Genomic DNA, 72,089 nt, shown 5'->3' on the forward strand with positions numbered 1-72,089 from the left:
CAGGGAAAGGTCTTAGTGCACTTGTATAGCAGAGGACTTAAGTGAGATGTTCACTGGGTAACAGGTGATATGATAGTCTCTCTCTCACACCAGGGAGAGGGAGTTGTCAGGCGGGCCTTAAAGGAAACGCGTCAGGTGTTGTTGTTGAACTGCGCTGACAAAGCTTGACCTCGCCTGCTCCCCAGAGGAAATGTCAACTCACCAATTGATTCATACTCATGGGTGAATGACTTGGTGAATATATGGGTAATATACATTTGGGTAAATATTTATATAATACAAATGTTGATGTTACACCGTGATGTATAAAAGTTTTATATTTTTGTTCATAAACTTTTGAGATAAGGAGTGGATGTTACGAGTGTCCGCCATTAGTTTATGTTCTTTAAAACTCTTTGTTTCGGTGGTGTGTGGGTGGCTTGGACAGCTTCATTCACTACTCCCAAACACCAACTGAGCTTGTATTTAAGTATTAACTTTGTCTGTTACATTATTTTATGTTTTATTGTATTATGTTTTATTATATTAGATTTGTATATAGGTTAGATAAGTGGAACTGATGTCAATAGGTAACTTAGATCAGGTTTACGTTTCTGCCAATGAGGATATAGTACGTCAGTAGAGAGGTGACCTCGGTGACCTACTGGTACACTCTAGTCAGTCTAGGCACAGCTGTTTTAAGCTAAGTAGTATACCCTCTCTCTCTCTGGTGTTTTGGGAATTGGCATTTGACTATTGATATTTGTTTTGCTTGATATTGATTTTGTGTGATCCTGTTGGACCTTCAGTTCTTTCTCAGCCACTTCCAAAGATCTTGTCGTATTGTTATTGTTATTTATTTTATTTTCTGTACATATGTGGAAGTGGGAATAAGTTAATAAATTTTCATAATTTTTATTGACTTGTTTAGGTTTTGACCTGCTAACTTGACCTTTATTGGGAGAACTTTGGATTAAATATATAATAATAAATACTGAGGCTAGAATTTTGCTCCCTGATTCTTCTGCTAGGACACAGTGTCTGTTCCAGACTTCTGGCATTTCGAGAACATGGCCTTTATCAGATGTATATCTCATCTCCTTGCAAAACCAACTTAAGGCAATGTCCACATGTTTAATTTCCCTCTGAGCTTTGCCAATTGTTCGGTTGAATGTCACTAGGCAGGGCAGGTGGTATCTACCGTCAGCAGTTATTAGATCAGCTTCACTAGCAAATCTTGTCCTCAGTCTTATTGCTCAACTTAAATGGTCTTTTTTGGCTATATCTTTTGGCAAAAGAGGCATAAATTCCAGTCAACAACCTGCCCCATGCTCGTACGGATTCATCTGTTCTGCCACTTAGAGACTCTCTACTTTTAGTGGAAGTTGATGGTGCTTGTGATAGCTTTTCCATATTTGCCTTTAACCTTTTAATTTTTCCACTGTGAACTGAACATAGTAGTTCCTATGCCATACAATTTGGGCAGATCCACAGAATCCAAAACCTTTTCGAGACGATCAAATGTTTCTATACGTTTGAGATCTGGGAATTTTCTTCTGCTGGTGGCTGCTTTTTGAACTCTTTCCAAACAATTTTCAGTTCCTGGACGAAGCTCCACATTATTTGAAACTTGATAAATGGATCATAGATTGGAAACCACTGTAGCTACGTGCGTCAGTCCTAAAATTCTTCCACCATCTTGTGTAGCTTTCAAAGTCCTACTGTAACTGAAATAGCAGAAATTTAAACTAAATATTAACTTTCAAAGTCAAACCGAATAGAAAATATACAGCATAGAAATTTACAGTCGTAACACACACACACACACACACACACACACAAAGCATGTTTTAAATATAAACGCATTTGTGATTGTGTGGGGAGGGAGTGGGCGGTGAGTGGTGTTCCCTCAATCTAGTTTTTGTTTACTGTATCTTCAGATAAGACAGAATGAGCCAGATCTTGCTCTTCAATGCGATCGCCAATGTAAAGCTGTGAATATATTGTTACATTTAGCCTATTTTAACGTCTTAATTTACTATTTTAGGCGTTTTAGCATGAGGTATTTGCTGGTAACAAGAAGACTCGGATTCAGCATCCTCGACTTAGCTTAAAAGAAGCTACGACAAAAAATACCTCGAAAACATTCTCTAGAGGTCTTGTATAAATATTTCACCTGTCTATTTTATGTCTTGCTCAACAGACAAACCCACGTACTCGAGAAATCAAGTTGACTCATTAATATGTACAGAGGACGCACGAACCGTCAACAGCATCTCATCCTTCTTGTCATATGGGAAATAGAGAAGCGTCTTGTCTTAGCCATATTTCACCAGGGAATTTGAGTTCTCTTCCCATTTGGAGTTGACGTGTAAGTAACCAGAGCTACAAGAAAGGGAGTTTTCGTAATACAGTACTGTACTAACGAGGGAGTGTCGTCCTTGGTCACCGTATCCAGTAGGGAACAACGTATTATGGAGATGTGGGTGTAGATAGGAGTGCGTGCGTGCGTGTAGGTATTAATTTCGTTATTTTGTCACTTACAGCGGCTAGTTTATTGTGCAGCCCATACTCATCCTGTGAGCGGTAGCGCAAAACGATTACAGAGTAAAGGTTACAAAGGGTGTGTATAACAAACCCCAATGGTCAGGATATTAAGGCATTAAAGGTTGCAGAGTAATTCAAATACACTTTGTTTATTTTTGTATTATACATAGACGGTAACTTATTCGCAACTGCATGAGTACATCAGTATGAGACAATGTGCCTGGCCACACACACATTGTTATTCATATTTGCGTGAGAGGCATTCAAGCTCATTGTGTGTTTGGTTCTATGCATGGTAAATGATACAGCTACTGAATGTAAAAATGTGGATACAATGTTAATATCAGCTATCTTGCCATTAGAAATAAAGTGTTGTGCCATTTCACACACATTGTGTTTAGAGCTGCCCCTAAAAGGTTCTATTTTCACACAGTCAAGGACGTATAGAATTCGAATGTGTGGCCATACGTTTGACCACACATTTTACATTTAGTTTTGTTCACATCTATTTGAGGCATATACTGCCAGAAGTACTTCTATCCTAATCTTAGTCTAGCGGTTACAACATATTTGTATTTGCTCCATAAACATGTTTCACTTGATACATCTTATAGTAAACAATGGAATAACTAGTACCTTTTTTTTAATTGGATTAGCCAACCAGGGCACATGTCAATGATCCTGTGGATGAAAATATTATAATAATAATAATAATAATAATAATAATAATAATAATAATAATAATAATAATAATAATAATGATGATGATGATGATGATGATGATGATGATGATGATGATGATGATGATGATAAAAATAATAAAAATAAAAATAATAAATAATAAATAATAAATAATAATAATAATAAAGGACCATAAATAAATAAATAAATAGAAGATCAATAGTGAGAAACGGAATATGTATGTTGTATTTTCAAAGTAAGAGAAAAAATTTAGACCCTGACTTTCTTCCTCCTTTACACATGTAAATGAGGCAGAAAGTCAGTTCAGAAACCTAGGACTTGGTCAAAATTTTTATGATGCCATATGACAGCAGGGTCTACCATTAGACAATAAATTATGCTTCCAATATATTCCCTGGCGGTAGTACCTCCCTGTTTGATAGCTGTCACTAACCGGCGCGAACTTTGCAATCTAAAGAACGAATGGTTGAAAAATAAAGCACGTGACGCGCAAAAACTTGCAAATCAACACGAGATGACCGATATATTTATTTCAATAAAACATTTTATGGCCCAATTACCCATGGCTCGGACCCCCTCCTCTCATCGGATGGTAACTCCCTAATTAAAGACGAAGAAGGCATCCTTCAGTGCTCAAGAGAGCACTGCCATTCGCTGTTCAACCAAAGCACTGCTGTGGATGTCCTGACCACCCAGCAGATCCCTCCACACCCAGAGCTGACCCACCTCAGCCATCCTCCATCCCTGGATCAGATTGCTACTACCATCATACACATGAAAAATAACAAAGCCTCAGGGCCTGATGGAATCCTAACCGAGATATATAAAGCAGGAGGACCTCTGCTTACCAACCGTCTTCACTCTCTCCTGGAGAATATATGAGAGAAGAGGGAAATTCCCTATGCTCTTAAAGACGCCTCCACCCACTTTTTATATAAGAACAAAGGGAGATCTGTCAGACTGCAGCAACTACCGCGGGATCTCGCTGCTGTCCGTAGCTGGCTAGATTATCGCCCAAGTCCTCCTAAACAGACATCTCCCTGAGGCGGAAAACTTTCACCCAGAATCTCAATGTGGCTTTAGATCATTACTAGACACCACTGACATGATCTTTACTTCCCGCCAGAAACAGGAAATGTACAGAGAATAGCGTCGTGACTTGTACATGGCCTTTATTAAACTTACCATCGCCTTCGACTCGGTCAACAGGGAGGCCCTTTGGGGAACTCTCAGCCGTTTATGTTCCCCACTAAAATTCATCGCCATTGTGCAGTGTCCTGAATAATGGCACTCAAATGGGGGTTAAACAAGGGTGTGTGCTGGCACCAAGTCTCTTTTCCATTTTCTTGGCTGCCTTCCTTGCCCATGCCAGTGCCAATTTAGCCAGCGGGGTGGACATCCAGTATCGGATGAAGGGACTTTTCAACATAAGACGACTCCAGGCAGGAAAAAAGGTGTTGGTCGCTTCCATTACTAAACTTTAGTATGCAGATGACCTCACCCTCGTCACTCACACTGAACGCGACTTACAGGAGATCCTGAACACCTACATAGATGCATATGTACACTTCGGCCTTGAGGTGAATAAACGTATGACTCAGATTCTTTTTCAGCCTGCCCCTGGTTCAGCCACACTTCCACCGTCTATCTAGGTTAACTGCACTACCATTGCCAATGTTATCCATTTTCAGTTCCTTGGTTTCCATCTGTCCACCATTGCGCACACTGGTGAAGAAGTTCAACATCGGATAAGATGTGAATCCCAAGCCTTTGGCAGACTCCGTACCCATATCTTCAGTTGCAGGGAGCTAAAGTTAACTACAAAGTTACATGTATATCAACACAGTGGTCCTCCCACCCTGCTGTATGGCAGAGAGACATGGGTCACATACAGGAGGCACCTCAAGGCACTTCAAATATTTCACATGTACAGTCTATTCTATTCTCCGAGTTCGCTGGGAAGACAAGAGAACAAATGCCGGTATTCTCACTGACACCAAATGTAGGAGCATCGAGGTTACCATTATCCATGAACAATTACGTTGGACTGGCCATATTACCCACATGGACGACTGTAGACTGCCAAGGCAGCTACTTTACAGTCACCTAACGAATGGTAAATGTAACGCTGGCTGACAACGGAAAAGGTATAAGGATAGTCTGAAGATAAACCTGGTGTCTATAATTTCGAATTAGCTCAACTAAATACCGAGGCAGACAAGCGCCAGCGCCGGAAAGACGCTCCCGCCGCCCCTTCCGCACTAGTTGTAGCCCGCCACACGTACAGCTTCTGTGGACGACCCTGCCGGTCCGGTATCGGCCTCTCGAGTCACCTCAGAACTCAGCAACGAAGGTGACATTCTTAATACCTCATATCATTGTATCATAGCTGAATAATCATCATTCTCGATTGCGAGTGACAGCAAAGTACTAGATTAGTAGGAGTAGTAGTAGTAGTACAGCAAGCGATCTCTGCACTGCCATTGCTGCCTTTGCAAGAAAGCTTGCATCCTCTTGCTGCCATCACCTCCAGGCCCTGACGGCCTGCCGCCTTATTCCTCTGGAAAAGAAACCAGGATGTAGGCCTATGGGGGTGGGGGAAGTGCTGAGGCGGATCATCGGAAAATGCATAATGGAGGTGGTAAAGGATGATGTCAGGGCAGCAGCAGGGAACCTGCAAGTGTGTGCTGACCACCACGCTGGTGGGGAGGCCGCCATCCACGCCATGAGATTGATATTTGAGCAGCGTGATTGTGAGGCCGTTCTCCTGGTGGATGCTTCAAATGCATTCAACATACTTAACCGCAAGGCTGCACTGCACAACATCAAGATCAAGTGTCCAAGCTTTGCAATGTATGTTGAAAATTCGTATAGGAATCCATCAGACCTCTATATAGTAAACAACAAGGCTCTAAGAGGTGATACCATCTTACAGTCAACCGAGGGAACAACACAGGGAGACCCTGTTCCAATGGCAATGTATGCAATTGGCCTATCAGTGCTCCAAAAAGAAATAAATTTGAAACAACTGGGGTCAAACAAGTGGCATATGCTGATGACCTTACAGGAGCAGGAAAAGTGGAGGGCATCAAAAAGTGGTGGGACTTGGTAACATCGCGAGGTCCACAAATAGGGTACCACCCAAACGCCACCAAGTCCTTCCTCATCGTGAAGCCAGAACATTATGAACGGGCAATGGAGGTTTTTGGCGGAAGTGAGGTCAAAATAACTAAGGACGGCCAAAGACATCTAGGCGCAGTAATTGGCACCGCGGACTTCAAAACCGAATACGTAGCGGGAAAGGTGAATGAGTGGGTATGTAAAATCCAAGCTCTGTCTGAGATTGCTAACACAGAGCCACATGCAGCCTTTGCTGCATTCACCCATGGAGACAAGCATCGATGGAACTACCTGATGCGTACTATCCCTGATATCGGACCCCTCCTCCACCCTCTGGAAGAAGTTATCAGTGTCAATTTCATTCCTAAATTAGTGAAACACCCTGACTTAACCTAGCAGAAAGAGCACTTCTTGCACTTCCATCAAGACTGGGAGGGATGGGACTAACAAATCCAGAGGAGATTGCTGCCACTGAACATCAAAATTCACTTAACCTCACGGCAGCCCTCACGGACCACATAATAGCCCAGAATGCAACAGGGGAAGTGGACACCAGTGAAGTAAATAAGATTCGTAGGTCCATTACGACAGATCGACAGCACTGCCAAAATGATAAGTTACAGCAGCTGTTGCTGCAGGTACCAGAAAATTTGAAAAAAAAAGTTGCTATAGCGCAGGAGGTGGGTGCCTGGAACTGGTTAACTACGTTACCGATAAGGGCAAATGGTTTCAGTCTTAATAAACAAGAATTTACAGATGCCATTGCTCTAAGGTACGGTCGGCCAGTAGAAGGTTTGCCCTCCCAATGCGTGTGTGGCTCTTCCAATGATGGCGATCACGCCATGGTGTGCAAGAAAGGGAGCTTCATATGCATGAGGCATGACGAGGTAAGGGACCTCAGCATATATGTTGAAGGAAATCTGCCGGGATGTCATGGTATAACCGACCCTCCTTCCATTGGATGGTGAGATCTTCCAACACAGGACTTCAAACACATCTAGCGAAGCCCGTGTGGACGTCAGTGCTCGAGGATTCTGGACGCGGGGACAGCGAGCTTTCTTCAACATCAGGATTTTTTATCCCATGGCCGCATGTCACCGTAACCTAGCTCTCGATGCAGCACATAGGAGGAACGAGAACGACAAGAGAAGGGCATATGGGGAGAGAATTCAAAACGTTGATCAAGGCAACTTCACTCCTCTAGTGTTCACAACCTCTGGTGGGATGGGACCAAGTGCAAGATGTTTCTGTGCCAGACTCGCAGAGGTCATCTCCAAGCAGAAGCAGCAGCCTAGAAGTTATGTTACAGTCTGGATGAGATGTCGACTGTCTTTCTCTCTCCTTCGGTCGGCTTTGCTCTGCCTCAGGGGAACGAGAGCTTCTGCTCCAACGCCGGCAACTGTTGCAGATATCGACTATGAGACTACTGTCACTGAATGCCGCATAGATCTGCGGCTCAACTAATTTAACACAGATAGGATAGCTACTTATGTATTAGGATATTTAATATTAAGGGAATTAAATGGTGGCGAAGGTGTGGCATAAATTGTAAATATTCCGTGTGTTCACCGGCGATCACCAAGCGAGTGTTCACCTGGCGGCGCTGGGTAAGATGGAATAATGTGAGGCTCGGAGCCAAAGTCAGTGTCGATAGGCCTACTTTGACAGGGGTTGTCTCGAGACTTTCGCCCCTATGGGGCCGAGAGTGCTCCCATGCGGTCGCCTTCCCACCATAGTAACGGACACTTCATGTAGGGTCGCGACGAACCAAGTGAGTATATATAACTGATATTACACCAGTGAGACCATATAAATTGTGGTTATTTGTGCCAAGTATATATATAAACAAGTGCCTGGTGTGACAAATTCTTGTCCATAGTGTATCATTCTGACGTATGGATGCTCGCCCTTTGGGGGGTGGGGGTAGCCTACACACCCACGCGCACACGTATGCCCCTACTACCTGGACACAGCAGTCCAGCCTGTCACCTCTCCGCCCTTCCCTCATAAGAACCAGTATTATCTTGTGCCTGGGACTAAATCAGATGCTCGGAGGCGGACTTAACTGTCGCGCAAGGTGCTGTTCACTATGCCTGGTAACAATCATTGCTGCGTCTGTGCTAACCCGAACCAAAACTGCACAAATTGTGTTTGTGCGAGAAACAACCGACCATGTGTGGATTGCAAGAAGCGAGACCAGTGTCGGAACCCACGTCGCAGGGGGCCGACACAGGTGGCCACAGTGGATATCGCCGGGACCCAACCACCCGATGATATCCGAAATGATAGCAGTGAGTCTACTCAACCCGAAAATGTAGTACTAATAAATGCTGCTCCCTTAGTAGCAGATGTCCACGAGGAGAATGAGAGACAGCCACCTCAGTGGAATGGCATGTCGATGGAAAATGCAGACATATGGGTCAAAGAAACCTATTCAGAAATTGTCAAGTGGTCGCCCGCTTACTTATTTGAACCACCCAAGTGTGCGGCCACCAAAGAAATGATTCGGGAGATGACTCGCCTCATGACTGATTATACTCAGGACCGCTTCCTCGCCCCTTTAGCTCTTCAAATACTGGCAATAATATCACATCTATTTTGTCAGAGGACACACACAAAGACTAAGCACAAAGAAAATGTGGCAGCAATGAAGAGAAGATTGGCAATGTGGCAGACTTGGGCCCTTGGTGATCTCCTATGTGAAGCAAGAACACTGCAGGAGAGACTAAAAATTACGGGTGACGGAAAGCAAAACACCGATGACGTGGCAAGAAAATTTTGAAATACAATGCGCGTGGGAAAAGTGTCTCTGGCGGTAAGATCTCTCACAGAGGAATCCTCTGGTGGGGTGATGCCAATAAACAGAGAGACATTAAAACTACTGAAAGAGAAACATCCCCCTGCAAGTGACGAAGAAGGCATCAGGTTCGAGGGTGTCTATACCCCACCAAACGCTGTCCTGTTCGAGAAAATAATAGGAGAGATGGTGTGGAAAAAGGCACTGAAGACTCGAGGAGGAGCTGGCCCTTCAGGTCTGGATGCAAACGGTTGGAGAGTCATCCTCAGCACAAACAAGTTTGGCCCTGTAGCAAGTGATCTCTGCACTGCCATTGCCGCCCTTGCAAGAAAGCTTGCATCCTCCTGCTGCCATCACCTCCAGGCCCTGACGGCCTGCCGCCTTATTCCTCTGGAAAAGAAACCAGTATGTAGACCTATAGGGGTGGGGGAAGTGCTGAGGCGGATCATCGGAAAGTGCATAATGGAGGTGGTAAAGGATGATGTCAGGGCAGCAGCAGGGAACCTACAAGTGTGTGCTGGCCACCAGGCTGGCGGAGAGGCCGCCATTCACGCCATGAGATTGATATTTGAGCAGCGTGATTGTGAGGCCGTTCTCCTGGTGGATGCTTCAAATGCATTCAACATACTTAACCGCAAGGCTGCACTGCACAACATCAAGATCAAATGTCCAAGCTTTACAATGTATGTTGAAAATTCGTATAGAAATCCATCAGACCACTATATAGTAAACAACAAGGCTCTAAGAGGTGATACCATCTTACAGTCAACCGAGGGAACAACACAGGGGGACCCTGTTGCAATGGCAATGTATGCAATTGGCCTATCAGTGCTCCAACGAAAAATAGAATTTGAAACAACTGGGGTCAAACAAGTGGCATATGCTGATGACCTTACAGGAGCAGGAAAAGTGGAGGGCATCAAAAAGTGGTGGGACTTGGTAACATCGCGAGGTCCACAAATAGGGTACCACCCAAACGCCACCAAGTCCTTCCTCATCGTGAAGCCAGAACATTACGAACAGGCATTGGAGGTTTTTGGCGGAAGTGAGGTCAAAATAACTAAGGACGGCCAAAGACATCTAGGCACAGTAATTGGCACCGCGGACTTCAAGACCAAGTACGTAGCAGGAAAGGTGAATGAGTGGGTTAGAGAAATCCAAGCTCTGTCTGAGATTGCTAACACAGAGCCACATGTGGCCTTTGCTGCATTCACCCATGGAGTCAAGCATCGTTGGAACTACCTGATGCGTACTATCCCTGATATCGGACCCCTCCTCCACCCTCTGGAAGAAGTTATCAGTGTCAATTTCATTCCTAAATTAGTGAAACACCCTGACTTAACCCCAGCAGAAAGAGCACTTCTTGCACTTCCATCAAGACTGGGAAAAATTTGACTAACAAATCCAGAGGAGATTGCTGCCACTGAACATCAAAATTCACTTAAGCTCACGGCAGCCCTCACGGACCACATAATAGCCCAGAATGCAACAGGGGAAGTGGATACCAGTGAAGTAAATAAGATTCGTAGGCCCATTTTGACAGATCGACAGCACTGCCAAAATGATAAGTTGCAGCAACTGTTGCTGCAGGTACCAGGAATTTTGAAAAAAAAAGTAGCTATAGCGCAGGAGGTGGGCGCCTCGAACTGGTTAACTATGTTACCGATAAGGGCAAATGGTTTCAGTCTTAATAAACAAGAATTTACAGATGCCATTGCTCTAAGGTACGGTCGGCCAGTAGAAGGTTTGCCCTCCCAATGCGTGTGTGGCTCTTCCAATGATGGCGATCACGCCCTGGTGTGCAAGAAAGGGGGCTTCATATACATGAGGCTTGATGAGGTAAGGGACCTCACAGCAAATTTGTTGAAGGAAATCTGCCGGGATGTCATAGTAGAATCGACCCTCCTTCCATTGGATGGTGAGATCTTCCAACACAAGACTTCAAACACATCTAACGAAGCCCGTGTGGACGTCAGTGCTCGAGGATTCTGGACGCGGAGACAGCGAGCTTTCTTCGACATCAAGATTTTTTATCCCATGGCCGCATGTCACCGTAACCTAGCTCTCGATGCTGCACATAGGAGGAACGAGAACGACAAGAGAAAGGCATATGGGGAGAGAATTCAAAACGTTGATCAAGGCAACTTCACTCCTCTAGTGTTCACAACCTCTGGTGGGATGGGACCAAGTGCAAGATGTTTCTGTGCCAGACTCGCGGAGGTCATCTCCAAGCAGAAGCAGCAGCCTAGAAGTTATGTTACAGTCTGGATGAGATGTCGACTGTCTTTCTCTCTCCTTCGGTCGGCTTTGCTCTGCCTCAGGGGAACGAGAGCTTCTGCTCCAACGCCGGCAACTGTTGCAGATATCGACTATGAGACTACTGTCACTGAATGCCGCATAGATCTGCGGCTCAACTAATTTAACACAGATAGGATAGCTACTTATGTATTAGGATATTTAATATTAAGGGAATTAAATGGTGGCGAAGGTGTGGCATAAATTGTAAATATTCCGTGTGTTCACCGGCGATCACCAAGCGAGTGTTCACCTGGCGGCGCTGGGTAAGATGGAATAATGTGAGGCTCGGAGCCAAAGTCAGTGTCGATAGGCCTACTTTGACAGGGGTTGTCTCGAGACTTTCGCCCCTATGGGGCCGAGAGTGCTCCCATGCGGTCGCCTTCCCACCATAGTAACGGACACTTCATGTAGGGTCGCGACGAACCAAGTGAGTATATATAACTGATATTACACCAGTGAGACCATATAAATTGTGGTTATTTGTGCCAAGTATATATATAAACAAGTGCCTGGTGTGACAAATTCTTGTCCATAGTGTATCATTCTGACGTATGGATGCTCGCCCTTTGGGGGGTGGGGGTAGCCTACACACCCACGCGCACACGTATGCCCCTACTACCTGGACACAGCAGTCCAGCCTGTCACCTCTCCGCCCTTCCCTCATAAGAACCAGTATTATCTTGTGCCTGGGACTAAATCAGATGCTCGGAGGCAGACTTAACTGTCGCGCAAGGTGCTGTTCACTATGCCTGGTAACAATCATTGCTGCGTCTGTGCTAACCCGAACCAAAACTGCACAAATTGTGTTTGTGCGAGAAACAACCGACCATGTGTGGATTGCAAGAAGCGAGACCAGTGTCGGAACCCACGTCGCAGGGGGCCGACACAGGTGGCCACAGTGGATATCGCCGGGACCCAACCACCCGATGATATCCGAAATGATAGCAGTGAGTCTACTCAACCCGAAAATGTAGTACTAATAAATGCTGCTCCCTTAGTAGCAGATGTCCACGAGGAGAATGAGAGACAGCCACCTCAGTGGAATGGCATGTCGATGGAAAATGCAGACATATGGGTCAAAGAAACCTATTCAGAAATTGTCAAGTGGTCGCCCGCTTACTTATTTGAACCACCCAAGTGTGCGGCCACCAAAGAAATGATTCGGGAGATGACTCGCCTCATGACTGATTATACTCAGGACCGCTTCCTCGCCACATAGATCTGCGGCTCAACTAATTTAACACAGATAGGATAGCTACTTATGTATTAGGATATTTAATATTAAGGGAATTAAATGGTGGCGAAGGTGTGCCTATTGGGGGAGGCTGGAGGCCACGTTGAAAAAAAAAAGTAGTAGTAGGAGTAGTAGCAATAGTGAAAGATGTTTCTGTGCCAGACTCACGGAGGTGTTATCTGAACGGAAGCAGCAGCCTAGAAGCTATGTTAGGGGCTGGTTGCGATGTCGACTGTCCTTCTCTCTGCTTCGGTATGCATTGCTCTGCCTCAGGGGAACGAGATCTTCTGCCCCAAAGCCGACAACGGTCCAGATATTGACTCTGAGGCGACAGTCATTGAATGCCGCATAGATCTGCCGCTCAACTAATTCAACTCAGCTAGGGTAGCTACTTTTGTATTGGGATATTAAATTTTAAGATAATAAAATGGCAGCAAAGGTATGGCTATTGAGGGAGGCTGGAGACCACATAGTAGTAGTAGTAGTAGTAGTCCCTTCAGGCTTGGATGCAGACGGTTGGAGAGTCATCCTCAACACTAACAAGTCTGGTGACACATCAAGTGCATTGCTACCGCCGCCCTTGCAAAAAATGCTTGCTATCTCTTGCTTCCATCACTTTCATGCCCTGACTGCCTGCCTCCTCACACCCCTAGATAAAAGTTCTGGATGTAGTCCTTTACGGGTGAAGGAAGTGCTGAGACAGATCATAGGAAAATGCTTAATGGAGGTGGTAAATAATGATGTCAGGGCTGCTCCAGGGAACCTGCAAGTATGTGCTGGCCACCAGGTTGGGGGATGGGGGACTGCCATTCACGCAATGAGAAAGATATTTGAGCAGCGTGATTGTGAGGCAGTACCCCTGATTGACGCTTCAAACGCATTCAACAAAATCAACCGCAAGGCTACACAAAACAACATCAAGATCAAGTGTTCAAGCTTTGCAATGTTTGTTGAAAACTCCTATATGAACCAATCAGACCTCTATATATACCAAGCTTCAAGGCTCTAAGAGGAGATACCATCATACAGTCAACTGAGGAATGGCGTGGGTGCGTGCGACGTGTGTGTGTGGGAGCTCCGTGTTTTTCGTCGAAAAACAGGGTCATATCAGGAGTAGCCAGCCTCATTTCTAGAAAAACTGATTCGTGAGTGACGAGTGAGTGACGTGACCAGTACAATATCTATCTGTGATCCCACCTAAGTAAATATATTTGTCAATTTACTGGTGAATCTGTGACTCTGTGACTGTGATTTCCCTCAGTGCCACGTCTTGTAATCCGAGCCCAAGTCCACCCCTGCAGACCACACAGCTTGACCGATTCTCTAATTCACAGCAAATTTGTTGAAGGAAATCTGCCGGGATGTCATGGTAGAATCGACCCTCCTTCCATTGGATGGTGAGATCTTCCAACACAAGACTTCAAACACATCTAACGAAGCCCGTGTGGACGTCAGTGCTCGAGGATTCTGGACACGGAGACAGCGAGCTTTCTTCGACATCAAGATTTTTTATCCCATGGTCGCATGTCACCGTAACTTAGGTCTTGATGCTGCACGCAGGAGGAACGAGAACGACAAGATAAGGGCATATTGGGAAAGAATTCAGAACGTTGATCAAGGCAGCTTCACTCCTCTGGTGTTCACAACCTCTGGTGGGATGGGACCAAGTCCAAGATGCTTCTACGCCAGATTCACGGAGGTGCTATCCGAACAGAAGCAGCAGCCCAGATGTTATGTTACAACCTGGTTGAGATGTCGACTGTCCTTCTCTCTCATTAGGTTTGCTTTGCTCTGCCTCAGGGGAACGAGAGCATCGGCCCCAAAGCCGACAACAGTTGCAGATATTGACTATGAGGCAACAGTCACTGAATGCCGCATAGATCTGCGGCTCAACTAACTCAACACAGCTAGGATGGTTACTTATGTATTAAGGTAACAAAAAGGCGGCGAAGGTGTGGCTATTGGGGAGGCTGGAGGCAAAGATTAAAAAAATAGTAATAGTAGTAGTAGTATGCGAGAGAGAGAGAGAGAGAGAGAGAGAGAGAGAGAGAGAGAGAGAGAGAGAGAGAGAGAGAGAGAGAGAGAGAGAGAGAGAGAGAGATTCAACAGCAGTAGCAGCAGCAGCAGCAGCAGTAGTAGTCAAAATGGCGGCGAAGGTGTGGCGAATGGTCGTAATACTAATAGTAGTAGATAGTGCGCGAGAGAGAGAGAAGAGCAGCAGCAGCAACAGTAGTATTAGTAGTCGTAATAGTAGTAGTAGTGTGACAGAGAGAAGAGCAGCAGCAGCAGCAGCAGCAGCAGCAGCAGCAGCAGCAGCAGCAGTTAGTAGAAGTAGTAGTAGTGTGCGAGAGAGAGAGAGATGTTTGTTTCAGAGGGAAATATAGTCGTAGAAATTCTAGTTAATATGTGACAGTAGAAGGGAGCGGAGGCTCTTTTTATGTGGTAGAGGATTATATGAGAGTAGTATTTAGTTTATGTGTGTGAAATCGGTTTTTAGGACTGCAGTGTGTAGTTTGTGTATCAGAGGATGGGAGGGCAGGCTTTGTGTGTACGGTGAGTCTGTGTATGTGTGTATGAGCTGGTTTATGTGTGCCAGGGAATGAAAAGCGGAACGGTATACTGTATGTACGTTGGAAGGGGAACAATACATGTAGAGCAAGGGGAGATTTATACATATGAGGGACTGTAGTGCGTGTGTCAGATGATAAACTGTATAATAGTTTAAGCACAGTCCAGCTTCTACGGGCATCAGTAATACTGTTCCTCCAATGTATAGAAGCTAGAAGATTGGTCACATCCTCACTTTGTGTACTGGAATCGAGCATATATGATAAAATTTACTATATAATATATATATATATATATATATATATATATATATATATATATATATATATATATATATATATATATATATATATATATATATTTATATTTATATATATTTATATTTATATATTTATATATATATATATATTTATTTATATATATATCGTGAATTATGAGATGAGAAATATAGAAATATATTTTAATTTAACTTAGGCTTTGTTGAATTCGGCAAATACTCGCCTTTCCTGACCGATTACTATCTTTGTGCAAGAGAGGTGGTGTTGCCCATGGGCGGCTAACTGTGGCCTAGTCCTTGTTTCACCACACCTTCAGTATATAAACAATAAAAAATAAACGTAAATTTGATTAGGATACGTTTCAAAGGTGTAATAAGCTGTACTTAAATTTATACAAGTTATGTGTTACTGTTATTTTCATTGACTGTTAGTGTGTACAACTTGCTTTTGTTGTTGGCGACGCCATAGTGACCAGTAACCTCTTTACATAAATATAAAGCATTCTATCTGTGTCCTTGTGTCTGTTCCTTATGGATTTCCATAATTTTGAAGATAGGTAACTAAAATATGATAGGGAGGTGCGAGTCTCAACGAGGTGTGGACCCACCCGCTGGCGGGATTTTATTAATCTGGCAGTGTGTATATTTGTGTGTGTGTGTGTGTGTGTGTGTGTGTGTGTGTGTGTGTGTGTGTGTGTGTGTGTGTGTGTGTGTGTGTGTGTGTGTGTTTGTGTGTGTGTTTGTGTGTGTTTCTACATACTTATATGATATATATCCTTTCTCCTTCAAAATGTTGACAGTAGTGGGGAGGTTGGCCCGGCGGCTGTCACTGGATTAACACGATCCCTCCCACCTGTGTTTCCACCTGTCTGCCTCCAGAAGCCCGGGGACACGGAGGGTGGGGACACGAAGGGTGGGGACAGGGAGAACATGGACACAGAGAGTGGTGACACGGAGGGTGGGGAAACGGAGGATGGTGACACGAAGGGTGGGGTCACGGAGGGTGGGGGCAGGGAGAACAGGGACACAGAGAGTGGTGACACGGAGGTGGGGACACGAAGGGTGGGGACAGGGAGAACATGGACACAGAGAGTGGTGACACGGAGGGTGGGGAAACGGAGGGTGACACGAAGGGTGGGGACACGGAGGGTGGGGCAGGGAGAACAGGGGAAGTGGTGATGGGGACACGAAGGGTGGGGACATGGAGGGTGGGGGCAGGAGGCAGGAGAACAGGGACACAGAGAGTGGTGACACGGAGGGTGGGGGAACTGAGGATGGTGACACGAATGGTGGGGACACGGAGGGTGGGGCAGGGAGAACAGGGACACAGAGAGTGGTGACACGGAGGGTGGGGGCACAGGGGTTGGAGACACAGACGGTGGGGATACGGAGGTGGTGACTCGGAGAGTGGTGACATGGAGGGTGGGGACACGGGGGTTAGGGACACAGAGCGTAGGGATACTGAAGGGTGGGGGACACAGAGGGTGGGGACACGGGGGCGGACACGGAGGGTAGGGACACAGGGGATGGTGACACGGAGGGTGGGGACAGGGGTGGGGACACAGGGTGGAAATGCAGAGAGGGGACACAGGGTTAGGGACACAGAGGGTGGGGACATGGGGGTGGGGACACGAGGGTGGTGACACGGAGGGTGGTGACACAGGGGGTTGGGACACAGAAGGTGCGGACACGGTGGGTGGTGACACGGAGGATGGGGACACGAAGGGTGGGGGGGTGGTGACAAGGAGGGTGGTGACACGTACGGTGGTGACACGGAGAGTGCGGACATGGATTGGGGACACGGGAGGTGGTGACACGGAGGATGGTGACACGGAGGGTGCAGACATGGAGGGTGGGGACACGGGGCGTGAGGACACAGAGGGTGGGGATGCGGAGTGAGGGACACGGGGGTGGGGACACAGAGAGGGGACACGGGGGGGTGAGGACTCTGGGGGTGGTAACACGGAGGGTGGGGACACGGGGCGTGGGGACACAGAGGGTGGGGGACACGAGGGGTGGGGACACGGGTGGTGACACGGAGGGTGGTGACACAAAGGTGGGGACAGGGAGATCAGGGACACAGAGAGTGGTGACACGGAGGATGGTGACACGAAGGGTATGGACACGGAGGGACATGGGGACACGGAGTGGGTGTGGGACACGGGGGTGGGGACACGGGAGGTGGGGACACAGAGGTGGGGGGACACAAGGGGATGACAGAGGTTGGGGACACGGGGGGGACACAGAGGGTGGGGGATGGGGGGGTGGGGACACAGAGGGTGGGACACGAAGGGGCGATGACAGAGAGGTTGGGGACACGAGGGGGGACACAGAGGGTGGGGACACGGTGGCGGGATACACACGGGGACACGGAGGTGGGGACACGGAGGGGGGACAACACGACACGGAGAGTGGTGACACGGCGAGTGGGGACACGGGGGTGGGGACACAGAGGGTGTGGACACAGCGGGTGGGGCACGGAGTCGGGACCACGGAGGGTTGGGACACGGAAGGTGGGGACACACAGGGTGGGGGACGGACAACAGGGACACGGAGAGTGGTGACACGGCGAGTGGGGACACGGGGGGTGGGGTTGCAGTGGGGACACAGAGAGTGGGGACACGGGGGTGGGGACACAGAGGTGTGGACACAGTGGGGTGGGGTACACGGAGTGCGGGACACGGAGGGTTGGGACACGGCAGGGCGTTGATATGGAGGATGGGGACACGGGGGGGTGGGGACACGGAGAACAGGGACACGGAGAGTGGTGACACGGAGGGTGGGGACACAGGGGGTGGGGACACAGAGAGTGGGGATGGAGGGTTGGGGACACAGAGGGTGGAGACACAGGGTGGGTACACGGAGGGGACACGGAGGGTTGGGACACGGGACGTTGATACGGAGGATGGGGGGGGGGGGCACAGAGGGTGGGGCACGGCGTGGGGACACAGTGGGGACACGGTGGTGGGGACACGGAGGCTGGTGACATGGAGGTTGGTGAGGACAGGTCGGGACACAGAAGGTGGGGACACGGAGGGTGGTGACACAGAGCGTGGGAACACGTGCGGTGGGGGACACAGAGGGTGGGAATTCGGAGAACAGGAGACATGGAGAGTGGTGACACGGAGGCTGTGGACACGGGGGTGGTGACACGGAGGATGGGGACACAGTGGGTGGGAACACGGAGAACATGGATATGGAGAATAGTGACACGGAGGGTGGGGACAGGGGGTGGGGACACAGAGGGTGGAGACACAGGGGTGGAGTACACGGAGTGCGGAGACTCGGAGGGTTGGGACACGGCGGGGCGTTGACACGGAGGATGGGGTCACGGGGTTACACAGAGAGTGAGGATACGGAGAGTGGTGACACGGATGGTGGGGACACAGCGGTTGGGGACACGGGGGTGTGGTGGACGGTGGGTGGTGGGGACACGGTGGGTGGGGGCACAGAGGGTGGGGAAACCATAGAAAATGGATAGGAAAGTGGTGACACGGAGCATGGGGACACGAGGGGTGGGGTTACAGTGGGGATATAGAGAGAAGGGACAGAGGGAGGGGATACGGAGGTGGGGGACACAGATGGTGGGGACTCAAAACAGGGACACGGAGAGTGGTGACACGGACGGTGGGGACACGGAGGGTGGTGACACTTAGGGTGGTGACATGGAGGTGGGAACAGGAGAACAGGGACACAGAGGTGACACGGAGGGTTGGGACACGGGGCACAGGGTGGGGACACAGGGGTGGGGACACGGAGGTGAAGACACAGAGAGCAGGGACACGTAGGGTGGGGACAGAGGTGAGGGAGATGGAGGGGACACGGAGGGCACGGAGAGTGGGGCAGGTGTGGGGACACGGAGAGTGGTGACACGGAGGTGGGGAACACGGAGGGTGGAGACAGAGGGTGAGGAGATGGAGAGTGGGGGACACGGAGGGTGGGGCACGGGAGTGGGGGCACAGGTTGGGGACACGAGAGTGGTGACACGGAGGTGGACACGGAGGTTGGAGAGTGGGGACAGGAGGGTAGGGGGTGGGGGCACAGGTTGGGGGACACAGAGAGTGGTGACACGGAGGGGAACACAGGGTGGAGACAGAGGGTGAGGACATGGAGAGTGGGGAGGAGGTAGGGGCACGGAGAGTGAGGTGGGGACACGGGAGAGTGGTGACACGGAGGGTGGGTGGACATGGAGAGGGGACACGGAGGGGCTGGGTTGTGGGGACACAGAGTGGTGACACGGAGGGTGGGAACACGGAGGGTGGGAACACAGAGGGTGGGGACACAGAGGGTGGGGGCACAGGGGGTGGGGGACACCGAGAGCGGGAACACGGAGACCTGGGACACGGTGGCTGGGGACATGGAGAGCGGGGACACGGAGGGTGGGAACATGGAGAGTGGGGACAAGGAGAGTGGGGACAGGGACGGTGGTATTTTACATTTAGTAATGTAATTTCCTCCTACTGTACACCCTTACCCAGCAGGCACGACTCTCTTTATGAGCATACATGTGCAGTACTGCGTCCAACAACTATTCCTTCTTCCACACATACAGTCACTCCCCTGTCACTTGTTTGTCATATAGATTAACTCAATAGTTCAAACAACAAAGTCTAAAAATATACATTTGAAGTACATAAAAATTTCTACCGGTGTATGTGAGTGTAATATGTCCGTCTTGTCCGTTTAATTTGTTTAGGTTTGCGAATTTTGTCGCGAACATGATGGTGAGGCAACGTGCTGGTGTTTCCCAGTACCTGTTTGTCTGTTTGATTACTGTCAGGAGTGCAGTACCGCAATACCCTCTTGTACGCATTCCATTTTACCCAGTGAATGAGTGCCTCTATGGGGTGTGCCTGCTGATAATGAAACCAACTCTTGGTGGACAATCATCCAAGCAGACTGGTGGAACAAACATTAGCTCGGTGGAATAACATCCTGTCAAAGGAACGGTGTATCTTGCAAAATTCTGAATACTGAAAATTTGATCAGCATCAGCCTTGCATCATAACAGGATCAAGTTTGTATAGTCATGCTAAATAGGGATAATCGTTCTACCAAAGACACGACCCATTAATACTTAAAATTACTCTTCAAACCCAGACTATTGTATGTTAGAGCTCGTTTAAACGATCAGTTACCATGTATGGTGGTTGAGCACGCTTCGGATCAGTGGCGAAGCATGGGGTCGGAGCAGGGTACTGACCACTGTTTAGTGGACTGTGTGTTTACACGGAACTGCCACACCGTCGTCGCCGGTCAGTGTGTGGTAGACTGTCTTTATCCACTCAAATGGTGGCCTTAACTCCTTAGGAAGTGTAGGCGACGGCACAACGTTCATCGTTGCTTTTAACTTGCGCGTCTGTGTGGTGTGGCAGGGACCCACGTAGATGGCCGCGCAACTGTTGGGGCTCGATGACATGATCAGTCTCGGAGCATGTTTTCGAAGCATGATAACGAAGCCGTACTCGGGCAGTGATCATGTAGACGGCAACACTGAACCACCAACCCTTCCTGTGCAGTTATGTGTGGGAGCCTATTAGTTGCGTGGCCACCTACGTGGGTCCCTGCCACTTATACTGTAGAGTCCCTCATATTTGTATCCGCCCTGGAAATATGTGGACGTACTTTAACCAAGAGTGTGTTGTACATTTCAGGGGTCATGCAAATGTATCGTTGCACGTCCTGTGTGTCCTCACGCTGCATTTCAGTAAAGATTTGGTTATAATTACCACACGACTTGTTCCTGAACCAGTGTTTCACTCACACAGTCCGTTTTCTTGTTTTTTCTTCAGTATCATTCTAGCTGCGAAAACACACAACAGTGCGGCCGTCCGTCCCCGACTCGTCTGTCAGGGAGCCATGAACCTCTTGCCCAGCAGTCTGCCACACACTGACCGGTAACGACGGTGTGCTAGTTCCGTGTAAACACGCCGTCCACTAAAGCAGTGTACCCTGTTCCGACCCCATGCTTCGCCACTGATCCGAGGCGTGCGCGACCACCATACGTGGTAACTGATCGTGTAAACTTCCGAGCCTCCTTGGTACCTAGCAGTAAGTAGGTACCTGTTGTAAATCGAAAAGTTGCGAATTCTTATTCAGGGAAAGTTGTTGGAGCTTCTAAACTTGGAACTAACACAATCCGGAGGAGTGGTGACCCGAGGATCAAACACCCAACACAGACAAAAACCAAATACGTGCACTATGCGCTAACCAAATAAACGCAGTCGTGTAAAGCCACGGCTCTATCTCTCCCACTACAGTTCCCTTCCTAACCTCCTGCTCCTTCTTCTGTCATCTTCCCCGCAACGCCTTTCGCTACCAACAACTTTTTTGGAGCTTCTAAACTGCCAAAATGAGAGCTCGTGAACACATACAGTACACACTCTACAAACTGATGATAATATCACACAGACCATCTACACTGATGGATCTCTTAACACCGCCTGTGGGAGGGCTGGAAGTGTTATTGTTGTGACTCAACCTGATGGTAATGCAATTGAGAAAGGACTTAGAATTAACAACTGGGCATCCACTCTACAAACTGAATTCGCTGCCATACCCACAGCTATTAAATTCTTTGAAACCACTGTCACTGACAGTCTCATCATCACTGACTCTCTATCCTCACTAATTGCCCTTGACACCCTCAACTCAAGTTGTCACGCGCTTGTCTCTGAAGTCAAACACAAATATGCATACCTTGTTGACCGGGGTGCCAAGATTAAACTGTTGTGGATCCCCTCTCACATAGGCCTCAAAGAACATGACAGAGTTGATGCCCTTGCCAAACTCGCGTCTAACAAAGACACTGTTGAATGCAATTAGGGTCTGTCAAAAAGAACCCTTAAAACTGTAATTAGGAAAGAACTTATTGATGAATTTGACACAAGTAGACAAATGGAAACAGGCAGTAGTTGATCCATAGTTTACCATGTTGAGATGTATCAAGTGAAGGATGTATACATGGAGCAAGTAACAAGATCACTAGATTACAAGATGATGTAACCGCTAGAATAAGGTTGGGATATAAGTACCTCTGGCAGTATGTCCCTCAAGCAGATGTGAACAAGACTAAATGTAAAGTGTCTGGCCAGACATATGGCCACACACTTGAACACTACGTCCTCGACTGTGTGAAGATAGAACCTTTTCGGGACAGGTCCAAAGGTCCAAGCACACTGTGTGTAAAGTGGTACAACACTTCATATCTAATGGCAAGATAGCCGACATATTAAGATTGTACCCACTTTTTTGCACTTAGTAGCTATATCAGTTCCCATGTATAGAACCAAACACACAATGTGCTTGAATACTTCTCATGCAAATGTGAATAACAAAGTGTGAGGCCAAACACACTGCCTCACACTCCTGTACTCAAAGAAGTTGCGAATAAGTTACCCTTTATGTACAGAACTAAACAAATAATTTATTTGAAATACTGTGTAACATTCAGTGCCATAATATCCTGACCACGGGGGTTATTTATTCTGACCCTTTGTAAACCATACTCTGTAATCCTTTTGCGCTACCGCTCACAGGAAGAGTATGGGGTGCACAATATACTAGCCACTGTAAGAGACAAAATTCCAAAATTCAAAATTCTCACGCACACACACACACACACAGTTGTACTCACAGGTTGTTATCGTTGAGTTGTACACAAGTAAATTTTTCCGAGGGTGTTACGTTTAATAGTTTGAAAATTCGAATAAAAAGATCATAAAGCTGGAATAAGGAAGAAGATTTTGTAAATGTCTATCCTGTAATATGTTTCTCAAATAAAATGCTCAGTATCTCCAATGAATATATGAGCTTTAATGAGATATCCACGTTTTTGGCAGGGTAGGATCCAGTTGGTAATGCATCTGGTCCTTGTTAGTTGCATTGGAGTAGCAAGTACGATGCCATATGGAAAGTTTTTCTTTCGTGCAATCTTGTAGTCGATTTTGTACTTCAACTTTAGTTGCCACCAGGAAAACTGGCTCTTTCTTGAACTGTCTCCAACAGATGCTTATCTCATATACTGAAGGACTAGGCATGTGTGTGTGTCTGTTCTGGGCAGCCGAAACGGCACAATCGTTTTTCATCAAACTTGGTGGAAAAATCGCAAAAAATTCGCAGAGTGGAACAAACCTGGTCCCATGTCGAAGGTCTGTTTCGGAAGGCATTAATTAAGCATTTTATTTATGCTGGAAAACGATGTTGCTCTACGCTGCCAGCCTTCCGGCTGTTGCGCGCTAGCCAAGCACGAGCATTCGAGCTTTCACGCTTTGGTAAACTGTACCACTGGACTCGCCACTGGGCACGAAGTGCCCACGATCACTTGTCTAATATACTATAGGACTAGGCATATGTCTGTTTATCTGCTTGTGTGTCTATTCTGGGCAGCCGAAACGGCACAATCGTTTTTCATCAAACTTGGTGGAAAAATCGCAAAAAATTTGTAGAGTGGAAAAAACCTGGTCCAATGTCGATGGTTTCTTTAGGAAGGCATTAGTTAACAATTTTATTTACGATGGAAAAGATGCACGTCTACGGACTTGGCGCACCCTAATTAACCATGCAAGTCTACTGACTTGGCACACCCTCATTCGATGTACGCTGTCACGAGCGTTCAAACTCTCACAAGGGCACGAACGTGCCCACGATCACTTGTATGAGTCTATTCTGAGGTATGGCACATCATCACGTCATGAAATTGACACAAAATACACAACTTGTAGTTCGTGGATTCCTGGGTATGATGAGCCCCTTGACCAAGTTCAGGCATGTCACTCATGATGCACACCATAAACGCACACATCACCATCACAGTATTGACACAGTTTATGTTTGTATGTGTTGTACACATTAATACCGTCAAAAATTTTTGACAAAAAGAATAATCTCCCCTAAATTGGCTGTACCACATTATGCCTGGTACCATTCGATTATCTGCCCCTGATTATGTTAACATGAAGACCCTGGGTGGGTTAGAAGCTGAAATATTGGGAAAGATACTTCACGGGAGGTCATTTTTGAAAATCCAACATAACCACTATCCAAACTTCCGGGAAAATGGAAACATTGGCTTTCTGGTTTATTATATCGTGTAGTTTCCAAAAATGAATTGGTTTGAAAAAATAAAAATAAATGATTAACAAACTGGACTATTACTGATTATAACACATTTGTATAGAGTAGGGTGACGTGTGCTGGCCCTCACTGTGTTTAGTCAATAACTGCAGAAATTATATCATTTATCATTAGATATTGATATTGATATTGAAACAGTTTATTTAGCCAGAAAATTACAGATACAGAGTGGATGATAGTAACAATATTAACATGGCTGAGCCGGTAGAGAGACTGAGCTCTCTTGAAGGCACCTGATATATACTGTACATTTATCTCAAGAAAGTACTATTTAACATTTAGTATCATCTGGAATAGTACACATAACATGGTGGTAATAAGAACATATCAGAATGTTACCACGGTTATCACTTCGTTATTTTTTTTTACATTTATATTGAATATATACATATTTTACAGTGGAGTTGTTTTCTGGGTTGTATTAAGGTGGACAGAAGCTGTCAGTATCATGTCTTGTCGGCAAATATGACAATTACAATGGTAATTTCTATCTATCTACATGCCAATTTCTGATATAATGGTTTTGTTGGTACAATAAAAGTAGGAATATAAAGTAGGTATTACAAAAATATTAAAACTTAGACAATTGAGATTTCTTTAGAGATGATTTAAATGAAGGGGGCGTAGTCTTTGCTCGGTTGGGTTGGGGGTAAGTTGTACCACACTTGGGACAGAGAGGAGCGTGTATCTCTGATTATTCAGGAACTGGAAATAATTATTGGCAATCAAATGATTGACCGATTTGTAAGCAAATAGGGCACAGCAGTAGGTGTTAATATCCTCGAATTTTAATATTTTCAATTTAGCAAATAGTTCGTTAGTGTGATCATTTTTTTCAAGTACGTCATTGTAGAGCCAGAGGCCCCCTTCATAGTGTGTGACAGTGTATGAAGTGTTGGTAAACACTAAACAAGATCATGATATTTTTTTAATTGCTGCAAGAGTGAGTGACTGACGAATGACTGACACTTTACTGTGCATGTCGTTTCTCTAGCTAATTTTCTCATAAACAATAACTCCAAGGAATTTAATATTGTGTTCATGTTTGAGGACTGTATTACCAAGGTACAGGGGGTCCAAATCTGGGGGTAGGTTTTTCCTTCTGTGAAAGATTGTGTAGTGGGTATTTTCGAGTTTTAAGGTCAGCTTATTACGTGTTACTCAGCTCCTGACTTTAGTCAATTCAGTGTTCATAGTTCTCATCAAGGAATGAAGATCTGATCTGCTGGCATAGAGAATACTATCGTCTGCAAATAAGTTGCATTTGACGAGTGTGCTCGTGTGGACTATATCGTTTATGTACAATAAGAACAGTACAGGACCGAGAATGGAACCCTGAAGGACGCCAGATATACTGTTTCCTGTTAGACAGATATGAGGTAAACCAATTGTGGGAAAAGCCCCTAACGCCGTAATGTTCAAGCTTTGCCAGGAGGATGGTATAGTCGACAGAATCAAAGTCCTTAAAGAGATCCAGTAATATACCGACTGTGAGCTGACAGTCATCAAAGGAGTTTAAGTTGTCATTAGTAAAGGATAGCAGAGCACTCTCAGTTGACTTTCTCGCTCTAAATCCAAACTGAGAGTCTGTAAGGATGTTATTGACATTGCAGAAGGAATTTAGTCTACTACATGCTAGCTTCTCCAGTATCTTACTTGAGGTTGGTAGGGCTGATATGGGACGGTAAATTTTTAAAAGACCCTTATCCCCAGATTTTTAGATGCTGGGTGAACTTTACCAATTTTCAGTTCATCCGGAAAGACACCATAGTGAAGGAGGAGTTACAAATGGGTAAGAGAAAAGGCAGTAATAAGTGGGCTACTTTCTTAATGAAGTTCATTGGTATATTGACTTCGTCTGCTGCTGCATCTTTGGACATTTTTATCATGGTCAATAATTTGTCTGCTGTGACAGACCATAAGAACTGCTTATTTTGCTGTCCGTTTTGCAGGTAGGCTCTAAATTCCTTTTGGTGATTCAAGTGGTTGGTAATGAGGGAGAGTTCCATTACAACTATATCATTTATCATAAAAGTGGGGGACCGAAGGTTGAGTGTTCCTGTTCTGAATAGAAATTATGATACTCCAGGTTTTCTTACTGTTGCCCGAAGCTGACTGGAGCTTATTTGTATAATAGCTACGCCTGACATTTCTAACTGTTTGAGTTACTCTATTTCTGATACTTCAGTAAGCCTCACCGAAAGTTATTGGTCTTTTTGCCAATTTTCTTTGGAGTTTGTGTTTTTATTTTTTCATTGCCTTGATTTCACTTGTAATATAAGGTTTGGAGATAGATACAGTGTTTACTGACTTAGTCTTGAGGGGGAAGCATTTATCAAAGCAAACATTGAAGATGCAAGAGAAGTTGCAGCAGCTCACGTTAGGGTTGTCAGAGACATAGACAAGATCCCACTTAGCGTTCATTAAGTTGTTTTAAAAGAGGAGCATGTTGTCAGCTCAGTAGCCTACTGTAACTTTTTTTTATTGGAATGTTTATCAACAGTGCCCCAAAGTATATAAACAACATATAGGGATCCCAGTCATTGAAAATTCTGTAAAGTCATGACTAAGTTACGGAAAAATTTGAAATTCTTACCAGCAATACCTGAAAGACAAAGAGTACATCACAGAGACGGTGTAAAAAAAAAGAGTTGAAAACAGCTTAAAAAAATATTTATAAGGAAGCAGATAAACTGGCAATGAAGGCAGAAGAGTATGGTGATGAAGCTGCCTAGGTAGATAAGGAAGGATGTAGAAAATCTTAGATTTTTTTTTTTTTTTTTTTACGGGGATTAGCCCACCCGGGCACAGGTCATTGACCCACATCAGGGCCCGGGGGGGGGGCGAAAATTTAATGATAATAATAATTCATAGTAAATAAAATTTATAATAAAAAGTAAAATAAAATATTCATGGTAATAATAATAATAACAACACTATGATAATAATAAATACAATGAAATGCAAGAATGAAAAAAATTCAACAGTGAGAAACGTTATATATGTATGTTGTTTTGTCATGTAATAGAAACAATTGAGACCCTACAATTGTGTGTAAATGAGGCAGAAAGTCAGATCAGCAACCTGGGACTTGGTCACAATTTTCGTGATGCCATATGGCAGCAGGGTCTACCATTAGACAACACATTATGCTGCCAATATCTTCCCAGGCGGAAGTACCTCCCTGTTCGGTAGCTGCCTACTACCTACTATCTGATGTTTTCTTTTTTCGTTTATCAACTTTTTGTAAATCATTTAAGTTATATTCTTTTTTAGTCGGTGTATCTTCACACTATAGTTTTCAAATTACTTGAGCATAACGAGTGGAGTTAGAACACTGCTAAGGAAAAATATGTAGATTATGTATCATTGATTGATAATATAATACCATTGCTGCTGTCATTCTTGGCTACAGTTATTGCTATTGTGATGCTTGGTAACAGTTGGTCAAAACTATTGATTTATTGTTTGATGTTGTGCACACTGATGTTTTGAATAACCCATATTGTATATTAACATAGTTTAACTAACCATGTACAACCCATGTACAAAATGCATTTTTGAAATGGGTGGATCGAATGTCTGTGAGGGTAGGAAGGTGCCATTTTTCCAGTCACCCTTAAAACAGTTTAGAAACTACATTTTATTATTTTTCCAAAGAATAACGCTTATAGCTGTCACACATCCATGCAATCACGTAGAGCAAGTCACATATGGCAGTGATACACCCTCGTACATTAACCCCATCAGTCCAGGGTCTGCCCTCAGCTCTATAAAATCGTCCGGCGTCAGCTACATAAAATCTCTGCGTGTTGTCAAAATACTGAATCGATTAGGGGAGAGAAAACTAAATTGTATTACCCTAACTGTAAACTGTAGAATTTCAAATAGACACAAGATTTTTGGTTACATTGAAGCCTTTTTAAGAGATCTGGTCATGGTGTAAGGGGAAGGAATAAATAATTTTTTTTTATTTATCTTTTTCATTTGGTTATTAATTCATATGTGAAAGAGGATATTTTTCCTTTATATAATTTTCTATTTTCCATTTATCTTTTCTCTGTTAGTATATTATAACTGTTAGTATATTCTATTCAATGAATTAACCTGGTAAAACCATATTATTCTTTAACAACACTTATGAGTATAATTATTATACTTACACTGCCAGAATATAACTGGTATCATTTAAAGTGTTAAGTAGCGTGGTAAACGAGCTATTAGGCACGTGGGTTACAGTGGTTATTTTCTGAGAAGCAATTGTTAAAAGGAAGAGAGCTGTGAAACTCACAATATACAAATTCAATATTTATTAAAATCACATGTGACTAAGATGACAATTTAAACACACTCAGACAAGAATGGACCACTAAATCTTAATTTTTAAGAACAAAATAGATCTTCAATTATTTGCTATAACATAAAACAACTGTTGTATTATTTCTTTGACAATAAAGATGATCACTTTACACACTTGCTGATAGCACAGTGATATTAACACATTACTTATAGCATCATGTTATTTCTGAATCAACATGGAAACAGATACCAGCCTCTCAGTTGGGAGTACACGTGGATGATTTATTCACAACTAATTTAACAACTTTGGTACTGGTAATAGCAATATTTTATGGTTTCAATACTCAACTAGAGTGCTCATCTTCCTGGGTGTAGCTCCCAGGGTGCGTTACTCTCTGAATTTAATCTCGCTGAAATAGAAACATCCTCCTTTGGACATCTCGCTGGTAGGCAGCTATCGGTCCTCGGTAGCTGCGGGTATTTAGCCACAACACTCTGTGCCTGAGATACGATGAGGCAGCGTCAAAAGTGTGTCTAAAAGTCTTATCTCAATTGCAAACAATCACACGTCTGGCAAGGGAACGCATGTCATCGACACAGATGATGTTTAGGTTACGTTAATTTTTACTTGGCACATGAGAATTTCACTATATCAAAACATGAACACTGATATTCAACAAATTTCAACTGAGGAACGATGAGGGAGCACAAAAGGTGACTCTCCCTCTCTTGTACTCATTTATATACGAGGTAACTGGCAACTCTGGCATGTCGAACGGGCAATTCATGCATTGACATATAATTCATTTAAATCAGCTGCTGTACATTTGGCTATGAAAATCGGTGTCATGGGTCAGATCAATTTCTTATGTCTATTGCTTACAATCTACTCAAAGTTTGAGCTTGCCAGGCAATAGTGAAATGAACGTCAAACGCACAAGCTGATAATGTCTTTCTTACTACCTCATCAAAATATAGACAAGGGCCTACTGAGATTTTGCCATTAGATCTCTGAGATAAGAACACTGACATATTCTTTCAGGATATTAATTACTTTCAAGAATAAAAAAAAGACAAAAATTCCAATACAAACATTAGATTCTCTGACGATTGGGAATCAAAATGATCTTGTGGGGTATGGGTTGTTTGTGTCCACACTCAGGATGGGATGGAGAAAGGAAACTCACAATGTGTTGTATTGGATGTACAATGCAGCTTGGTGCTGGGAAGGCAGCATGGTTACAAGCGTGATGTAGAGAGAGCGGGTTGGTGAGGGTGCTCAGAGGAGGACCAGCTTGTGGGTCGCCATGCTCGCCGGCGGGAGCGAGGACCGCCAGGCAGGCGGAGGAGGAGGAGGTGTTGCTGGCTGGTGTAGGTAGAAAGAGGGAGATCGATACGATACGAAGTCTTTAGTTAAGAGGTGAAAGAAGATTATTAGGAATTGAAGGAAAAGTGGTGAAACTGAAATACAGTAGGAGTAGAAAGAATCTGGGCTCAACCAGATCGCTTCATCTTTCTTATTGGTGTTTTGTCTTTGTTCTGCTCCCTTGGGTCGTCAGACCTTTGTATTAATATTGGTTTATTTATATAATGCTGCTTATTATTATTATTTTTATTATTGTTGGAGTTAGTGAGCCCGCCCAGGTCCTTGTGTAACTGGGAGGGTAGTCACATTTTTTTTTTTGAGGTGTTAGTTAAGTGTTAGTTGTGTTAGTCTAAGGGTACACTGTATGGAGAGGCCTGCCAGGTTCTTAGTGGAGCTGGTTGGTCACTCTCATCTTTATTCCTCTAGTAATGTTTTATGTAGAAATGTGTATATTGAGGCAGGAGGTGGTTCAATTACTTCTTCCTGGCTGATATAGCTGGGAGGGTAATCACATTATTATTATTAATATTATTATTTTATTTATTTTTTATTTATTTTTTTTTTTGAGTTAGTGAGCCCGCCCAGGTCCTTGTGTAGCTGGGAGGGTAGTCACATTTTTATTTATTTATTTTTTTTTTTTTACTAAGATGTTAGTTCAATGTTAAATGTTAAATGTTAAATGTTAAATATTAGTTATGTTAGTCTAAAGGTACGCTGTATGGAGAGGCCTGCCAGGTTCTTGTGGAGCTGGTAGGTCACTCTCATCTTTTATTCTCTCTATTAATGTTTTATATGTATATTGGGGCAGGAGATGGTTCAATTACTTTCTTCCTGGCTGATTTAAACCAACTGTGTTCTTGGAATTCTTCGTTGTCTATATTATTTATCCAGTTTTGATATGTTTCTGTGTTAAGTTCAGTCACTTTTTTCCAAATATTTACAGCTTTGTTGTGTATATCTACATTGATTGCTAAGAGGTTTGCTCTCTTGTGTAGCTGTTCATTATTGATGTGGTCTGTATATTTTATGTTATATATAAATCTGAGGGCTATATTTTGTACTGTTTGTAACCTTTTAATGCACGTTTTACTAAGGGTGTTCAATGGGATGGGTGGGTAGTCCATAATTGATTTAACAAGGGCAATATAAATCTTTCTTTTGTTATTAATGCTAAGGTTCTTAAAGCGTTTTATTTTTGATAATCTTATTCTTGCCTGTCGTTCTTTATCTTTTAAGTATGTTATATATCCTCTTTTTGTTAGTTTTAATCCAAGCATCCTACCTTCAGTGTCGTATGGGTATAGTTCCTGGTCGACTATTACTGGACTTGTTTGAATCTTGGCTATTGGTATTATCTTGAATTTGTTCTTATTTGTCCTGATTTTCCATTTTTTCTCAAAATCATTTATGTTTTTTATCGCTCTTACCGTGTAGAGTGCCATAAATTGAGTTGATTTTCCTGGGTATGATACTATTTGAGTAATATCATCAGCAAACATTACATATTCGCTAAAGGGGGTAGGTTGAGGTGTGTCTGAAGTATAAATTGTATATAGTGTTGGAGAAAGGCATCCTCCTTGAGGTACTCCACTCTCAAGATTAAACATAGTTCCCAAAAGTTTCCAATTTGAATTTGTGCTCTCCTATCATCTAAATAGTTACACAATATTCTTAGCAAGTATTCGTTAAGTCCCAGTTTTAATATTTTATATTTCAAGCCTAAATGCCAAACTTTATCAAAAGCCTTAGAAACATCCCTTAAAATTATATTGATCTGGTTACCCTTGCTTTTTTCTATTGCAATTATTTCCGTTATTGTAGCTATTGCAGTTAGGGTATTTCTATTGGGCATAAATCCATGTTGTCTGTTGTTAGTTTTCCCATGTTGTGTTAAAAAGGTTATAAGTCTTGAATTTAATATTTTTTCCAATAGTTTCCCGGTAATTTCTAATAAAGATATTGGCCTGTAGTTTAATATTTCCTTATTGTCCTTACCCTCCTTAGGAATAAATATCATTTTAGCATATTTTAGTTTGTCTGGAAAGTAACCAGTTATTAAGCATGCGTTATAAATGTTTAATAGTGTAATTAAAATGTTTTCAGGTAGATTCATGATCATATTTCGTGTAATACCTGTGAGCCCAGGGGCTTTTTCCTTAAATTTCCTCAGACAGTGCATCATTTCTCCCATGGTTATTATTTGATTATTAGGTAATAAGTTATAGTCTATATATTGCCTTGGGGTGATTCTATGTATTTGTCTTCCCATTTCTTCTTCTATCCTTTCTTCGTGTTCACTATCAAAATCTTCATTTTCCTCATCTGATATTTTAAAAACTTTTACCCATTCCCTTTTGAATGCTGACTCTTGTTCATTTTCCTCGTGCAATTTTGTTCCATTTTGGTCTTTAATGTATGGTGTTTTTTGCTTGTTGTGCCCCATCATCTTGTTTATGGAAGTCCAAAATGTTTTTGTGTCTTTAGTCATGTCAGCCGCCATTATAATATCATTCCATTTTTTATTGTTTGCTTCCTTACATGCGTCTCTTAATTTTATCTGTAGTGCTATCTGTGTCGTATATAGCCATCTGTTACTGCCGTGTCTTTCCATATACCTGTTTATTTCATTGTAATAGGTCTGGATTAATTTAACTTCTTCTGGTAGTCTGTTGTTGGGTAATGTTCTAAAGTGTGAAGTAGGAGTGTGTTTGGTTATAGATGTTTTATTGCTGAGTGCAGTCTGTCCATTTCTGAGTCTATATCTTCTGTTGTTTTCCTTGTAGGTTAATCGAGTGGTGATTACTTAAGTCGTCTTTGAAGCTGTCCCAGTCTGTTTTACTCATTTTCAGTCTTTTTTTATTGGTATCTGTATGGGGCTTGTTGACAGTGTTAGTATAATTGGCAGATGGTCACTGCCTGTAAGAGGTCCCTGTATTATATGGTAATTGAAAAAGGCTTTGTTGTTGGTAAAAATTTTGTCTGGTGTCGATTGTGTATTGTGATTTCTCCAGGTTGGAAAGTTAGGACCCAGATGATTGATTTTCCCTAAATTTATTAATTGATTAAGGGCGTTTCCCACGACGTTATTATTTGTATTGTCAAAAATCCTATGTCTGGCGTTAAAGTCTCCTAAGATGTACATCGGATGACTATTGTTAGCCAATTTTAATAGGTCTTCTATAGGTAAGTAGGGTCGTCTCGGTGGGAGATAAGTAGTAGCAATAATTACGTCTCCTTGAGTTGTATTTATTTTTATTGCTAGAAATTCATCCTGGAAGTCATCAATTAGTTTAAATTTTAAGTTTCTTTTAACCGCTATCGCTACTCCGTCATTTTTCTCGCCCGATTTATTTCTTTGGTTTACATAATAGTTAAAGAGTTTTATGTTGTTGTTTTCTGTCTCACCGTGACTGTTTATTAGTATAATGTCAGGGTCAATTTCTTGATATATATTACTTAGGTTAATTCTCTCGGTCTTCCAGTTTCTTACGTTGTGTTGTATTATTCTTAAAGTTCTTACTGTTTGTCTATTGTCCATTATTTCTTATACTTGGATTGTGACTGTTGAAGTGGAGACCTATCATCCTGTTTCCCGCTTCTGACTCTTCCTGGTTGACTGACCACGAGGCACACACTGTGGAATCTGCGGGGTCGGCTATGCAGAGACAAACAGCGTTTGTAGGGGAGAAATCCACTACAATCTAATTTCAGTATCAGCTGGAAACTCAGGGCATCATCAAGGACGATTTCAGGGATTCGTCACTTCTACTGGCAGACTCTACTCTAACTTGATTTTTTACTACCAGTAAATACAGTTGAAGCTTTCAACATCACTCACAAAGGATCTTCAATGTTTCATCTGTAATCAGACATATTTAATTTAATGTAACATATAAGCATTCAGTTGCAATTTCAAATTTCATAACATGAGATGAGATACTTAGGAATATCAGAGTCACGATACTACTGTACTTGAGAGAAAATGGAGGACTCAGGCGTACTGAAGAGGTGAGAAAACGAACGTCTCTGCTGGGGGACCCAATAAAGAAGTTACAGCTTCATGTTTTATGGACTATTGAGCGTAATATGAATCGCCTGATTTTACGTAAACTAATATGTACGACCGTGGACAGTAAAATGGAATAATCATGGAAAATACAATTCTGATTTGTGAGGGAGTGAACCTTAGCATACCAACATTACACGCACCTCGAGTTGTTGAAGCAGAGTTATATAACATTTCAGCCTTTCTCAATCTCCTTAGTTGCCATATAATTGTTGATAGCCAGTGAATATACCAACCTAGACTACCCTCTTATAAACCTTAGCTATTTAAATGCTGAAATACGTGATGACATCCACATCTCTTTCTCTATACAGTTATCGTCTTTTGACGTTCATGTACAGTAGATCCCGAGTAAATTCAAAGCTGTTTTTCATATGCTCTGCATTTTATTCATTGTAATAAATGCTGTAGTGGAAAACCCAACAAAAGGACACTATTATTATATCTGCAGAACCTTAAGAAAATATTGTACCACAAAAACAAACTTTTCTGAAGTTATTACGGATAATAGAATAATTTGTGTTGTCATCCACGAGAAAACAGAGGCGTATAATAAAATGTAAAGTCACTTCCCCTGGTCTAGTGTGTTGTAGACACTGCCCCATGTGTGTTGTGGACACTGCATAATGTGTGTTGTGGACACTGCCCCTAGTTTGTTGAGGACGTTGCCCCTTACGAGTTATATCCTTACGTACCAGTAATCAGTACGTAGCAGCTGAACAAGTGAGAGTAATCAGTTGGTCATTATTTTGCATATATTTATTGTAATGTTCAACTTATTATGGATTTTTATATAATGAAATATCTTTCCTTGAAGTTATATATGTACTGTAAATAAATCAATTACAAGATATTTAAGGGAGGGGGTTTGCTATAATTGATGTACTTTGAAAATATGTTGGTATCTCTCGACTTCCACTCACTCTGCTACACCCAGCAAGGTAGTGACACCAGCCAGCGCCTATCATCCACAGTCCACCTAATTGTGTATGTACGGTACCGTGGGGTCACTTGCTGCCTGCTTCATAGTAACCTGAGTATGTACAGTACTTAAAAACGTTTTATAGAATTATTCATCAAATGAGGATGCTGTTAATTGCTTAGGTTTATATATTCTATCATGGGAATTGTAGCAGCTAAAAAATATATTGTATTTATTGGGTAAAGTTCTGCTTTAACTAGGACTATGCAGTTAACCAGGGATGATATTTAAAAATTACATACCTCAAGATAAATAATCTTGAACATACAAACGGTGACATTCGTGATCAAGTGCATATTAGAGTTCTGAAAATAACGAACCGGCATCTAATAATGCCACTTGTCTGACTTATACTCTACTTATTGTCGATTATTCCTTCGTCCAGGGTACGTTTATAGTGGCCACCATAGATAGTGGTGGGTAGGTGGTCTACCAGTATTTTTGCCGCCCCTCATGTATACACTTCGCAGCTGGTTCCTATGGGCGGAATTTAAATATGGTTAATGTGACAGATAGTCCACTCATATGACAACACTATGGAAGTTACCATAACTCAGTGTCCATAATATCGCCAGAAGAGGGTGATATGCTTGACCAGAGATTCTTTGCTTTAGGACAGGGCTACTCAATTACTACAGTATATGTGAAGGTTCAGTCACACAAATTTCCTGGGTGGCAAAGGTCCGGATAAAAGGCTTCATTTAAAATGACGTAATAACAAACAAATAATAGTTCACAACCTCACATTAGGATATAATTATGGTTACATGTATTTATAAACTCAAAATGTGTCGACAATGCAAAAGTAATCATTCATCCCCTTATCGAAGACGGACCCTGAGGGAATGAATAAAAAAGTAACTCTCTGTAACACAGTAAAACACTGCAGGTTTTCAATTAACTGGTTAATCACCATTACTGTGAAAAGTGACACGTTGCGCTTCGCATTTCCTTAAACTTTAGTACAAATGGTGTGTTAGTTTCACTAAGACAACAATGAAGGTGTTCATTGGTGATGAGAGATGATATTTGTTCTTCACTAAATCCATGGTGGATAAAGCAGACTCAGAACAGTAAGTGGGGCAAACATGGTGAGGATATAATACTGTTATTCTGAGGATCGCGGTCATACACTACTCCTGTATTAGCATTGTTGCTAATTCGTGTATTTCACGCTCGTTTTTTTTAAATCAAGTTGACTCATAAGGGATGGGTTGTGTTTCCCTTATGGTGAATTTTCACAGGAAATTAACGTAGAAAATCATTCAAAACACGTCGAAATATGCAGAGAAAACATAATTTCGCCCAAAAAGTCACGGTCGGTCCTAAATCGAATATTGACCCAAAACTTTTATCCAGCCTAATATTTTCGACAATACATTATTCGGTTCACTTTATATATCCTATTGATACTCTGATGTTAACTAGCAATACTGAAGAGTAGATCGTTTCCAATACTAAGTGTATTAAAGAAAGAGCTCATAAAAACTAATGAACAGTCAACATTGACAAAAGTAGGTTTACTATTCACCACTCTGGCTCCTTGGGAAATCTACTCCCTGTGTTGTTGGAACAAGTTATATATATGCCCAGTAACTGTATCTCATGGTAGATGGTAAAGTAATGTGCACAAGACAATAAAGAACAATGCATTCACTGAAATGTGTGTCTCCCTCCCTATAATCTTTACCTCCTATAGTATAGAATTCTTGGCTTCGCCTATCTATATTAGAATTTTGCATAAATCGAGCTTACTATTCAGTGCTGTGGTCGCTCTGCAAGACATATCTAGTAAACGGCAGATCACCAGGATTTTGTGAAGTTTCGAAATTCCCACAATCTTCTACCAGTCTGGTTAACAAAAGTGGATAAATTTCAGATCGTATTGCTTTACCATGTCGGGTTTATTGCACGGAAACGTTTACCACATTTCATCGGTATTGAGTAAATCGGAAAATATCTACGCGCCGAGGGGTACATTCTCAACTGTATTTACAGAGCTGAATGGCCATTGACTCCAAGTGCTTGGCTTTGAGCCTTAAATCCACAAATCAGTCAATCATTCAGCTGAGTTGTATTTTCTTATTGAGACAAAAACTAAGACTTCTACAGATTAAGGGTTTCAAGACGACGTAAGTAGATATGACTTGTTATCTGACCTTTGAGATAATGTAATCTATACCTGAGCTCATTGATCACTTATTTACCATTTATTATAATGCTATCACTGTGCTTCAACGAGCAACGTTAGTAACACCAGTCCAACTACATTAAAAATTATGAGAGATAGAACTATTATTTGACCGCAGCTGTGACTTATAAGACACCTGGTTGTGACACGAATCCTTATACGATATATTTACCCTTGTTTAATTGTAATTGTTGATTAGTGTACGTGGTGAAAAAACATGCAGTACGGTGTTGAAGCACAGATACATACAAACAAGAAGTAATTGGCATACTCCCCTCACCTCTTCATGTCCTGAGAGACACGATACCCACCAGGAGTGTACTACCGTTAACAACGATCTCACAATCACATTCCATGTATTTACAAGGTTCCTTCACCACTACACAATATCTAACCCATGGGTGCATTTAAAGCTTCCCAGTGAACCCTTCTTTTATGAGGACAGACTCTGTCCTCTGCCTTGCCAGTCACAACGTTGTTCACAATGGTTATAATCAGGTGAAACAAATAGAAAGAGACTGACAAAGGTGAAAATTATTGAAACAATAATATAACTCCTGTTCATCTCATGTTAATCTTGTTGGCGTATAATTACTTAACTGAAAAATAGTTAACTGTGTGAACTATTGCGTGGTTCTTTCACGGCTTCACGATCTTGTACATAGAGACTGGAAATTTTTATACATGCCGGTGAACCATGATCGCCATAACCATTCCTCTAACAGTGCTGTGCAAACTGCAATAGGCCGGTTGGCCTGTGCATGGCAGCTCCTGTCAAGAGTTACTACCACTCTATCATCCATGAATCTATCTAGCCTCCTTTTAACACTTTCCAGCGTTCCAACACTTACTACAAAGTTGCTAGGCTTGTTCCACTCGTCTTCCAACCAGTTCCTTCCTGTCTCCCCCCTAAACCTAAACTTATCCAACTTAATTCCGTTGCTACGAGTCCTATCCTGCTCGGATATTATAAGAACTTTATCTATATCTCATTTATTGATTCCTTTCACCCACTTAAATACTTCTATCATATCTCCCTGCACTCCTCGTCTTTCTAGGTAATGCAAGTTTAGTTTCTTTAATCTATCTTGATATGGAAGGTTTCTAAGTCCCGGAATCATTTTCGTCAGTCTTCGCTGCACCGACTCCAGTGAATTGATATCCATTCTATAAAAAGGACACCAGAAGTGAACAGCAAAATCGAGGTGCGGCCTGACTAGTGCAAGATATAGTTGCAGTATGACCTCTGCACTCTTATTGCTTACACTTCTAGGTATAAAACCTAATACTCTGTTTGCCTTATTTCGAACACTAACGCACAGTTTTCTAGGCCTTAGGTCCGGGCTTACAAGTACCCTAAGTCTCTTTCACAAGTCGACTTCTCTAGGTTGATGTTGTTAAGGCTGTTTACATTGACAGGTATCTGTTCTTTCAATATTATTAGGGTGTGTCATACGGAGGCGAATTTTTTTTTTAGTTTGAAAAAATCGGCCCATGGTATTAATGATGTAGTTCTATGTGCAGAATCATGTGATATCTTCAGATTTGAAAAGTTCTAATTTTTTGCTAGGTAAATTTTAGCGAAATCTTATGAAAATTCAGTATTCCCACCCTTTTACCAACACCACTAAATAGCTTATTTAAAGTAAAGTAAGTGTATCAGGTTAATTTATTAGGATGAAAATGATCCAGAATAGTGAAACGAATGATCTTGACACATTTATTAAATTTAATATTCCTTTAGAAAACAAAATCATCAAATACAAAAAGCCGGTTTTACTACTACCTACGACCGGTGTTGCACACCATAAGAGAACATGTCTTTCTTGCTTCTGTTTCTACTCATCACCTCCCTGCTGACCACCTGAGCTCGGATGCCCAGCCTTCCCTCCTCTCCTGGCTGTACATGTGACTGCTGGCCTGCATCTTGCTGTACACAACACTCTATACTCTGGGTGTCGCGAGGGCCAGGCAGGGACATCTGTAAGGGTTGTCAGGAAAGCTCACGGCTTGAACATTGTGGTGAGGCTGCAGGTAAGAGGGGGCTCACTGCCAGCCTGGATGTTATCCAGATCTGTATGAGATCAGTGAAGTCTTGGCACCTATAGATTGACTGGGAGTCTTCCTGACCCTGAAGGAATCGTCACCAACTGATTCGTCGGCGCGGTCTCTCATAAGTCTCATATCAAGATCTTTTTGACTGCCTCTTCTCTCCTCCTCATCCCTTACTGCAGAGCATTGTCTGCCAGAACTGCCTCAGGATGGTATACCGGAAGATCTCCTCACAGTCTGCTCCACAATCTGAACAACCTTCCTTGGCTGACTCCTCAGAGCTCAAGCTGGAAAGAACATGCCTCGGACCTTCGGTGAACGATGACTTGACCTTGGTGTTGAACCAATTTGGCAAGTAGACACTCCACGATGAATTGGACAATAAGTCTCAGGTTGGCGAAGCTGGTTCCCTTTCAGTTTATGATGGGCGACCCAAATTCACAGAACCTGAGAGCCGTTGTGAGCCACCTAGAATGTGAGACTGGACCTATCTCTGCGGGTAAAGCAAGTCTATCAGGCATATGACCCCAGTTTGATGACACCATATCATGTAACCCATAGTACTGGTCAGTACTCAGGTCGTCAATGACGGTATGTGCAAGCTCAACGAGTGGAGGGCCTTTGTGATTTTTCAAAGCTCTGATTTATTTCTAACTCGGTGTAGAGTCCAGCATCTTGCCAAGAGGACCAGACCATCTGTTGTTTTGAAAAGAGTGCTTGCCATCAGCTCTGGATCCAGACCTGTCTGGTGGCAACTCGTTGGTGTGGAGGTCACAAACAATCGGGCAAGCTTCACCCAATCTTCCGCTCTATCCACTGTATGACCCCCCTTGCCACCTGTGTTAGGTGTTGGTACTGTCCCTCAATGTCCTGCAGCGTCACAGTCTACGTTCCTCTCTCTGAGCCAGTTCACAATGTTATCTGCCACTACTCTCGGCTGGTTCCTGATGTCATCTTTCTCTGGAGTGAGGAAATGCCACAAATACTTCCCTCCTGGTTCCTGCAGCAGGAGTAGTGTTCCTCCTTCACCATGGCGGGAACAACTTGTCAGAATCTCAACTTTCATGAACACTTTGAGTGTGTCATCCCTTCTCCATCAAAGAACAAACAATTGATTCCATTTTCCCTTATCAAACTATAACTTCTGGAGTTACTGACAAGTTTCTCCTGAGCTCTCCTTACTTTGTTATGATCTATCACCAGGTGAACATCATCAGGTGTTATCAAACCACCGTCAATCCAGGCAGCTATTTGCTGTCTCTGCGATTTCTCTATGAGACCAGTGTGGTGTCGCATGCTGGCCAGAGCTATGCTCAGGATATCTTTCCTATTTCGAATCTTATGCCTGCTGGAAGGTTTGGGATCATTATTTTTTCTGGGTTAGGGACAAAGTCACCAAATTCTCCTGGTCAGCACTCGGATCAGCCGTGGGAAGTCATTAAACTCTGAATCAGCTTGACTCAATCATCGGCCTTTTTACCTCACCTGGGCCTTCTCAAGTCTTTCCTCGGCAACTCTACTCCTCTTCTGTCTCTCTGTGGCAGCCTCCTGTCTCTTGGACTCCGGAATATCTTGGCTAGAAATCATGAGAGCCTATACTGCCAGTCTTCTCTCTCTTGTGCTTTGACAAATGCCAGTTCGATCACAAGGAATCTTCAGTTCACGCTTGCAAATACAGGAGATGTGGGCCTCCGGATTTCTACAGTCACGATGCGCATCTAAACTCAGGACAGAGAACAATTGGGCACTTGCAAGTAATTATGTCAAATAACTGGTCAGTTGCTTGGCAAAGCTGTCATAACTTTGCAAGTTTTCCTCTCCCAAGAGATATCTCTTGCCTTTTCCCCAACTTGGCTAGCAGTCTCTGCACTAATCTTCTTCTGACTTGTTGTTATGACTGGAGGCCCAGACAGGCGTTAGCCAGAGTGTACTGTGCCAAGACAGCTTTGGTCATATCACTGGCAATGTCTTTGTTTGTACGGGTTCTTTGGTTCTTTTCACTGATTTGCTGATTAAAACACCGTATAAAGCATCTCTCAATGTAAGCAACTCCGACTTCAGGAGCTCTCTCCCAGACCCAAGATAGTGACTGAGATACGGCTGGATTTTTGGTTCCTCGTCTGACTTTTAAGCAGCCTTCATAAAATATTATCAACTTATAAATGCATCAGAATCTGAAACAGAAAAAAAATATTTGTTAGTTGGGTTGTTAAGAATGAAGTCAGAAAGCAATGTTCACTATTTAATTGTTATGCACTAATGCAGCTGTACGTTAGATTTTTCGATAAATTTCACGCTAAAATTTACCTAGCAAAAGGTTGCAAAATATTTGGAAACTGAAATTATTTTTCTGTTTTATACACATAAAATCTACCAAAAGTGATGGGCCATTAGTTTTAGCTGATCTTTCCCTCTATGACACACCCTATTAGAGTAGCAGCATCTTTGCACACTGGTGTTGAAATTCATTTGCCACTTTTTCTGACCACTCCTGCAGGTTTATTTAAATCCTCCTGTAGTGCATTTGCATCCCTACCTGAATCAATCTGCCGCCCTATTTTGAATTGTCAAATACTTAAAACTTGCTTATGCCATATTGTTCCCAGAATCTAGATCGTTTATGTAGATTTTGAACAAGTGGCCTAATGGAACACTGGTTACACAACCCCACTCAGATTGTTAACCATCTCACTTTGACCCTCTGTGTTCTATCTGATGAGCCATGATTTTATCAATTTAAAACTTTCCCCGATACCATGAGCCTTAATTTTCTAAGTCTCTTATGCGGTACTCTGTCAAACGCTTTGTAAAGTTTAAGTAAATAACATCGTAATTTCGTCATTATCTTTCTACCTCGAAGACTTTCCTAAAAATGTCAACAGAGTTGTTAGACAAGATTTTCCTTTGTAAACCTATGTTGAGAGTCGTAGATTAATTTGTTTTCTCTAAAATGCGACTGGCTGATATTTGCTTCTCAATGGTTCAAAAAATTTCCCCACTACTGACGTTAAACTAATCCGCCGGTAATTTTGATGATGCTCTCTGTCTCCTTTTTTGAATATGGGTACTACATATGCCTGCTTCCACAAATCTGGCACAACTCCCTTGTCCAATGATTTTGTAAATAAATTTACGAGGGGTCTCTTCAATCTGTTTACACTTTTTCAAAGCTCGAGGGAAAATTTCGTCCGGCCCTGGGGATTTTGTCTTCTTTAATTTATTTATCTTCTTAAGAACATCCTCTTTTCTGATACTGATATTCTTTAATTTTCTCTTCTTCATTTTCCCTAAATATCCAGTTCCACCTCTGGCATTTCCTCTTGAATTTCTTCATGTGAAAACTGATAAAGTAGCTGTTCAATGCTTTGCTTATTTTCTCACTATCTCGATCACTTCCCCTCTCTCTCTGACTTTAAAGGCCTCACTTTGTCCTTGACCTTTGTTGTCCTATATACCTGGGAAAAATCCTTGGGACTCGCGCTTGGATTCTCTTGCTATCCTGATTTCGTAGTCCCTCTTTTGCCTTCCTTACATTTTTCTTAACATTCCTAGATAGTTCATTATACCTATTTCTGAGCTGCTTCTTCCCTCCAGTTCAATTTCTTGCAAAGTCCTTTCTTTTTTCCTATGTCATGTTTTAATTTTTTGGGTCATCCACCTTGGCTCATTCTAATTTGACCTAATTTTCTGTATGGTATGTTTGTTATTGTGCTTTTACATAGTATACTAGTGGAATATATTAAAGTGTTGTCAATTGTTGTCGCCGGTGACCTCACCCGTTCGCTTCGGGGACTGACCTGACTGTTTCCCCAGGCGACCTCACCTAGGTACCTTTTTACCCCTCGCAATCCGCCGATCAAAAGTCTGGTACTCTGATCATATCGTCATTGTTTTTTCGTTTCCCAATTTAGAAGTGCAGACCTGACTTCCTCTGTGATCACTGTTTCCTAGTTCTTCCCTATTGTGATATCTCTGAAGTAATATTTTCTTTGTTTTTAATACTAGGTCTAATATATTGTCACCATTAGTAGGTTCTATGTAATTGGTTGTTGTAAAAAATGTCTGTACTGCTTCTAGGAAGTTTTTTCAGATTCATAGTCACCTGCAATGGTGTCGGTCAATATTTCTAAGTTGAAATCCCCATAATGCACAAGTTGTTGTATTTTGCTGCCCTACTCATTCCACTGCCATATGGGTAGGCTGCTTCTTTCGAAACTTACCCAGGGGGCCTGTAAATCAATCCCATAATTAGTTTTCTCTTCACCCTCAATTTCTACCCACACAGACTCGGTTCCTAACTACCACTATATTAGAATTATTATACAACATTTTAATGTATCCCTGATGAAAAGGGAAGTGCGGCTCTCCCTCTTCCTACCTTCCCTTGTTCTTGTGAAAAAGGTTGTATCCTTCTATGTGGTACTCTGATAAAAGTTCTTGTTCGCCAGATTTAGCCAGGTTTCGAAAAGCGTGCTATGATGTCTATACATTCTCGGTACATACAACCATCTCCAGCAAGTCCATTTTATTTCTAACGCTCCTACTGTTTGTATAGTATACATTTAAACCTACCTTCCCTGGTCCTGTTTTACCCCTTGTCCTGAGGAACTAATTTTACTCCCCAGGACCTGCTTGTTTTCTCCACCTCTCTTTACTGGCAGGAACCCCCCCTTTGGAGTAACAATTTCACGCTCCAGGGATGCAGACAACGTCTCAACCCCCGCGCAAGACACGTGTACTCTGTCACTACTGTACAGGTAGTCGTTGCCATAGAATGGTTGCCAGTTAATTATCAATGAACGCCTAACCATTGCTTGCACAATGTTTTTCCAGTCGGCAATTTATAGCAATTGCCCTGGGCAGCCATTCACGACTAACCCCTCTTCTAGGCAAGACACCACATACTATCGGGATCCCTCCCCTATCTCTAATCTTCCCCAGCGCCTCCCTATACCTCTTGAAAAGTTCCTCACTCCTAACCTTTCCTATGTCGTTACCTCCTACACTAAGACACACTACTGGCTTGGTACCCTCCCCTGACAAAACCCGATCTATCCTCTCAGCTATAAGCCCTACCCCAGCCCTAGGAAAACACACCCTAGTCCTACGTTTCCTATCTGTTGCACAATAAGTCCTATCTAAGAACCTCACCTGGCTGTCCCCAACTACCACGACCTTACCACTGGGCAGGGTTTGAACAACTGCCCTTTTCTCTCCTGGCACCACATCGTCCTGCCTCTTCTCTTCCTCGCCAGCTTCCTCCAACACTTTGTAGGGGTTACTGCACTCCAAACCCTGGTCAGCTTTCCTGAGTCTGACTCTAGTCCCCTTGGAGACAACCACTCTCCACACCTGCTCCTCCTGACCCTCCTTCGCAGGTGTCCTGCTAGGGAGAGTGGCCAGGGGGTCGTCTTTCCTAACACACCGTCCCTCTTCCCCCCACAACACATCGATCCACGGCGGCCATTTCCTATTTATATTTTTTTAGTTTCGCTCGGCAGCCTTTGTGAGACGATATTTCTGTTATTCATCGATGCTCTCAAACATCTTGTATATAAACCAACAGTCAATGTTCCATTGTTGTCAGTGAGTATGCAGTTTGGTTATCGGTGTTGCTATGGTTGAATTCCCTTTTGATATTGACGAGTATTGGTGCGTGCACATCTATAGGCCTGTGTTGTTTTGCTGTGAATATACATATAAACTACATTCTTAAAGGATATATTGTGATAGATTGCTATTCGGTGGTATAGTGACCATTGTTTTGCACAAGTCATACTAATGTGGCACTTGGCATCTGTAATTTATTCAATAATTATCATAATGTTTACTCTCCACTTAAGATTTTTAGATTTCGTGTCTGTTCGTTTTATTTTTATTTTTTTGGAAATTATCAAAAGTTATCTCATCTTAGTTATTTGTAAGATTACGACGCGACTGATGTATCTTCATAACTCCATTACGTGAGATGAAGTTACGTATACCCGTATTCCTCACACACCTCACACCTTCCTCCAACTTTTCTCTCTCCTGTTGGCTGCTATTTCCGCCGTGGTGTAATTTGCTACTGTAATAAGTGATAACTAGTATCATGAATATTTTTTTGTTTGCTTCAGAATGTTGGCGACTTCAGCATGGATAGCAACATACATAGTGCTTGCCTTATTTGCCTTTGTGATGGTGTCGGGGTACTTACACAGGCGCAGTGCCGGTCGGGTTACCTCCACGGCCAGCATGAAGGGCAAGACTGTCATCATCACTGGTGCGTCTGCAGGTGAGTTGACTTACTGTTTGCTTCATTCCATTCACAAACTTTCCATAGATATTTCCTCGCACCAGTCAATTATACTTTACCATAGCCTTTTCTTTATAATTAATCGATTTTCATACCCCTACAAATTTTCAGTACTTATTAAACAAGAATTGGTGTTTACTATTATAAAGCAATACTCCTACGCTGCTTCTGTTGTTTCTCCAGGTATTGGTAAGGAGGCAGCGAGAGACATAGCCCGCCGCGGTGCTCGGGTCATTCTTGCTTGTAGGAATCTCAAGAAAGCAAGGGACGTCGCTGGTAATTATTCACCCAATGAAATATAATAAAAGATTTCTGTTATATGGTTTATAAAAAAAAGTCTGTGTTCATTCTTGAAGAAAAGGGGTTAATAAAGAGTGTGTGTGTGTGTGTGTGTGTGTGTGTGTGTGTGTGTGTGTGTGTGTGTGTGTGTGTGTGTGCGCTTGGATATGTGCTTGTATTTTTAAGAAACGGATGAGGAAAGTATTATGTTCTGACAAATATGTTTACATACATGCGTATGTAAAATATGCTCTTATGTGCCTGTGTGTATCTGTGTACATTTGAATATGAGAATATTATATAAGTTGCGTATTTTCTGTCAGAAAACATCGAATTGAGCACAGGAAACAGCCAAGTGTTGGTGAGACAGCTGGACACCTCTTCCCTCACCTCTGTCAGGAATTTTGCTGCTAAAATACTCGCTGAAGAACCCAGGTATGATTTATGCTCTGGCATTATTTTTGTTTAGTAAAAATACTGAACAAAAATACCTACATAAAACGTTCAAACATTAAAGACCATACAATGACTCGTGCAGTATATAACAACTGTGATATAGAAGATTAAATTATTCAGTGAAAGATAAGTTGTCAGAGTTAACCTATTGCAGGAGGTACAGTGGTGGGGGAGGGGGTGACCATTATAACAAGGGATATTCAAAGTAGAAGTATACATATGGCTGTATATTACATATATTTTAGGACATGTCACGTGTGTTGCGAATAATATTGTCACTCGTCGAATATATGTTGCAATTATCAACATACAGTAATAGTTTTTCATAAATAATCATTCTGGTCAGTAGGCCTGTAAAATAAGCCACAGAGTGGTTTTATTTTTATTTCTAAATATTTAATACAGGATATAAGTAGACTTGTAACTATACATTAACTCTTTTTCTCATTTCCGTAAGTTTTTTAGTGTGACTGTCAATCAACTTCTCATTTCAGGTTAGACGTGTTGGCTCTAAACGCTGGTATTGGAGGTGAGGCTGACCTAATACTGACTGAGGACGGCCTGGAACTTACCATGGCAACCAACCACTTCGGTCACTTCCTCCTTGCTAACCTTCTCTTAGGTTAGAATTATTATAGTCTTCTTAATTCACTTTTACTATTAAATTAGTAACTGAAATACTTTTAAATTGATAAATATGAGTTGCTTTCGAATTGTTAAATTCAACTTTTTGTAGTTGTTGACTGCTGTTAAATTATTAACTATAAATCAACTTACTAACTGTAAGCAAGTTTTAAATTTAACAGATATCAATGTGCTCATATAATTTTGGGAACAGATAACTTAAAAGAGACTGCCATCCAGGCCTCTTTCAAGAGGGCGACTGTCAGGAAAATATTACATCAAGAACCGGACCATTAAAATTTACGTTTATCAAAGCAGAGCACTTGGACCTGCCCTAATGCCAGGATAGTTTTGGTTAAGTTTATTAAATTTTTATTTGCTAAAATAATCATATGTTTGTGATGCTCGTGCAAAAAGTACTGGAACATTCAATAATAATAATAATTAATCATGTACCAGTGTGCTACATTAGTTATTTTTTCTCAATAATCATATTTAATGTATGTATCTTGTTATTTTCCATTATGTTACTTATATCTGCTTATTAGAAAACTAGACGTCTTGTTCAGGCAGAAGAGCTGTGATAAGTGCCTCGCTCTCCTTCCACAACACATAAAATAATGCCAGATGCCTGTCACTATTGTGTTTTTTGTAGTTTATTACGAAAAGCAGTTCACTCTTATAGCTATTTACCTTGTATTTATTCCATTATCACATTTTAGGTTTGCTTAAAAAAAGTAGCCCCAGCCGAATAGTGGTGACTGCATCAATGGCCCATAAATTTCTGAAGACACTAGATTTGAAGGTCAGTACCTCCTTCTTACGGTGTAAATAATAAAGTAACTGGAAATGAAGGTTTTTAAAACAACTTTAAAGGGGTTGAGTGATTAATCCATATCATAGATGGTGTCATAAATAATTACTGTACTGAATTGCCTGGGTCTCATGTTCGTGTTAGTCCAAATAGCTGTTGAGGGATCATGTAGATGGGTTGTGTAAGTAAAGGATGAGAATGTTGGGTTGGGGTTAAACATTCACTTGTAGAATAATTAGTTCGGTGTAATGTATTTTTCTTTGCAGAATCTAATATACGAGAACGGTGACTATGGATCGTTCCGTGCCTACTGTCAGTCCAAGAGTTGCAACATTCTCTTTGCCCGTCATTTAGCAGAGATGTTGAAGGGAACTGGTGAGTTGACTCGGTATAAAGATTTGACAAAACAGTCTATGTTAAATAATACTAATAACAGGATCGACGAGCGGTAATTTTTTTTCCCAGACGACTCGAGCCAATCTAACGTAACGTAACGTAAACTAACTTAACCTAACTCAACCAAACCAAACCAAACAGAATCACCGAGCAGTAAGTTTTTTCCAGACGACTCGAGCCAACCAAACTAAACCTAACCAACCTAATCATCTATCATTAGCTTTTGTCAGATTTGGTTCGTGTCTAATTTTTAAGTTATAGTAATAAGTAAGGAACAAGTTTTAGCAGTTTGTTCTCTTCCAACTTATGAAGGTGATGCAAGAGCAATGAGTATAACTTATTGTATATAGCATAGGCTTAAGTGTTTCTGAACCACTTAATTTTGCAATTCCGTTTTCAGGGTATTAGAACGGATTAAGGTTTTGTACTTTATTTAAGAAGTCTTGATTTTTAGATAAAGGTTTTTTTATTAACATTAAAGGGTTTTAGAAGTTAAGATTAGCATATAGGGTTCCCTGTTTATCCGAAGTGGGTTTTATTTATTCATAGTTTGCATGGCTGTTACAATTCCCATAATTCTTTGCGCGGTCTGCCATCTTGTAAGAATAGACGTTACACGCTAGAGTGATCGCTATCATAAACAAACACGCCTACTTTGTAAAGGCAAGTTCTAGATAATGGTGAATTAATGTGTTGTTGTCGGATGTCCACAATACATCTAAGAAGAAAGACAAGCCCCGATTATTCCACACTATTCCTGCTGACATTTATAATCAAGGAGATAAAACACGGGAATTGTCTACAAAGAGGAGGGATTTGTGGAATTCTAGGATAAACAGGGGAGGGTGGTTGTCTCCCAAACATTCCAAAGTTTGTTCCGACAATTTCATTGAAGGTAGGCATAATAAATACGGAATATATTTTAGTTAATATCATATCAACAACATTTTCTTCCACAAATAATTGTCCATGGCTGCAATGGTGTAGCATTCATACTCTGGGAATGGCGAACTCTGCCGGATAGCAGAATTTATCACCAAAGTTGATACACTTCACTGCTTTAACCCATCCACAGACGAAAAATTTGTCGGCATCTAATGACTTGTATGCCCTGAGTTCATTGAGTATATAAGCACCTTTTCTATAAATCGTGTAAGTTATAATGTATGTTTTCGCTATCGGTGGGGAAGTATCTGGCTTTACCGATCATCTTGATTTGGGAATTCTGTACGGATCTTCATTGTCAACAAGTATCAATTTCTCCAAACACCTTGTGCGTGACGATGTGTCTAACGAATCAATATATCCCTGTGTGTTTTCTTTATCACCACCGCCTTGTTTCGTACTGGATAACACTATTATGTTGTAAACGAAGCTGCAGTAGTAAATCGTCGCGTCTAGTATGGCGTGTTGTTGGTGACAGTTGTGATTCTATACATACAACATGGCGCCGGCCAGAGGATCGTGTTGCATTATGGGAGTATGTGACATCATGCGAAAACTAGGGACACATAAGGCACTTAAAAGGTGTAATGATACTGTAATTAAAAAGTTATATGTAAGGGGATGGGTTTTATATGTGGTATTACTCGATAGTACATATTTTATGTTGTAAATGTGCACTCGTTTGTTGCAGGGGTGGTGGTGAATGCACTTTGTCCGGGATTTGTTGCCACCGAAATTTTCACCAAGTCTAGTGGCTTCATGATTGGCAAGCTCTTCAAAGTATTCGTTCCACTTTCTTCAAGGGTAAGTATTTCTGATTCACTTAACGGGAAATGAAGCCAGGTCTTGCTTCACAGCTCCATTAAATACTGTAGACTCTTCCGTCCGTCTTTTGCTTCTTAAGAGAAGACATACTTCCTTTTGCCTGTCTTACAAGATGACTTAGGTCGGGTTTTATCTTTCATTGTGCGTGGTACTTTAAAGGCCTTTGTGAAATGTGTCCTGTTGTGTTTTGCTTGAAGTGTTATTAGTCATAAAGCAATCATCGTGCCTAAATATTGAAGATAATATTTCTGAAATAATTGTACATAATTCTCCTCCTCTGAATAGTTGTCATTGTCTTGTTTCTGTAATCAAATGTACACTTGTTGATTCCATGAATTTTGATTTTTTTTTCGCTGCTGCTTCCACTTGCTTGTTTCACTACTTGTGAAAATTGGTCAATTACATCGATCAGATCCTTTTTCATGTCTACAGATTCCATCCGAGTGTTGTTCATAGAGTAATTGCCGATGTTAAACAGTTTATAAACTCGCTTCTCATACACTAAAATATATATTTACACAAGCAAACCAACTCACCATCTCTCACACACAAACATATACACACACCATAGCTGATAAAACATGATACCTTCTTGAAAACCAAACCCTTCCTGATGTATCTGTCCTTATAACTTATAAAAAAAACACCTTTATCTGTTACAGTACTGTACTAAGTTAGTAAATGTAAAATTATTTAGAAATAAAAAAGTTTAAGCTTTAACATACGATATAACTTGTAAAATGCTCAATTCAACCTGAATATACTTCCGAAGGGCTTTTGTATCGTTGTGCTGCCTGTATGACCTACTTTACTGTACCTTGTGTATACATGTACTATAGGGGGCAGGGAAAAAACACTTTTATTTGAGTTGCAGGCTGCACTTTTCAGGCATCGTTTGTATGGCTGTAACAAACACCTGTGCAAAATTTCATGCCATTTCATGCATACTTACCCTGCCGCATCGCGAACGACTTTTTGTCAACTTTTAGTGTATACCAAAAATTAGGTGTCATTTAATGTTTTCCAGGATAATGATAAATTTTATATGGGTGACATCGATTTAATTCACATGTTATTTTACAGGTACACCGTATAGAAAATCATTACAAGTTCATATTGAAATTCTTTTTTGTGCGGAACCTTGGCATCATTTTCCTAGACAATAATCTTTGCCTAATATATCCATCTCTCGATTCGTATCCCGTCACTTCAGTGCAAGCTTCAGTCATCACTTTTATGCCTCTCTCGACCGCCTGAGTGCTGTTTGGCCACTTGGGCACCACTAATGGTGTCTCAAGAATGTCATTAACCTGTAGATTTGACAGAGAAGCAATGTAAGGAGGCTCAGTCTTGAGTTCATTCCTCCAGTTAATCATGGAATGATAGTTTTTTGCTTGCCACTTTAGTTTCGGAGTCACCACCTTTCTCATGTTGACTACAGGAGGCACATCCTCATTCCCATCTCCATCTTTACCCTCCTCATCAGTATAGTTTAACCAAATTCTCGTCAACAGCAGCATCAGAATCTTCCTCCTCCTCTTCAGATCTGCCAGTGCATTCTTCCTTTTGCTGATTCTCCTCTCTAATTTTTCTTATCATTGAGACAGCTTTTTCTCTAACAGTCATGTCCTCATCTGCACACATACCAAGAAGTTCATCTGTGTGGGCGAAGTATGCATTTCTCTGGACAGCCTTCTTCACTATCGTCTCCTCCTCACTATTCAGGTGTTTCATATATAGCAGGGACTGGAATACGTTCCTTGAGCCGTGTGTTACGTAAGGGTGTATCTTGATGTAAAACCACATTGGAGCACTGAACTTTATTATTGTAATGACAATTCCTTTCAACTCATGGCTGGGTCTTGATGTTGCTACATACAGCCTGAGGATTCTACTCCATAAGGTGTTCTACCTTGACACACAGGGAGGACCTGGCTCAATAGCAGCCAAGTCATCTTCAACAACACCTGTGATAACTCCTTTACAAATCCTATACAGGTATTTCTGATCCCAGGACAGATCTTTCTCCACTTCATCATTAAACACAGGGAAATCAGGGAAACTGACTGGCTGGAAGGCGACAACTGGAAGCTCAGACAAAGACTCCTTGATCTGCTTTCCAATGGGACCACGCCAATGCTCAGGACCACTTGGTTTACCATCATAGTGATAAAAAACTGCGCGGAAAGGCAGCTCATTTCCGTGAAGCTGACATATGAAATAATGGAGCGGGTGACCAAGTAACATTTCAAGATGATGAATGACTCCATTTTCTGATCCTACATTTACATTGGTTCCATCACAACCAACACACACAATGGGCTGCTGGGTTAGATTTTTCTCCACCAGAAACTCGTGAATAGTTTTGGCAATCTGCTTTCCGTGTCCAGTCTTGGGAGTCACATGTGTGAGATATTCATTGCCAGGCTCAACCATGATGACATAATGATCTTTCACCATCATCCTCGAACTCCATTTCTCGGTCTTCTCATTCTTTATCATCACACGAGTGGCGGTCTTCTTACCATCAAAATAGAGTGACGTCAAATTATCTAAACTAGCCATCTCAATTTCTTGCCTCTTAAATCGGTATTTTTGTCTCGCATCCCGCAGCTTATGTGGTCCAGTAACCTGACTCTTGTCATCCTTTGTGATAATGCCATAGTCAGTTAAGGTGGCAGTAGCAATGGCAGCTCCAGCATAATCAGAATCACTAATCAAGTATCGGTCCAATTGACACCAAATCAAATTTCCTGAAGCAATAAGGTTACAAAGTGTTGAATAAGCAGTCTTCTTCCTAGTACCAAAGACTGCATTTGTAGAATCACATCCTGTTAATGCCTGTAGTGATGGTAAACACTGGCATATATTATTTCCAAGTTTAGAGGTTATGTTGTGAATTGGAATAAACCGCTCCCTGGTAACATGCTTCTCCGCTGTGGCCTGCATGCATAAATACTTCATTGGTCAATCTGGTTCATGTAGTACAAAGGATCGGAACATCTGTGTCGTCAGACCGAATGATAATCCTGGAAACTGAGAGAAGCAATTGGCACGAAGAATCATTCTGGTGTCAGCCTCCTCCTATGTGCTGTATCGCTCATTCATGGTCTCTGTGCCATCAACTGACACCTTTATGACCTCCTCTCCCTCCCTGAATACTCCTGCCATTACAATTCACTTGCCACTTGGTATTCTTTCCTTTGCATTGGCAATTTCATAATCACTGACAAATAACACCAATTCAGATTTGTTTCCTCCTACTTTTAGAAACTGTCGATTATGTGGAATAGATCTATTGCCAATGTTGCGATGAGTCTGCAAGGCTTCAGTAGCTACTGATCCTTTGCGATGACATTCACCAGTCTTGATAAATAACTTGCAGTCATACCGGTCAAAGATGAGTGTGACTAATGGCTCCAAAAGTGGGATTCCCTTAGGATACTGAAAATCCTCCTTAACATTATTTCAGCAAGGTCATTGAAAGTCATGAAATTATCTTTATTTAGTGCCTGGATCATTGCCATTCCATCAACAATAAAGGCTGAGGATGTGCGCTGTAGTGTCAGGAGAGAGTTCCAATATTCCAACTCAACTTGACTCCATGGGGTAAAATCAGGATGTTGTATGATTTTAGGTTATTATAGCCATCATTTTTTATTAATACGAAGGCGGCATGAGCTTCGATTAAGATAAATTGTACTTTAATGTACCACCGGGAGGGGTAGGCTACTTTTTTTTACTCCCTTGACCGCTGAACTATTGTTTGTGTGGATCCTTTTATGTGACTAAGTTGAGGATTTACTTATGAACATTTTGAAAAACAATTACATCATTAGCTTTGTACAGATAAAGTCCTATTCGTAGTATAAGTGAATAGATAAATATAACAGTCTATCATGGCAGATATTTAAGAAGATTATATGAATTATAAAATATATCGAACAGATATATGGATTTATACTGGTACCGATGGAGAAGTATTGTATACTGTTTGTTATTTGCATAATAATTACTTTTTCTAAATTGAAGTATAATTTTAGGCCTTTATAGTTAACATGATAGCTCTTCAAGGAGAGAGAGAGAGTGTGTGTGTGTGTGTGTGTGTGTGTGTGTGTGTGTGTGTGTGTGTGTGTGTGTGTGTGTGTGTGTGTGTGTGTGTAAGAACTTGGGAGCCAAAAGGCTATACAGTAAACAAATATGATAAAAGTTACATATGGTGAAATTGAGGAGTGGGTCACTTGATTGACAAAGGCTTTTAGTACAAAAAGAGAAGTAACATGAGTGAACATACTGTTACGAGTTGGGGATTTAGAATATAGTTAAAAGTCTACCCAGATCCCAACAGGCAACAACAATAAAAAAAACAAAGACAATCGGACTATAAAAGGGGAGACAAAGGATGCGAGTTTTTGTTGCGTATAATAAAGTACCATAAATTCCTTAACAAAATATTCAGCTTCTTATAAATTACCCTTAACCATACTTAACCTAAACATACGCAACATTGGCTTAACAGTATATACATATTTATACAACATACAACAAACAGAAGCAAGTGGAGGTGGGAGGCAATATAAGATTACAGAATACTCAAGTGCAGTGCTGAGATGGCTGACGAGTAAGGCTGAGTATTGAAGAAGATGGTAGGTAGTCACTGTGCCATAGGTTTCCAGGATAGGTGATCCTAGTGTGGTCACTTCCCAGAGTGAACTGAACTCTCCTCGAACTGGAGCTGATGAGGAAGACTTGGTGACGCAACAACCAGGATATGGAGAAGGGAAACCCAGGAGTGGTAACTAAGACTAGTCATACTCGGGTTTCGTCCCTAGATGGCGTTGCTCGTGGTGCTGGGTAGGTAGATCATGACAATAGATGGCGTGGTTCGTAACAATACATATAGAAAATTATTAATCTCGGTGGTCACAGGGCAGCCGGTTCTTGTAACTGTCTGGCGAGTTGATAGTGGCGCCTTCCCGTGGTACAGGTTTCACACCTAGGTGCAGTCCTGGTATCTGGTCAAAACTGTACCTGTTTACACACCTATCACATGGTCCTGGAAGCCTAGGTCTCTCAGCTCACAGGGCGTTGAATAGGGTTCTTGTTTCTCATCTGATGTTATTGGGAATTCTCAATTCTAACCTGGTGGAATTGGGACTCCATGTTTCTCTCCTGGTGTAGCTGTGAGTCTAAATTTCACATCTTGTGTTAGTGTGGCAGTCAGGGCTGTATGGGCCGTGACCACCGATCGCTGGGCATCGACTTGTCGCTGTCTTGCACTTGTTTCCATTCCTTTTGAGTTTAAATTGTCACTTTTGTATATAAATTGTGGTTTGATAATGAATGCTTGCACTGTATTGTTGGTGGGAGAATGTTGATAAATCTTGGTGAGGGGGAGGAAATGGGGGAAGGAGGGGAAGGCTGACAGGCTAATCTTAGCAGTTGGAGGCTCGTCAGCGGAGCAAGGCCTAGTTCAACTTCACCTCATGCACAATGAAAGACAAAAGTCGTGTCGTGAAATATGGTGAAAACACATGCCGAAGGGCTAAAACTTTTGGTGCGCTCTGCCTTGTGGTAGAGGGCTCTCATGATGTTTCACGATTTGTATTTAATCTTCAGACAAAACCGCGACACGACTTTTGTCTTTGTACAATACAATACAGTAAGGATTAGGCTGAAGAAAAGTGTGTGTGTGTGTGTGTGTGTGTGTGTGTGTGTGTGTGTGTGTGTGTGTCTGTGTGTGTGTGTGTGTGTGTGTGTGTGTAATAAAATAATAATAATAATTAACGGTTAATTGAAAAACCACACGATATATATATATATATATATATATATATATATATATATATATATATATATATATATATATATATATATATATATATATATATATACTGATAACCACAGGGAAAAAGAAAATACGAAGTTCCCAAGCGCTTTCGTGTAATTCACATCTTCAGGGGTGAGTACAGACTAAGGAAAAGTACATAACAAGGTATATATATATATATATATATATATATATATATATATATATATATATATATATATATATATATATATATATATATATATATATATATATATATATATATATATATATATATATATATATATATATATATATATATATATACAGAAGAGGGTGAGATCAAATCCACAATGGTCATGTGGAATCTACAACCTCGAGTGTGTTGGGACCTAAAGTAATGGAAGGGGATGGGACAACGTCGGAGGAGAGGTTGATGTGCATAACCATGGTTTTGGTAGGGTTGATGGTGTCGTGGTTGTTGGTGGCCCAGTGTGTGTATGTGTTGTGTGTGTGTGTGTTTGTGTGTGTAAAATTTCGTTAGCATCATATCTGGGGCCAAAGGTCACTACCTTAACGCATTGCTCACAAACTTTAATTCAACTACTTTACCTTCAGGTCCCATTTATCTTCCTTTTTTTTTCCTTTATTTTGTACATCCTCACTGCAGTCTACATGTTTGGCCGTGTTAATGTAGAGAGATGATCATATAAGCGATCGGGGTTGGGTGTAAACAGGACTCTCCAGTATGGGCCAATAATGCCTACTGCAGTTTCCTCCATTTTTATGTTTTTATGTTCATTTCAAATGTTTACTGAATGTCGACACTTTCAGATCACTTGGCCCCTGACCAAACGTAACCAAATCTATCTTAACCTAAGCATATAGGCAGCTATCAAACAGGGAGGTACTACTGCCTGTGAAGATATTGGAAGCATAATGTGTTGTTTAATGGTAGACCCTGCTGCTATATGGCATCACAGAAATTGTGACAAAGTCCCAGGTTGCCGATCTGACTTTCTGCCCCATTTACACACAATTGCAACACAACATAATAATGGTAATAGTGATGATGGTGGTGATAATAATAATAATGACTTATTATTATTGTTATTGTTATTGTTGTTGTTATTATTATTATTATTATTATTATTATTATTATTTTAATTATTATTATTATTATTATTATTTTTATTTTTATTATTATTATTATTATTATTATTATTATTATTATTATTATTATTATTATTATTATTATTATTATTATTATTATTATTATTATTATTATTATTATTATTATTATTATTATTATATATCTATATATATATATAAAACAAAGAAGTATGTTTGTGTATTTGTGTGTGTGTGTGTGTCTGCACGGGAATCTCGGAAACTACTTTACCGATCTGTAGTGATGATGGATGTTGTTATATGTAGTGATGATGGGTGGTGTTATATGTAGTGATGATGTATGATGATGTTATATGTAGTGATGATGGATGGTGTTATATGTAGTGATGATGAATGATATTATATGTAATGACGATGGATAATGTTATATGTAGTGATGATGGATGTTGTTATATGTAGTGATGATGGGTGGTGTTATATGTAGTGATGGTGAATGATGTTATATGTAGTGATGGATGATGTTATATGTAGTGATGATGGATGGTGTTATATGTAGTGATGATGGATGATGTTATAAATGTAGTGATGATGAATGATGTTATATGTAGTGATGATGGATGGTGTTATATGTAGTGATGATGGATGATGATTATAAATGTAGTGATGATGGGTGGTGTTATATATAATGATGATTAGACAATAAAATAATAACAGGTTTAATGCTAAAAAAATATACTTTGCTGTACCATTGTAGTGAAAAACATGGTGGAACTTACATACACCATTAATGAACTATTGATGGAAGAAGAAGTTTTGGGGACTGAACACTAACAGTGAGACAATGTGGAACCTCCCGGAGGGTGGCGTCCTACCGTGGCCTAGCGAATGAGCCGCCAGTCTGTGTGTGGGTGGGTTTGTTTGTTTGCATGTTCGCACGAGAATCTCGGAAACTACTTTACCGATCTGTAGTGATGATTGATGGTGTTATATGTAGTGATGATGGATGATGTTACATGTAGTGATGATGGATGTTATGTGTAGTGATGATGGGTGGTGTTATTTGTAGTGATGATGGGTGTTGTTATATGTAGTGATGATGGATGGTGTTATATGTAGTGATGATGGATGGTGTTATATGTAGTGATGATGGATGATGTTATATGTAGTGATGATTAGACAATAAAATAATAACTGTTTAGTGCTAAAAAAATATACTTTGCTGTACCGTTGTAGTGGAACTTACATACACTGTTAATGAAATATTGATAGAAGAAGAAGTTTTGGGGAGTGAACAGTGAGACATGTGGAGCTTCCCCGAGGGTGGCGTTCTACCGTGGCCTAGCGAATGAGCCGCCCAGAACAAACTTGGCATGGATAGCAAGTGTTTCCTTCCTTCTCTCATGTACAGTTCTATGTTGGATGCCCCAGAGTGGGAACTGGCAAAAATCTGTTCATACTTGCTGCTAATGGCAAAACCAAAAATGTGGTCTACCCTAATGCACTACAGTGAGACAATGTGGAGCCTCTCGGAGGGTTGCGTCCAACTCTGTGTGTGTCCGCACGAGAATCTCGGAAACTACTTTACCGATCTATAGTGATGATGGATGGTGTTATATGTAGTGATGATGGATGGTGTTATATGTAGTGATGATGGATGGTGTTATATGTAGTGATGATGGATATTGTTATATGTAGTGATGATGGATATTGTTATATGTAGTGATGATGGGTGGTGTTATATGTAGTGATGATGGATGTTGTTATATGTAGTGATGATGGATGGTGTTATATGTAGTGATGATGGATGGTGTTATATGTAGTGATGATGGATATTGTTATATGGAGTGATGATGGATATTGTTATATGTAGTGATGATGGGTGGTGTTATATGTAGTGATGATGGATGGTGTTATATGTAGTGATGATGGATGGTGTTATATGTAGTGATGATGGATGGTGTTATATGTAGTGATGATGGATGGTGTTATATGTAGTGATGATGGATATTGTTATATGTAGTGATGATGGGTGGTGTTATATGTAGTGATGATTGATGATGTTATATGTAATGATGATGGGTGTTGTCGTATGTAATGATGATTAGACAATAAAATAATGACATTTTAATGCTAAAAAAATATACTTTGTTTTACCGTTGTAGTGAAAAACATCTTGGAACTTACATAGCGGTAGAACTGGGGACCATTTTACCTGTCACCAAATAGAGTACAGTACTGATTCATGACCCTAACAGACTGAGGAACAAGGGGCCCAGACTATCGTCCACTTAGCAGTGTCTGAGGAAGGTGCTGACATCTCTGGCAAGGTTTTTGAGGATTGTAAGGTGAGTCAGTCGCTCTCAGGTGATCTAAATTTATCAAGAAAGAGACTTCCATACTTACCTCATCAACCACAGACTGTAGTATCTGGCTGCAGTAAAGCCTTTCTGTTTTTGATCAACATTGTCTTTTTGTTTGTTTGTTTTTTCCAAATTTGTTCCGTGCTGCTTGGCCCACTTTAAGGGTCAATGTTTTATTAACTTGAAATCGCTTTATATTCCGTCGTGACTCTTAGAAGATGAACAAATTACCTGTGTGTATTTTTAGCTGTTTAGTCAGTCTTTTTATCAATATAGAAGCAAACCTTTTCATATTCTTTTCTGAGCACTTGTTTTTCTCTAACCAATAAACATGTTCCATGTTGGTCATCATGTATAATAACTTTTCTGTTGGCAGGTGTCAAGGAAGGCAGCATCCATAGTACAGGATACAGGCTTGGCTAAGAAGGTGTGGGAGGCCAGTGAGGAATACGTTAAACTTAAGCCAGAAGAACGACTCTACTAAAACTACAGTTATTTTTAGAGTCAACATAGCAAACAACTAAAGAAGAGCCATTGGCAGGGAGACAATAATTATTGCTTTGTTGTGAATATAACTAGGTAATGCCATGGTCGTGTTAATCCTCCTTAGTAATAATAATACTAATAATAATATTGTCATGGGTTGCGTTAGGCTTACCCTCGCAACCAACTCCAAAGTTTGTTTTACTAGAGATAAGACACCCGGCGAGGCATAACTGGGACATGTATTTCAATTAGTCTATGTTAGCCAGCCTTTAGGGGGGTGGGCAGTGAAACAGTGTTGTAATGTTCATCGCTTCACACCCAAAAACCTCATTTTAAGTAGTATCCCCTGAGCCATGGGTTAGTTAAGAAGTCGTTCCCATCCTCTCCCTCCTGAAACGGAGCGGGACACCACACCACACAGAGTCCTCCACCGCCACTCCGTCCTGTGGACCATGATCGACACTAGACTAAGTGTGTTAACCTAGGTTGTTATCCCCGTGGAAATATCACGTGTGGATGCCTGGTTGCAACAAAAGCAATCCAGGCTGGCCTATCAAACCTACAGTAAATGGTTAATTAATTCACGCTTACAGTGTTCTCCTGCACGACACCCATCTACAGTGACCGTGATCGACACGAGACTAAGTGTGTTAACCTAGGTTTGTTATCCCCGTGGAAATATCACGTGTGGTTGCCTGGTTGCGACAAAAGCAATCCAGGCTGGCCTATTGCACCTAAATGGTTAATTCAAGTCATGCTTACCAGTTCTCGCTGCTGCGACAACCGTCTACAGTGACTGTCAGTGACTGGAGACTATGTGTGGTAACCCAAGAGTACTTTTTGTTGTTATGGCCGTGGAAAGAAGTTCTTGTGATGAAGCCTGGTTGTAACAAAAGCAATCCAGGCTGGCAGTAAATGTATCACTTGAAGAATTAAGGCTCTGTTAAGTCATACCCACAGTAGTGTAATCACATGTGTCCCCAAGTTGGAAATTCCCTGTTTTAGAAGATTAATTTTATTACAGCATGAACGTGAGTGAATCATATATCCATGCAAATTGTAAATCATTGTATGGAAGCTTGACAAATAAATGTAAGTGCAATTATCTGCCCGTATCTGTGATCCTATCTTATTATTATTAAAGGTAATGACTGATTGGTTATGACAAAGTATAACCAATAACTTAGATGGATGTTGAAAATTAAATGAATTCATTAAATCATCATTTATCAAGTATAAATCATGGAATATCGAGTGGTGGAGTGAACTTCTACGTAGATACGCCATAATCTCTTGTAAGTAACCAGTGTGAAGGTATCGAACTCTACGGTAAGAAATAAGAAATACGACGTATTAATATTATCTTTATATAATATAATCAACTCATATACCACCGAGACACCTAAAACCATGAGAAATATTAATAATACTAACATTTTTTATTATTTTTATTTTTATTATTTAAAGGTTTATTGAAACTGTTTGGCAGCAGAAGCTACTCCTCGAATGTGCAGGTGAAGTTGTAGTGTCGTGGCGCTCGGCAACTGTTTCGAACTCGGGTTGTAATAAACCTGGGATTTGTTACTGTTTCGAGCTCATTTGGGTTAGTAGGTGCCCCAATGATGGCGTGAACCGCAATAATCTGCCCAGGACTAATAAACAGGACTCTGCCGGTGGAAGCCCACAAGTTAACACTGCTTTTCCTCTCCCACAGTCCTCCCCCAATACACTACAGAGGTCATGGTGGTGATCAGAGAGAGCCGAGAGGGTAAGTGTGTTGAGCGCTTCTTGATATGTATAGTCGGAAGGAGAGATAATAATCTTGTGCGCCCTCTTCTGCACCTTTTCTAGGTGTTTCTGTTGTGTGGTATTTAGGGAAGAAGACCAAGCAGCGGAGGTATAGGTGAGCTTGGGAAGTACGAATATTGAGTAAGCACTGAGGAGCTCGGGTGCGGGAACTCCGAGGGCCTTAACGGCAGATGAGGTGGAGACGAAAACGAGGATTTGACAATTGTACTGATGTATGTTTTCCATTTTAGTTTGTTATCTCTAGTGGCGCCAAGGAGCTTAGTGGATTCCACAACCTGGAATGTGTTGTGGCCCAATGTAATGAAGGGAACAGGGCAAGGTCGGAGGAGAGGTTAATGTGCATAGCCATGGCCTTGGTATAGTTGATGGCGACATGGTTGTTGGTGGCCCAATTTTAGAGTCTGTTCAGTATGTTCTGCAGGGCGGTGTAGTCGGGAGACGAGTTGTTCACACTGATCCCAATGGTGGAGTCGTCGACATATTTCCAACGAGCGGAACTTTCTCTTAGGGCATCATTGATAAGCATGAGGAAGCACATCTTGTTGCCTTGGAGGACGCCACTAGTGAGTGACTGAAAAGTGGAGACAGCCCCTCGGAAATGTACGACTTGGCGTCGGTCATTAAGGAAATCTGTATGCTATGATATAGGACTTCTCCGAAACCAAGGTAGATAGCTTTGTTGATGATTAAATTGTGGTCGACTAGGTCAAATGGCTTGGTGAAGTAAGTGAAGGCGACAGCCACAGACGACTTTCGTTTTTGCAGATGGCGGTATATGAAGTCAAGATAGGTGACAAAACAGTGAGTGGTGGAATGAAGTTTTCATTTTGCCAAATTGCTGAGGATCTATAGCGCCTGCAGTTTCAGCATAGGCCCAGTCAAAAAGAAACTTTCGAAGATTAAGCTGGTTATTGGGTCGTAGCTCGTTTATATTTATGGGCTCGTTGACTTTGTCACTGGTGACACCTACGATGTCTTCCAGTCAGCTGGGCATCTAGCTTGACTGAAGAAGGAATTGATGATGAAGCAGAGGGGTTTTGCTAGTTCCGGGGAAAACTCCTTGTAGAGTTTCATTGGAAAGTCAATAGGGGTGGTGGGGCGCTTTAACTTCAGTTTGTCTGAACGTTTCGCCCTTTCAAATTCTTCGACTAAGTCATTGGGAAAGGGGTCTGGTAGGTAAGCAGGGAGACTGGTTGTGTCAAGCCAGGAGAACGTCTGGCATATAGTTGCGAAATGGTTGTTTGATTGCTCAGTGTAAAGGCCTGGGACTTAGGGATAGAAATCCCTTACCAGGCTAATCAGGATCTTAATATAGGAAAGTCAAGGACCATGGTTTTCCGAGGAATAACAAACAACCGTTAGAGATTGGCATCTCTTTACTATAAAAATATAACAAAACTCTGACACCACTCAACAAACATCAAATAATTACGGGAGTCAAACAATTAAAGGAAGCAAACACTTAAAGGAATCAAACAAATAATAGAATCGAACAATAAAGGGGAGTCAGCAATTAATGGAATCAAACAATTAAATGGAGTCAACAATTGATAGAATCGAACAATAAAGGGGAGTCAGCAATTAATGGAATCAAACAATGAACAAATATTTCCTACGGCAGTGGCCCTGGGGGAAGGTTCTGGAACGCGGTGATGCACACTCAGGGCAGGGAAGCGTCCACTTCGCTCCACACTCAGCAACGTCTTGAAAAGGCAGGAGAACACCGGGGCACCGACGGAATGTGATGAACTGATGGTCGTGGTATGCGGTAGTGGTAGATGACCAGAGAGTTGGCAGTTGATAGGTGAAGGTCTGGGAACACAGCCCACGAGTCCAGGACCTATGATGAGATCACAGCCAGAATTTGACGGACAGCGGGGTAGCTAGATACTGACGGTATGGCGGCTGGGTTGAATCTGCTCGTGGCGGAGATAGTCGCTGCCGTTATCACCTCCGTCCAACCACCCCAAGTGTCGTCTGCACCAGCAAACGAGCGAGTTAGCAGCGGTAACTAGCCGGAGGATCGTTTCTGCCCTTACACTCAGCTGCGTCACCATTAGTGAGATGGCTAAGGAAGGGGAGGAGGTGTGTCTTATTGTCGACTCCACAGAGTTCCTTATGCTTACCATACTACTGACTGATGTTGGCCTACTTCAGTTGTTGCATTTTGTGTGTGTGTGTGTGTGTGTGTGTGTGTGTGTGTGTGATAATAAAAATAAATAATAATAATAATTAACGGCTTATTGAAAGAGCTTGGCAGCCAGAAGGCTGAAAATATACAGTTACATAATTGGGGAATGGGTTTCGATTTATAAATAATATACAAATAACGTAAGTGATACAAATAAGATATATAATAACTAGATGGGGAAAAGCTCAAACTACAGGACATTTCAACGTAGTGACAGTGCAAGAAGTAGTATTTACTAGGAGTGAATACACTGGTTTATTACAAGTTATTGATAATTTTTACAATGGTTGGGACTGGGCTGTTCTTTTAGCGATCAGTTCGTGCACGTATGGGCTGGATGCGGTTGTGGTGTCGAACAGCAATTCTCGGTCTAGGGATCTCAGGTGGTAGTAGGAGACGGTGTCGAGGATGGTGTAGAAACTTTTTACCAAATTTGCAGATGAGGTCGTGGTGATGGTCAGTGAGAGTCGAAAGGGTCAGTGTGTTGAGCGCTTCTTGATATGTGGAGTAGGAAGGGGAGAGAATAATCTTGCATGCCCTCTTTTGCACTTTTTCTAGGTGTATACGTTGTGTGGCATTTAGGGAGGAAGACCAGGTAGGGGAGGCATAGGTGAGCTTGGGAAGTATGAATGTTGAGTAAACACTGAGGACCTCGGGTGCAGGAACTCCGCGGGACTTGAGTCGGCGGAGGAGGTGGAGACGGAAACTGGAGGATTTGACAACTTCACTGACGTGTGGTTTCCAATTTAGTTTGTTGTCTATGGTGACGCCGAGGAGCTTCGTGGAATCTACAACCTGGAGTGTGTTCGGACCTAAAGTAATGGAAGGGGATGGGGCAATGTGGGAGGAGAGGTTGATGTGCATAACCATGGTCTTGGTATGGTTGATGGTGACGTGGTTGTTGGTGGCCCAGTTTTGGAGACTGTTCAATAAATCCTGAAGGGCGGTATAGTCGGGAGCAGAATCGTTGACGCTGATCCCAATGGTGGAGTCGTCGACATATTTCCAGCGAGCAGGGGTTTCTCTTAGGGCATCATTGATAAGCATAAGGAAGCAGAGTGGTCCCATCTTGGTGCCTTGGGGGACGCCACAGGTGAGTGAATGAAAGGTGGAGACAGCCCCTAGGAAGCGAACAGCTTGGCCTCGGTCACTGAGGAAGTGTGTGTGTGTGTGTGTGTGTGTGTGTGTGTGTGTGTGTGTGCAGGGTGGTGTAATGCGTCTACTGTGGCAGCATTATGTGAGTGTTAAGGTGCAAGAGTGTTTGCTTCCTCTCCCTTTCAGCTACCGCCACTGGCTAGCCCTCGTGGCGCTAGCCGTCGTGGCGAACAGGGAAGCAACTCCATAAATCTTCCCTTGCCAGTACACAGCCTCTTTACCATCAAGACTCCTGCTGTGCCTCCTCGTGGCAAAACAAGGTAACTGGGTGCCTCGTGGGCCCAGGCTAGATCAGCAGGGGATCTCGGAGTAGCAGTAGGCCCCAGAGGGACGGCGCAAAGACCCACTATCATGTGGACACGTCTTGGCGCCTACCAACCACTGCCCTGCTGCCTTATGGATTAACTTTGGTAGGTATAAGGCTCCTGGAGTAAATCCCGAACGGAAAATCTGCGGTGTAGCCTCGCATCAGGCAGACATGCTTATGGAGCTCCAACAAGATCCCAACAGCGGTATAGGCGGAAGAGGTGACTATCGCAGGAACCCAAAGGCGGACGAAGGCAATGCATGATGTACAGGCTACTTAGCCGAAACCCAACAAACTGAGCTATCGGCAGTCCATTGCAAATCTCCCTCTCCCCAGTAGTTGCAACACTTATACCACTAGATCAGGAAACGGGAGAGCCAAGATGTGTGGTTGCAGCCTGCGCTCCTGCCTCACCACATAAATCAACTCACGTGCAGCGATTATCCAGCTCATCATACTCCTCATCATCACCAAAACCCCTATACCCCCAAAAGTCCTATGGCAACGGACGAGTGGCGATGGGGACAGTCAGAGATGACTGCCGGGAGTCTCTAGTCACAACTGTGCACAGAGGTGGCACAGATAAGATGGCCTTTTATGCACTGGGATTTAGGCAGCAGTGCATTCCGGTCCTGTCTGTGCGACTGAACAGCCCCTTCGAGGAGCCACTCTGCTCACCCCACATGGGGAAGGTGCTAGAAAAGGTGCCCTAAACATAGCCTGCCTAAAGAACGAACCTAACTGGGCAACCGCACCCAAAAAGGTCATCCTTATGCGGTCGAAACACAATCATAATTACAGGTCAGAACAAAACAAACTATACTGTACAACCTCTTATGGTCGCTGCATGGAGTTTCAGGACCCTTCTAGATACTGGCACAAATGACCATCCTGAAAGAAGAACCGTCCTTATGACAAGAGAGCTGGCTAGGTATAATATCAACATAGCAGCCATTAGTGAGTCCTGGCGCCTAGACGATGGTCGACTCACAGAACGAGGGACTGGAAGGGTAAGCCTGCTTCAGAGAGAAACCGTATTTATGGACTTGGCTTTGCCATCTGCCAACGCATCTTGCAAAGGCTAATGGAAATGCCTGTTGGGAACAACGAGCACCTTATGATGCAGAGGATGACATCAAGGAGGTATTTTACGCCGACTTTGACAGAGTGCTAACCTTTATCCCCAGAGAAGATAAGGTTGTGCTCCTTGGTGACTTCATTGTCAGAGTTGGCAGAGATGCTGACATTTGGCAGGGAATCATAGGGAAAAATGGACTAGGCAAGTGTAATCCCAATGGTGTACTCCTCCTCAGCAAGTGTGCTACACACAACTTCACCATCACCAATGCCTTGTTTAGGCAGGCCTACACGTTCAAGGGTTTGTGGCACCACCCACGATCCAAACACTGGCATCTAATTGATTTCGTCATTGTCAGAGAAAGAGGTAACCGAGATGTCCTCATCACCTGAGCCATGTGTGGCTCAGACCATTGCAACACTGATCATCAGCTGGTCAGAGCCAAGCTCTCACTTCGATGTTGCCCGAAACAAGCCTCCATAAAAGGTTTTGTCACTAAGCGTCTGTAGGATCCAGCCGTAGCACATGCTTTCACAGAGCAGCTCAAACATGGGTTGACAAGCAACCCAAATCCCGGGGCCCAATGGGGTATTCTCGACACTCATGACAAAAACCTGCAGAGAGGTTCTCTGCCAGATCGAAAGAATACACCAGGACGTTTCATGAAAATGACCCGGAAATCAATGTAATTGTCGATGATAAACGTGCTGCTTTAAATCTTTGGTTGAACAACCCTCAGTCTCAGACCTTCCGTTAAGAGAAAACGGGGGCCCAGCGTAAACTTTGCAAACTAAAGAATGACTGGTTTAAAAATAAAGCATGTGAATTGCAAAAACTGGCAGATCAACATAAGATGCGTGAATTTTTCAATTCCACTAAAACATTTTATGGGCCAATCACACATGGCGCAGCCCCCCCCTCTGCTCATCCGATGGTAACTCCCTAATTAAAGATGAAGAAGGCATCCTTCAGTGCTGGAAAGAGTATTACCATCCACTCCTCAACCAAAACACCGATGTGGATGTTCTGAAAACCCAGCAGGTCCCTCATCATCGAAAGCTGAACCCATCTCAGTTATCCTCCATCCCTGGATGAAGTAGCTACTGCCATCAAGCAGATGAAGAATAACAAAGCCTTAGGGCCTCACGGAATCCCAGTCTAGGTGTATCAGGTAGAATGGTCTTTGCTTACCAGCCGTCTCTACTCTCTCCTGGAAAATATATTGGAAAAGGAGGAAATCACCCAAGCTCTTAAAGACGCCTCCATCATCAATATTTTTAAGAATAAGGGAGACCGCTGAGACTGTGGCAACTACTGCGGGATCTCGCTGCTGTCCGTAGCTGGCAAGATTATGGCCCGAGTCCTCCAAAACAGACTTCTTTCTGAGGCGGAAAACTTCCTCCCAGAATCTCAATGTAGCTTTAGACCATCACGTGGCACCACTGACATGATTTTCGCTGCCCGCCAGATATAGGAAAAGTACAGAGATCAGTGTTGTGACCTGTACAGGGCCTTCATCGACCTAACCAATGCCTTCAACTCGGTCAACAGGGAAGCTCACTAGTGGACCCTCAGCCGTTTTGGCTGCCCACCAAAATTCATCGTCATTGTGAGGCAACTCCACGATAGCATGAACGGCAGTGTCCTGCACAGTGGCACCCAGTCCGGGTTGTTCTCCATCCAAACGGGGTAAAACAAGGATGTGTACTGACACCAACTCTGTTTTCCATTTTCTTGGCTGCCTTCCTTACTTGTGCCAGTGCCAATTTATCTGGTGGGGTGGACATCCAGTACCGGATGAAGGGTCTTTTTAACAAAGGTGTTGGCAGTTTCCATTGCTCAATTTCATTATGTAGACAACCACACACTTGTCACTCACACTGAACGCGACCTACAGGAGATCCTAAGCATCTACGCAGATGCATATGCACACTTCGGCCTTGTGGTGAATGTACTTAAGACTCAGATTCTCTTTCAGTCTATCCCTGGTTCAGCCACACCTCCACCATCCATCCAGATTAACGGTACTTCCCTCTTAAATTTTACCCACTTTCAGTATCCAGACTCCCACTTGTCCACCACCGCGAACATCGATGGAAAGATTTAACATCTGATCAGATGTGCATCTCAAGCCTTTAACAGACTCCATACCCATGTCTTCAGCTGTAGGGAGTTGAAATTATCTACAAAGTTGCACGTATATCGAGCAGTGGTCCTCCCCACCTTGCTATATGGCAGCGAGACATGGGTCACATACAGGTGGCACATCAAAGCATTTGAAAACTTTCACCAACGTAGTCTACTTTCCATCATCCTAGTTCGCTGGGAAAACAAGAGAATAAATGCCAGTATTCTTGCTGACACCAACTGTAGGAGCATTGAGGCTACTATTAATCATGAACAACTACGTTGGACTGGCCATGTTACCTCCCTGGACGACAGTAGACTGCCAAAGCAGCTAATTTACAGTCACTTAACGAATGGTAAACGTAACGCTGGCGGGCAAATGAAAAGGTATGAGGATTGTCTTGAGACAAACCTGAAGTGTCAAATCGACCCCCTCATCCTGGGAGACGATTACTCCACACCGTAACGCTTGGAGGAGCACCGCACGAGAAGGTGTCAATACTTTCGAGTTAGCCTGACTGGAAACCTAGGCAAACAAGCGCCGGGAAGCCGCTGCCGCCGCCTCTCCCGCACTAGATGTAGCCCTCCACATGTGCAACATCTGTGAACGACCCTGCCGATCCCATATCGGCCTCTCTAGGCACCTCAAAGCTCACCAACGAAGGTGACATCCATTATATCTCATATCATTTTATTATAGCTGGATGATCGTCATACTCGATTCCGAGTGACAGCAAAGTAGTAAGTAGTAGTGGTCTCGACCATGTACTTACAAACAATACACTCAAGTTTCAACATCATCAACCTTTAAATATAAAAGTGAAGTAAAATCATAACATTAATGAAAGGGAAACAGTGGCATTGTGTCTACACAAGTGCCATCAACATGCAGTATATGAATATGACAAATAAAAATGTTACTGTTTCATTTTCCTTTGGCTGCCGGAGGCAAGAATTAACGAAGCGTAAGAAGATAACTTTAATACTTTTTATCGTATAAGAGTTAACATTTTTATATTGTGGTAACAATGGTGTATTTTTTGTTTTCCTCCGCCTCGGCAGAGACGGTGAATGTTGAAAATTGCTGCATCTGACCGTAACACTCCCTTGTTAATGCAATACTTTGAACAAATTTTTTAAATAATGTTGTACAAAGTTTTTTCCTCCTCATAAAGACCTACGAGGAGGCCAAATAGCTACAGATCTCACTTGGGAGGTGCGGTCTTCTGAACATGAGAAGTTCATGTTTTCGGTTTGTAGATACTTCTTTATGTCTTGGTGTCGTTACTGTTATTCCTACACCACTGACGACATACGAAGACAACAAACAGTTCAGCCTCTTAGTTCGGAACTACTTTGTTATAACTTAATGTGAATTGGGTGTAGAGATAAGGTCGAATTCCTGAGTGTGTCGTCTTGATAACATCAGTATTGTCATTTCTGATGATTAGATAAAATGCCGTCATCGTAAATCATATAAGTTATAATGAGACAGTAGCATACGTGTGGCTCAAACTGCTTTGTGAATTTTCTTTGCTTTACTGCATGGCGCCTCACTACCTAAGGCCGTTAAGTGCCGCTAATAATTATTAGTTTGTGAGCTTTACAACATCCCTAAAAATTATAGTGTGCACGGGGGAGGGTGAAGGTGTGTGGCAGTAGTGATGATTATCCCAAGTTTATAACAAGCCATCCAGAACTACCGAGCGTCGCTGTTTGGTGTAAAAGGACAGGGATAGTGTGGGCGTCTTAGCGAGAGGGCCTTGTGTCGTGTGTAAGTTTGTTTTGTTATAATGCGGACGTTTAGACTGCACTCCGCATAGTTGTGTTTTTATTTATTTGTTTTAGTTTTCGTGGCCAAAATCTGTGTCCCAGGTATACGTGTATTGTTGAAATTTCACGCATGAGAACGAGACCTACTGTCATTTTTCTTAAATATTAGGCCTTCGACTATTTCTTCGTATTCTCATATGACATCCACAGCACAAGCATAGATCTAACATCTTGATTTGACCTCTCTAACAACACTGGGAATGTTGCTGCTTTCCACATTTCGGCAAGATTTTGGTTTAATTTTATTCGAGAATTCCCTTCCATTTTCACTCTGCAGGATGCATGGTGCCCCGAAAATATAAATATGTCCATTAGTTGAAAGGAAACCTCCTCACCAATCTTCGTTTTTAGTGGTCGAAAGATCGTGAATTTAGTGATGTGGTCTTAGTAATTTAGAATGAACCGGTATTCTCCACCCGATTCAGTTTGTACGGAGTTCATTTAGATTTTCAAGAATCTGATGTCCTACCAATCCGTCTCTTGTCTATTTCTCTTTTACCTAACACTGTTCACACAATGATAAATCACCTGCCGAGTAACGTTGCAGTATTTCTCTAGTTTATTTTCAATTGTTCTTGTTCTCTGGTGACTGGTACTTGTATGCGCTATTTCCTAAAGATTGAATAGCTCTTCAGTTTTACATTTATAACGAATATTGCCACAATGATCAACATTTTCTTCTTTTCTATAATTTTTTTATTTCTCTATTGGTAATCTCATCAAATCGATTTAAACCCCTGTAGTGCTTTGACACAGAGGCTCCTTATTTTTTCTCAGTTGCTTAGCTTCTTCCACTTAAAGCATCACTATATCATACCGTTGTTTTGTGAAGAAGAAAAAATCATTGCGATCATTACTGTTATCAATCGAAACTTTTAATTTTTCTTCATATACTAATTTCATGGACAATGCACATGTCACTTTGTGTAAGGGAGGAAACAATCTTCCTGCTTGTTACCGCTGCTAACTCTCTCGTTTGCTGGTGCGGACAATACTTAGGGTGGTTGGGCAGAGGTCAGAACGGCAGCTGCTACCCGGGTCACCGGCAGATTCAATCCAGCCGCCAAACAGTCACTATCTAGCTACCCGGCTGTTCTTCAAATTCTGGCTGTGATCTCATCATAGGTCCTGGACTCGTGGGCTGTGTCCCCAGACCTTCACCTATCGACTGTCAATTCTCTGGTCATCTACCACTACCACATACCACGACCGTCAGTTAATCCCATTCCGTCTGTGCCCCTGTGTTCTCCTGCCATTTCAAGACGTCGCTCGAGTGTGGAGTTGAATGGACGCTTCCCTATCCCTCGAGTGTGGATCACCATGTTCCACAACCTTCCCCCAGGGCCACTGACGTAGGAAATATCTGTTCATTGTTTGATTCTATCAGTTGTTGACTCCCATTAATTGTTTGATTCTATTAATTGCTGACTCCCATTAATTGTTTGACTCCTTTAATTGTTTACTTCCCTTAATTGTTTAACTCCATTAACTATTGACTGCATTAATTGTTTGACTCCCGTAATTATTTGATGTTTGTTGAGTGGTGTCAGAGTTTT

General features: G+C 42.3%; 2 protein-coding genes across 2 annotated transcripts; one reads left to right on the forward strand and one right to left on the reverse strand.

The window, feature by feature from the left end:
* Positions 1 to 4,853: 4,853 nt before the first annotated feature.
* Positions 4,854 to 20,971, reverse strand: LOC121869276 (proline-rich extensin-like protein EPR1). Its single transcript, XM_042370522.1, has 5 exons — positions 20,767 to 20,971; positions 20,396 to 20,457; positions 19,087 to 19,871; positions 16,376 to 18,651; positions 4,854 to 5,020 (listed from the first exon to the last, which is right to left on the reverse strand). The coding sequence occupies exons 1-5, from the start codon at positions 20,969 to 20,971 to the stop codon at positions 4,854 to 4,856; spliced, it is 3,495 nt and encodes a 1,164-aa protein (XP_042226456.1).
* Positions 20,972 to 35,295: 14,324 nt separating this feature from the next.
* On the forward strand, positions 35,296 to 60,133 carry LOC121869307 (retinol dehydrogenase 11-like). The gene is made up of 10 exons (XM_042370558.1): positions 35,296 to 35,421; positions 45,724 to 45,887; positions 46,092 to 46,184; positions 46,511 to 46,622; positions 47,138 to 47,265; positions 47,990 to 48,072; positions 48,348 to 48,456; positions 50,114 to 50,226; positions 59,443 to 59,532; positions 59,924 to 60,133. The coding sequence occupies exons 1-10, from the start codon at positions 35,378 to 35,380 to the stop codon at positions 60,029 to 60,031; spliced, it is 1,044 nt and encodes a 347-aa protein (XP_042226492.1). The 5' UTR covers positions 35,296 to 35,377; the 3' UTR covers positions 60,032 to 60,133.
* The last annotated feature ends 11,956 nt before the right edge of the window (positions 60,134 to 72,089 follow it).

This window comes from Homarus americanus, unplaced genomic scaffold (assembly GCF_018991925.1).
Source record: "Homarus americanus isolate GMGI-L3 unplaced genomic scaffold, GMGI_Hamer_2.0 scaffold36734, whole genome shotgun sequence".
Taxonomy (NCBI): domain Eukaryota; kingdom Metazoa; phylum Arthropoda; class Malacostraca; order Decapoda; family Nephropidae; genus Homarus; species Homarus americanus.

Bases quoted from the DNA above. Each gene is read 5' to 3' on its own strand.
- LOC121869276 (XM_042370522.1), bottom strand. From the start codon at position 20,971: ATGCTTCGAAAACATGCTCCGAGACTGATCATGTCATCGAGCCCCAAC. The intron at 20,458-20,766 runs GTGTGGCAGTTC...TTCCTTTGACAG, and splicing joins CACACTGACCGGCGACGACG to GATGTTATTCCACCGAGCTA. The intron at 19,872-20,395 runs GTTGGTTTCATT...CCATGTCCCCAG, and splicing joins TGGATGATTGTCCACCAAGA to CCACCGTGTCCCAGGTCTCC.
- LOC121869307 (XM_042370558.1), top strand. From the start codon at position 35,378: ATGTACGGTACCGTGGGGTCACTTGCTGCCTGCTTCATAGTAAC. The intron at 47,266-47,989 runs GTTAGAATTATT...ATCACATTTTAG, and splicing joins CCTTGCTAACCTTCTCTTAG to GTTTGCTTAAAAAAAGTAGC. The intron at 48,073-48,347 runs GTCAGTACCTCC...TTTTCTTTGCAG, and splicing joins TGAAGACACTAGATTTGAAG to AATCTAATATACGAGAACGG.